This window comes from Rhipicephalus microplus, chromosome X (genome assembly GCF_043290135.1).
Source record: "Rhipicephalus microplus isolate Deutch F79 chromosome X, USDA_Rmic, whole genome shotgun sequence".
In the NCBI taxonomy this organism is placed as follows: Eukaryota; Metazoa; Arthropoda; class Arachnida; order Ixodida; family Ixodidae; genus Rhipicephalus; species Rhipicephalus microplus.
Genome location: NC_134710.1, coordinates 402752107 through 402813246, shown reverse-complemented (window position 1 = coordinate 402813246; position 61140 = coordinate 402752107). Strand labels below are relative to the sequence as shown.

Below are 61140 nucleotides of genomic sequence, written 5' to 3'. Positions count from 1 at the left end.
GGGACTTCTTACATGCGAAGCAAGCGCTCTACTTCTGAGCTGCACCCCTGTTATGTCAGGAGCACTTATTTATGCGTTTGATGGTGCTCAACAGATTATTTTAACAAAGAAATAAATTATTACTTGAAATAAACAAAATCATCTCGTCATTGCAACGTGATACAATTTTTTTCTTCAACAAAGAAAGAAAAATATTTCTATCACAAAAGAAAAGGGCAGCAATGTTTTAGTAGAATCACTCGTCGCATTTCATGGTGCCGTAGTAGTACAACACATTAAAAAGATCGCGCTAAAGCCGAGAGCACTTTGGAGGTGCCGAAGTTCGAACCCGGGACTCCTCCCATGCGAAGCAAGCGCTCTACCTCTGAGCTACACCGCCGTTATGTCAGGAGCACTTATGTATGCTATTGATGGTGTTCAAGAAATTATTTCAACAAAAAATTTAATTATTACTCGAAATAAACAAAATCATCTCGTCATTGCAACGCGAAAAATTTTTTGTCAACAAAGATAGAAACACATTTCTATCATAAAGGAAAGGGCACCGATGTTTTAGTAGATTATCTCGTCGCATTTCATGGTGCCGTAGTAGTACAACACAAAAAAGTTAGCGCAAAAGTTCAAATTGATTGATTTGTGGGGTTGCACGTCCCAAAACCACCATATGATTATGAGAGACGCCGTAGTGGAGGGCTGCGGAAATTTCGACCACCTGCGTTTCTTTAACGTGCACCCAAATCTGAGCACACGGGCCTACAACATTTCCGCCTCCATCGGAAATGCAGCCGCCTCAGCCGGGAAACGAACTCGCGACCTGCGGGTCAGCAGCCGAGTACCTTAGCCACTAGAGCACCACGGAGGGGCCGCAAAAGTTCAGAGAGCTCTGGAGGCGCCACGGTTTGAACCAGGGACTTCTCACATGCGAAGCAAGCGCTCTGCCTCTGAGCTGCACCCCTGTTATGTCAGGATCACTTATTTATGCGTTTCATGGTGCTCAACAGATTATTTTAACAACAAAATAAATTATTGTTTGAAATAAACAAAATCATCCCGTCATTGCAACGTGATACAATTTCTTGTTAACAAAGAAAGAAACATATTTCTATCATGAAAGAAAAGGGCAGCAATGCACTCATCGCATTTCATGGTGCCGTAGTATTACAACACATTAAAAAGGTAGCGATAAAGTCGAGAGCACTTTGGAGGTGCCGGGGTTCGAACCCGGGACTTCTCACATGCGAAGCAAGCGCTCTACCTCTGAGCTACACCCCCGTTATGTCAGGAGCACTTATGTATGCTATTGATGGTGCTCAAGAAATGATTTTCACAAAAAAATTAATTATTACTCGAAACAAACAAAATCATCTCGTCAATGCAACGCGATGAATTTTTTGCCAACAAAGATAGAAACACATTTCTATCATAAAGGAAAGGGCACCGATGTTTTAGTACATTATCTCGTCGCATTTCATGGTGCCGTAGTAGTACAACACAAAAAAGATAGCGTAAAAGTTCAAATTGATTGATTTGTGGGGTTTAACGTCCCAAAACCACCATATGATTATGAGAGACGCCGTAGTGGAGGGCTCCGGAAATTTCGTTCACCTGGGTTTCTTTAACGTGCACCCGAATCTGAGCACACGGGCATACATTTCCGCCTCCATCGAAAATGCAGCCGCCTCAGCCAGGAAACGAACTCGCGACCTGCGGGTCAGCAGCCGAGTACCTTAGCCACTAGAGCACCACGGACCGGCCGCAAAAGTTCAGAGAGCTCTGGAGGCGCCACGGTTCGAACCAGGGACTTCTCACATGTGAAGCAAGCGCTCTACCTCTGAGCTTCACCCCTGTTATGTCAGGAGCACTTATTTATGCGTTTGATGGTGCTCAACAGATTATTTTAACAACAAAATGAATTATTACTCGAAATAAACAAAATCATCTCGTCATTACAACGTGATACAATTTTTTTGTCAACAAAGAAAGAAACATATTTCTATTATAAAAGAAAAGGGCAGCGATGTTTTAGTAGAATCACTCGTCGCATTTCAAGCTGCCGTAGTATTACAACACATTAAAAAGATAGCGATAAGTCGAGAGCACTTTGGAGGTGCTGGGGTTCGAACCCGGGACTTCTCACATGCGAAGCAAGCGCTCTGCCTCTGAGCTACACCCCCGTTATGTCAGGAGCACTTATGTATGCTATTGATGGTGCTCAAGAAATTATTTTCACAAAAAATTAATTATTACTTGAAATAAACAAAATCATCTCGTCATTGCAACGCGATAAATTTTTTGTCAAGAAAGATAGAAACACATTTCTATCATAAAGGAAAGGGCACCGATTTATTAGTAGATTATCTCGTCGCATTTCATGGTTCCGTAGTAGTACAACACAAAAAAGATAGCGCAAAAGTTCAAATTGATTTATTTGTGGGGTTTCACGTCCCAAAACCACCATATGATTATGAGAGACGCCAAAGTGGAGGGCTCCGGAAATTTCAACCACCTGGGGTTCTTTAACAGACACCCAAATGTGAGCACATGGGCCTACAACATTTCCGCCTCCATCGGAAATGCAGCCGCCGAAGCCGGGAAAGGAACCCGCGACCTTCGGGTCAGCAGCCGAGTGCCTTAGCCACTAGACCACCACGGAGGGGCCGCAAAAGTTCAGAGAGCTCTGGAGGCGCCACGGTTTGAACCAGGGACTTCTCACATGCGAAGCAAGCGCTCTGCCTCTGAGCTGCACCCCTGTTATGTCAGGATCACTTATTTATGCGTTTGATGGTGCTCAACAGATTATTTTAACAACAAAATAAATTATTATTTGAAATAAACCAAATCATCCCGTCATTGCAACGTGATACAATTTCTTGTTAACAAAGAAAGAAACATATTTCTATGATGAAAGAAAAGGGCAGCAATGTTTTAGTACAATCAATCACCGCATTTCATGGTGCCGTAGTATTACAACACATTAAAAAGGTAGCGATAAAGTCGAGAGACTTTGGATGTGCCGGGGTTCGAACCCGGGACTTCTCACATGCGAAGCAAGCGCTCTACCTCTGAGCTACACCCCGTTATGTCAGGAGCACTTATGTATGCTATTGATGGTGCTCAAGAAATGATTTTCACAAAAAAATTAATTATTACTCGAAACAAACAAAATCATCTCGTCAATGCAACGCGATGAATTTTTTGCCAACAAAGATAGAAACACATTTATATCATAAAGGAAAGGGCACCGATGTTTTAGTACATTATCTCGTCGCATTTCATGGTGCCGTAGTAGTACAACACAAAAAAGATAGCGTAAAAGTTCAAATTGATTGATTTGTGGGGTTTCACGTCCCAAAACCACCATATGATTATGAGAGATTCTGTAGTGGAGGGCTCCGGAAATTTCGACCACCTGGGTTTCTTTAACGTGCACCCAAATCTGAGCACACGGGCATACAACATTTCCGCCTCCATCGGAAATGCAGCCGCCTCAGCCGGGAAACGAACTCGCGACCTGCGGGTCAGCAGCCGAGTACCTTAGCCACTAGAGCACCACGGAGGGGCCGCAAAAGTTCAGAGAGCTCTGGAGGCGCCACGGTTCGAACCAGGGACTTCTCACATGTGAAGCAAGCGCTCTACCTCTGAGCTTCAACCCTGTTATGTCAGGATCACTTATTTATGCGTTTGATGGTGCTCAACAGATTATTTTAACAGCAAAATAAATTATTACTCGAAATAAACAAAATCATCTCATCATTGCAACGTGATACACTTTTTTCGTCAACAAAAAAAGAAAAATATTTCTATCATAAAAGAAAAGGGCAGAGTAAAATCAGGTTCTCTTCTCGATGTAGAAGAAACCACTTCTCCCCACTCGGCGCCCGAAGCGCACCACCCGTGGTGGTGTAGCAAAGTGGGAGAAGAACCGTACGCCGCTATCCCAATAGCGGCTATTGGCCTGCTGGACGCTTGACGAGGAAGCAGAAGCAACGCTGAAGAAGTTTTAGATGGCTGAGAAAAACTTGTATTTACAGATTTTACAAAACAATGGACATCAATGTTAAAAAAAAGGAGGAAAAGAAAAACAACTTGGAAATGAACCGACTTCTGTAGGGCGACCCTACGGGGTTCGGCGGAGCCGATGGTGCCTAACACCGCAAGCTCGGTTCAGCACCCCTGGCGGAGCCACGGGGCCTCTTCTTATCTCTTCCTGGCGCTCCGCCCTTACCACCATCTCGGCACATAATCACTTGCTTGTCCTCTGATTGGACAGTACATTGGGTACATTAAAAAAAACGCCACGAGGATCCCGCCTTCGTGCACGTGGGACTTATGCACTCTCCCCAAACCACACAACAACCAAAACGTAAATAAAACAAAACTAGAAAAAGCATAGAGGCCAGGGCCAGCTTCGCGGCGCACAATTATTTAGACAGAGCTAGCTGTACTCGGTAGTGCGGCCATAGGGCGATTTCGCTCTACCACGTCAATTTCTTGACAACGGGGCTATAATCCTTTTGCCTCTGTGCGCCGTACGAGGAACCGCTCGCTGACCGCGCATATTTCTGCTTACGAGTTCCTTTGCCCAGATAAACGGGGATGTAGTCGAAGACATGCCCGATTCAACAATAGGAAACCCAGGCGTCGAACGGGCGACCGTCACCATTTCCCGTGTCGCGAGCCCGCTTCTGAGAGTCACTGGACCAAAGCCGACCCGGCAGAAAAAGGTCGTCGGTGACTTCAGAGTTTTCGCAACGCGCGCTGCCGATTTTGCAGGCGCGCAAACAGTACGTGGCCGGGCCATACGCCGAACCGATGCGAGGAGTCACCGCGGTGCGCGGGGTCTCGGAAGAGGCCCGTTGATGCGCCGACTGCCAGTTCCGAGAGGCAATTAGGGGGCCGTCGCAACGACGTTTACAATCTCAACCCTTTCGTTGCCCGGGTTGGTTCCCTTTTCTTTGAGTTAGTAGTAACTGGAAACGCTGGACCGTCGACAAAGCAGGGCAATATGCTGGCGCCGCGTGTCTGCGCTCGTGGCAAAACCGGTCGGTCGCGCTTCAACCGCTTGTCACTCAAGCAACGCTGGCAGACCGCGGCTGACATGCCTTCTTAAGCTTACGCCGCAAAGCAAATAAAAGCAAACAAAAATTGCCGCGCTACGAATTCTTACCGCGGTCCTACAGGCAGCAATGTTTTAGTAGAATCACTCGTCGCATTTCAAGCTGCCGTAGTATTACAACACATAAAAAAGATAGCGCTAAAGTCGAGAGCACTTTGGAGGTACCGGGGTTCGAACCCGGGACTTTTCACATGCGAAGAGAGCGCTCTACCTCTGAGCTACACCCCCGTTATGTCAGGAGCACTTATGTATGCTATTGATGGTGCTCAAGAAATTATTTTCACAAAAACTTAATTATTACTCGAAATAAACAAAATCATCTCGTCATTGCAACACGATAAATTTTTTGTCAACAAAGATAGAAACACATTTCTATCATAAAGGAAAGGGCTCCGATGTTTTAGTAGATTATCTCGTCGTATTTCATGGTGCCGTAGCAGTACAACACAAAAAAGTTAGCGCAAAAGTTCAAATTGATTGATTTGTGGGGTTGCACGTCCCAAAACCACCTCATGATTATGAGAGACGCCGTAGTTGAGGGCTCCGGAAATTTCGACCACCTGGGGTTCTTTAACGTGAACCCAAATCTGAGCACACGGGCCTACAACATTTCCGCCTCCATCGGAAATGCAGCCGCCGCAGCCGGGAAATGAACCCGCGACCTGCGGGTCAGCAGCCGAGTACCTTAGCCACTAGACCACCGCGGAGGGGCCGCAAAAGTTCAGAGAGCTCTGGAGGCGCCACGGTTCGAACCAGGGACTTCTCACATGCGAAGCAAGCGCTCTACCTCTGAGCTGCCCCCCTGTTATGTCAGGAGCACTTATTTATGCGTTTGATTGTGCTCAACAGATTATTTTAACAACAAAATAAACTATTACTCGAAATAAACAAAATCATCTCGTCATTGCAACGTGATACAATTTTTTTGTTAACAAAGAAAGAAACATATTTCTATCATAAAAGAAAAGGGCAGCCATGTTTTAGTAGAATCACTCGTCGCATTTCAAGCTGCCGTAGTATTACAACACATAAAAAAGATAGCGCTAAAGTCGAGAGCACTTTGGAGGTGCCGGGGTTCGAACCCGGGACCTCTCACATGCGTAGCAAGCGCTCTACCTCTGAGCTACACCCCCCTTATGTCAGGAGCACTTATGTATGCTATTGATGGTGCTCTAGAAATTATTTTCACAAAAACTTAATAATTACTCGAAATAAACAAAATCATCTCGTCATTGCAACGCGATAAATTTTTTGTCAACAAAGATAGAAACACATTTATATCATAAAGGAAAGGGCACCGATGTTTTAGTAGATTATCTCGTCGTATTTCATGGTGCCGTAGCAGTACAACACAAAAAAGTTAGCGCAAAAGTTCAAATTGATTGATTTGTGGAGTTGCACAGCCCAAAACCACCTCATGATTATGAGAGACGCCGTAGTGGAGGGCTCCGGAAATTTCGACCACCTGGGGTTCTTTAACGTGCACCCAAATCTGAGCACACGGGCCTACAACATTTCCGCCTCCATCGGAAATTGAACCACCGTGGCCGGGAAACGAACCCGCGACCTGCGGGTCAGCATCCGAGTACCTTAGCCCCTAGACCACCGCGGAGGGGCCGCAAAAGTTCAGAGAGCTCTGGAGGTGCCATGGTTTGAAGCGGGGACTTGTTACATGCGAAGCAAGCGCTCTACTTCTGAGCTGCACCCCTGTTATGTCAGGAGCACTTATTTATGCGTTTGATGGTGCTCAACAGATTATTTTAACAGCAAAATAAATTATTACTTGAAATAAACAAAATCATCTCGTCATTGCAACGTGATACAATTTTTTCTTCAACAAAGAAAGAAAAATATTTCTATCACAAAAGAAAAGGGCAGCAATGTTTTAGTAGAATCACTCGTCGCATTTCATGGTGCCGTAGTAGTACAACACATTAAAAAGATCGCGCTAAAGCCGAGAGCACTTTGGAGGTGCCGAAGTTCGAACCCGGGACTCCTCCCATGCGAAGCAAGCGCTCTACCTCTGAGCTACACCGCCGGTATGTCAGGAGCACTTATGTATGCTATTGATGGTGCTCAAAAAATTATTTTAACAAAAAATTTAATTATTACTCGAAATAAACAAAATCATCTCGTCATTGCAACGCGAAAAATTTTTTGTAACAAAGATAGAAACACATTTCTATCATAAGGGAAAGGGCACCGATGTTTTAGTAGATTATCTCGTCGCATTTCATGGTGCCGTAGTGGTACAACACAAAAAAGATAGCGCAAAAGTTCAAATTGATTGATTTGTGGGGTTGCACATCCCAAAACCACCTAATGATTATGAGAGACGCCGTAGTGGAGGGCTCCGGAAATTTCGACCACCTGGGGTTCTTTAACGTGCACCCAAATCTGAGCACACGGGCCTACAACATTTCCGCCTCCATCAGAAATACAGCCGCCGCAGCCGGGAAACGAACCCGCGACCTGCGGGTCAGCAGCTGAGTACCTTAGCCACTAGACCACCACAGAGGGGCCGCAAAAGTTCAGAGAGCTCCGGAGGCGCCACGGTTTGAACCAGGGACTTCTCACATGCGAAGCAAGCGCTCTACCTCTGAGCTGCACCCCTTTTTTTTTTTTTTTTTATTTATTGCCTGGCATGGACATTGTACAGGGCAATCATTGCACACACATATATTACAATACAAAGAAAAAGAAAAAGAAAAAAAAAACAAGCATTGCCATCAGTCCCATTTGTACTGATGTTGTCCTCTTAAAAATACTTAAGGTTTGCCAGGGGTTCAACCCTTGACAACCATTCTGGCTCGATATCCTCTATTTTGCTACACTCAATGAATGCAGACATGCTTTGCCTGAAATAAATTACTGCTGGTTTTGCCTCCGGGTCGAAATGGTATCCGGCCATTCGTGCACGCCATATACAGTGGAGACCGGTCAACATCACTACATCGAATGGGACCCCATCATCATTTGTTACTGCGAGGTACCTTATTCCGTGTGGGTCTAGTGGAAAATCCTTCTTTATTGTCCTCTGTAATATGTCCCAAAAATGTATCCCTTCCCAACAATGCAAAAAAACATGGTCTATTGTTTCTGGTTTCTTACATATCAAGCAGTGTGACCCCCATAGTGTAAAAAAACCCCGTTCCTCTGTGAAAGTCTTTACTGATAGTGTTCCTGTGTGTAACTTGAAGAAAAAAGTTTTCACCCCTGTAGGTACCTGCATGTTTCTCACCCGCTTCAGTACGTTTTGTCCCGGTCTTCCACTGTATATGGCCCTGTACAATGGTACTGGCAAAACCATAGCACATACATCTCTGTACAATTCTTTTCTTCTAACACTTGCTAGATAATCTATCGAAAAGCGAACAGATAAAAAACGTACACTGTCTACCACTTCCTTGAGATACCCACGCAACGTCACGGGCCGGCTATCCGTAGTAACAACAAAATCTGGTAAGGCACTGCCTAACCTGAGCTGGCATACCGTACGTAAAAACGGATCCCTGACGTCACGGAAAAACAAAAATCTATTTACTACTTGTCTCACAAATAGGTGCGCCAAACCAAGACCTCCGTCCTTCACGCGCCTGAACAAGTTGGTCCGTCTGCACCTTTCCCATTTCGAGCCCCATATAAAAACTGCGAACACTCTGTGCAGCCTTTGCACGTTGATCCTTGAACAATGTAACACCTGCATCACATACCACAGTTTAGCGATAAAAAACATGTTGCACACAGTAGCCCTAGCGAAAACAGACAGGTTCATGCCTTTCCACCTGTCTGCTTTTTCCTTCGTCTCTTTTGTTTGACGCGACCAATACTCCTCGCTGCCGTTATAACATTCCAGGGGAACACCGAGGTACCTTGTCGGTGTTTCCGTCCAGTGCACATTCGCAAAAAGGTCCGGCTTTGAAGGCCACCTTCCGTGCCAAAGCCCAAGAGATTTCGCCCAGTTTACGCGGCTTCCTGTGACGCTACAAAAATGTTTCACAACACTTATCGTTTCCTCTACACTTTCTTTGTTCGTACAACACACCGCAATGTCGTCTGCATATGCCAGCAGCTTAACTTCCACTGCCGCCAAGCTGAAGCCACGAATTTTTCCATTTTCATTTATCGCTAAGCACATCGCTTCGATGTAAATACAAAACAAAAGTGGACTGAGGGGGCAGCCCTGACGCACAGAACGCATTACGTGAATGGGGGCCCCCAAAGACTTGTTAACAATTAAACGTGTTGTGCAGTTCTGGTACGCCAAGGCCACTCCCTCCTTGATGATGGAACCGACATTAATATGATCTAAGATGACAAACAAAATATCATGCGCAACACAATCAAAAGCTTTCTCCAGGTCTATCTGGAGCACAGCAACGCCAAGTGAATCTTCGTCACAACACTCTAGCACACACCGCATCTTGTGAATGTTTGAGCTAATGGTTCTGCCTTTGATTCCACAAGTTTGGTGCTCTCCAACAATTTCTTTAATGACACCTTGAAGTCGCGCTGCCAGAACCTTCATAAAAATCTTGTAGTCGACATTGGTCAGCGATATGGGCCTATACGATGTCACCAGTTTAAGTTTTTCCCCTTCGTCCGTTTTAGGAATTAATATCGTATGCGCTTTGCTGAAGGAGGGCGGCAGAGTTTTCCGTTCGTACGCCTCATTGAACAGCTCAGCTAACCCCGGGGACAGTTCTATTCTAAACGTCTTATACCATGCTGCGGTTAGGCCATCGGGTCCCGGTGACTTTCCGGGGTTCAGATGACCAATCGCGCGTTCCACTTCACCTTCCGTTATTCTGCCTTCTAAAAGCTTTTTTGTGTCGTCACTAAGCCGCGGCAAGCGCTTGAGAAACTCTTCTTTAAAACCATGTACATTCGCTTTTCGAATTGCAAAAAGTGACTGATAATACGCAACAAAGGCCCGTTCGATGCTTTCATTGTCGCTCGCGAGAGTCCCGTTGCAATAGACCTTATCGATGTGGTTTCGGCGTCCTTGCGCTTTTTCGAGACCAAGCGCCCTTTTTGTGGGCGTCTCACCCGCGGCAAGATCATTTGCGCGCGCGCGAACCCAGGCGCCTCGATAACGCTCTCTGTCATGCAGTTCTAATTTTTCCTTGACACTGCGCACCTCGTCTTTGCAAGTCCCAGGCTCCCGACTTTCTAGGGCTATCAGCTGCTGCAGTGTTTTCTTAAGACTTCTTTCTTTTATTTGCGCTTCGAATTTTAGCGTGCTCGATCTGTCAAGCGCTTTCATTTTCACCTTCTGCTTTAAACACTCCCATTTCTCTGCTACTGTTTCCGTTTTTTCCATAAGCACTTCATTAATGGTCTCGTGCACTGCTTCTAAAAATGGTTCATCTTTTAGTAACAATGCGTTCAGTTTCCATAAATCCCAGTTGAAAACCTTACGCTGTTTCTTCATGCCTATGCGACACACAACCAAACAGTGATCTGAAAACGACACTGGCTCAACCGAAAAATCGTGACACATAGGCAATACACCTAGGGATAGGTATATGCGGTCTAAACGTGCATGGCTATTGCCATGAAATCGCGTGTAGATCACTTCGCGATTTGCTGCCACACATTCATACACGTCTTCCAAGTCATTTTCGGTTATTAATTTGCCTAGCACGTCACTGCTTTTGTCACGAACGCCAGTGCTATTGACTCTATCGCGAGCCCTTAAAACACAGTTAAAATCACCTAACAAAACCACCCTCTTATTACACTTTGTCCACTGAAACAGGTTAGAAAAAAACTGAGCACGCTCTTCTACACTATTCGGTGCGTATACGCATATAACTCTGAATTCAGTGGCACCATAAACAAAGTCACAATAAACAATTCTGCCCGACTGACATGAAAAAACACTTTGCACAAGAAGGCTTTGCAATTTTTTTACAAAAAGAACACAACCCGCGGACGTTCCTATCGAGTGGCTTACGACCGCGTAATATCGGTCAGTGAAACGGCGCACCATGCTCCCGGTCTCCTCCTCTCCGTCTACCTTAGTTTCCTGGACGGCTAGGACGTCTATGTTTTGGTCTGTGAGCAACCGATAGAGCTGACTTTGCCTACGCCTAGCCGCCAACCCTCTGACGTTAAGCGTAGCTATACTGAATGGCGGAGTTAATTCCATAGTGACTTGTTCGCTAAAGGAGTAGGCCCGGAGCATGGCGCTTACCCTTCACGACCAGCCCTCGGCTAGCCGCCTCCAGGACCATCCTGCTTCCCAGCGCTGTTTTCTTTTGCCTTATCCTCCAGTCTCCGGTCGGTAGGGACTTTCGGCTTAGGTTTGAGACTACGCCGCCTCCCTTGCGGCGCCTTCGCAGGCGGCTCCTGGCTGCTGGTGGACGACGCCCCGTCCTGCTCTACCGCGTCGTCGAGTGGACGCTTTAGCGTGGCGCTGGTCACGCACATCTCGTCGTCGCTGTCCGCCGCCGTCTCTCCCTGACCCTCCGTTGTATCAGCTGTCCCCACTGGAACCACGTCCGTCTCGACCCGCTCAGGCTCGGCCGCTGACGGGGCGCTGGCCGGTGTAGTCGAAAGCTGGCGAGTCTCCGGAAACTTGGGTGTGTCTGCCTGCGCCGCCCCTCCAGTAGTCACAGGGACCACTGGGCTTCCGACCCCTTTGGCGGCGTCCTCTGCCTCGGCCGCGTCCATGACGTGATCAGCCATCGCCTCGTTCTTCGCTGGCCCCATTGCACTGGCGTACGTTCGAACGCAATCCGCCTCGACCTGTCCGAAGCGTTTGCACCGCGAGCAACGGGGAACCTTGCACTCTCGGCGGACGTGCCCTTTGCCTTGGCAGCGCAAGCATTGCATCGGCCGACCAGGCACAACCAGCAAGGCCAGCTCTCCATCGATCCTGATCTGGTGCGGAAGGTCTTCGACCCTGACGCCGCTTTTCAGCTTCAGGAGAGCTGTTCTCGTGGTCGAACACTTGTCGGCCATGCCCGGGACACGCCACCGCTCACGGCTCACCTCCACGACCTTGCCGAAAGCCGACAGCGCCGTCCGTACTTCTTCGTCGCTCACCCCGTGAAGCAGCCAGTGAATTCGTAGCCGCACCTGCTGGTCCTGTGGGTCGACGACGACGCAGCGCCGCCCCTTCACCTGCAGCTCCTTCAAGGCGAGCAGGCGTTTTGTGGGAGCGGCATCATTGAATGTCACCGCCCACAAGTGGTTAACCTGGTATGCACCGAGGCTTACCACATACGGCAGCAGGCCCGTTGGCGTCAATGCGTCCCTGAAATCTTCGACCTTGTATGGCCTCGCTCGTACATCACCGTGTAAAAACACGGTGTTGATAACAAGTCGTCCTTTTGGCATTTGCGGCAAAATAAACTGGTATTCGCTATCTCCGTTCCTGTTTCCGCGGCTAAGATTGGCCGCTGTCGCCGCTCCGCTGGAGCTCATGATCCTGCGATCCGTTCAGCACGACTGCCGGAAGCAGAATGATGAGCTGCACCCCTGTTATGTCAGGAGCACTTATTTATGCGTTTGATGGTGCTCAACACATTATTTTAACAACTAAATAAATTATTACTCGAAATTAACAAAATCTTCTCGTCATTGCAACGTGATACAATTTTTTTGTCAACAAAGAAAGAAACATATTGCTATCATAAAAGAAAATGGCAGCAATGTTATAGTAGAATCACTCGTCGCAATTCATGGTGCCGTAGTATTACAACACATAAAAAAGCTAGCGCTAAAGTCAAGAGCACTTTGGAGGCGCTGGGGTTCGAACCCGGGACTTCTCACATGCGAAGCAAGCACTCTACCTCTGAGCTACACCCGCATTATGCCAGGAGCATTAATGTATTCTATTGATGGTGCTCGAGAAATTATTTTAACAAAAAAATTATTTATTACTCGAAATAAAGAAAATCATCTCGTCATTGCAACGCGATAAATTTTTTGTCAACAAAGATAGAAACACATTTATATCATAAAGGAAAGGGCACCGATGTTTTAGTAGATTATCTCGTCGTATTTCATGGTGCCGTAGCAGTACAACACAAAAAAGTTAGCGCAAAAGTTCAAATTGATTGATTTGTGGGGTTGCACAACCCAAAACCACCTCATGATTATGAGAGACGCCGTAGTGGAGGGCTCCGGAAATTTCGACCACCTGGGGTTCTTTAACGTGCACCCAAATCTGAGCACACGGGCCTACAACATTTCCGCCTCCATCAGAAATTGAACCACCGTAGCCGGGAAACGAACCCGCGACCTGCGGGTCAGCATCCGAGTACCTTAGCCCCTAGACCACCGCGGAGGGGCCGCAAAAGTTCAGAGAGCTCTGGAGGTGCCACGGTTTGAACCGGGGACTTCTTACATGCGAAGCAAGCGCTCTACTTCTGAGCTGCACCCCTGTTATGTCATGAGCACTTATTTATGCGTTTGATGGTGCTCAACAGATTATTTTAACAGCAAAATAAATTATTACTTGAAATAAACAAAATTATCTCGTCATTGCAACGTGATACAATTTTTTCTTCAACAAAGAAAGAAAAATATTTCTATCACAAAAGAAAAGGGCAGCAATGTTTTAGTAGAATCACTCGTCGCATTTCATGGTGCCGTAGTAGTACAACACATTAAAAAGATCGCGCTAAATCCGAGAGCACTTTGGAGGTGCCGAAGTTCGAACCCGGGACTCCTCCCATGCGAAGCAAGCGCTCTACCTCTGAGCTACACCGCCGTTATGTCAGGAGCACTTATGTATGCTATTCATGGTGCTCAAGAAATTATTTTAACAAAAAATTTAATTATTACTCGAAATAAACAAAATCATCTCGTCATTGCAACGCGAAAAATTTTTTGTCAACAAAGATAGAAACACATTTCTATCATAAAGGAAAGGGCACCGATGTTTTAGTAGATTATCTCGTTGAATTTCATGGTGCCGTAGTGGTACAACACAAAAAAGATAGCGCAAAAGTTCAAATTGATTGATTTGTGGGGTTTCACGTCCCAAAACCACCATATGATTATGAGAGACGCCGTAGTGGAGGGCTCCGGAAATTTTGACCACCTGGGGTTCTTTAACGTGCACCCAAATCTGAGCACACGGGCCTACAGCATTTCCGCCTCTATCGGAAATGCAGCCACCGCAGCCGGGAAACGAACCCGCATTCTGCGGGTAAGCAGCCGAGTACCTTACCCACTAGACCACCGCGTAGGGGCCGCAAAAGTTCAGAGAGCTCTGGAGGCGCCACGGTTCAAACCAGGGACTTCTCACATGCGAAGCAAGCGCTCTACCTCTGAGCTGCACCCCTGTTATGTCAGGAGCACTTATTTATGCTTTTGATGGTGCTCAACAGATTATTTTAACAACAAAATAAATTATTACTCGAAATAAACAAAATCATCTCGTCATTGCAACGTGAAACAATTTTTTGGTTAACAAAAAAAGAAACATATTTCTATCATAAAAGAAAAGGGCAGCAATGTTTTAGTAGAATCAGTCGTCGCATTTCAAGCTGCCGTAGTATTACAACACATAAAAAAGATAGCGCTAAAGTCGAGAGCACTTTGGAGGTGCCGGGGTTCGAACCCGGGACTTCTCACATGCGAAGCAAGCGCTCTACCTCTGAGCTACACCCCCGTTATGTCAGGAGCACTTATGTATGCTATTGATGGTGCTCAATAAATTATTTTCACAAAAACCTAATTATTACTCGAAATAAACAAAATCATCTCGTCATTGCAACACGATAAATTTTTTGTCAACAAAAATAGAAACACATTTCTATCATAAAGGAAAGGGCACCGATGTTTTAGTAGATTATCTCGTCGTATTTCATGGTGCCGTAGCAGTACAACACAAAAAAGTTAGCGCAAAAGTTCAAATTGATTGATTTGTGGGGTTGCACGTCCCAAAACCACCTCATGATTATGAGAGACGCCGTAGTGGAGGGCTCCGGAAATTTCGACAACCTGGGGTTCTTTAACGTGAACCCAAATCTGAGCACACGGGCCTACAACATTTCCGTCTCCAACGGAAATGCAGCCGCCGCAGCCGGGAAACGAACCCGCGACCTGCGGGTCAGCAGCCGAGTACCTTAGCCACTAGACCACCGCGGAGGGGCCGCAAAAGTTCAGAGAGCTCTGGAGGCGCCACGGTTCGAACCAGGGACTTCTCACATGCGAAGCAAGCGCTCTACCTCTGAGCTGCGCCCCTGTTATGTCAGGAGCACTTATTTATGTGTTTGATGGTGCTCAACAGATTATTTTAACAACCAAATAAATTATTACTCGAAATAACAAAATCATCTCGTCATTGCAACGTGATACAATTTTTTTGTCAACAAAGAAAGAAACATATTTCTATTATAAAAGAAAAGGGCAGCAATGTTTTAGTAGAATCACTCGTCGCATTTCAAGCTGCCGTAGTATTACAACACATTAAAAATATAGCGCTAAAGTCGAGAGCACTTTGGAGGTGCCGGGGTTCGAACCCGGGACTTCTCACATGCGAAGCAAGCGCTCCGCCTCTGAGCTACACCCCCGTTATGTCAGGAGCACTTATGTATGCTATTGATGGTGCTCAAGAAATCATTTTCACAAAAACTTAATTATTACTCGAAATAAACAAAATCATCTCGTCATTGCAACACGATAAATTTTTTGTCAACAAAGATAGAAACACATTTCTATCATAAAGGAAAGGGCACCGATGTTTCAGTAGATTATGTCGTCGTATGTTATGGTGCCGTAGCAGTACAACACAAAAAAGTTAGCGCAAAAGTTCAAATTGATTGATTTGTGGGGTTGCACGTCCCAAAACCACCTCATGATTATGAGAGACGCCGTTGTGGAGTGCTCCGGAAATTTCGACCACCTGGGGTTCTTTAACGTGAACCCAAATCTGAGCACACGGGCCTAAAACATTTCCGCCACCATCAGAAATGCAGCCGCCGCAGCCGGGAAACGAACCCGCAACCTGCGGGTCAGCAGCCGAGTACCTTAGCCACTAGACCACCGCGTAGGGGCCGCAAAAGTTCAAAGAGCTCTGGAGGTGCCACGGTTCGAAACAGGGACTTCTCACATGCGAAGCAAGCGCTCTACCTCTGAGCTGCACCCCTGTTATGTCAGGAGCACTTATTTATGCGTTTGATGGTGCTCAACAGATTATTTTAACAAAAAATAAACTATTACTCGAAATAAACAAAATCATCTCGTCATTGCAACGTGATACAATTTTTTTGTTAACAAAGAAAGAAACATATTTCTATCATAAAAGAAAAGGGCAGCCATGTTTTAGTAGAATCACTCGTCGCATTTCAAGCTGCCGTAGTATTACAACACATAAAAAAGATAGCGCTAAAGTCGAGAGCACTTTGGAGGTGCCGGGGTTCGAACCCGGGACCTCTCACATGCGAAGCAAGCGCTCTACCTCTGAGCTACACCCCCGTTATGTCAGGAGCACTTATGTATGCTATTGATGGTGCTCTAGAAATTATTTTCACAAAAACTTAATTATTACTCGAAATAAACAAAATCATCTCGTCATTTCAACGCGACAAACTTTTTGTCAACAAAGATAGAAACACATTTATATCATAAAGGAAAGGGCACCGATGTTTTAGTAGATTATCTCGTCGTATTTCATGGTGCCGTAGCAGTACAACACAAAAAAGTTAGCGCAAAAGTTCAAATTGATTGATTTGTGGGGTTGCACAGCCCAAAACCACCTCATGATTATGAGAGACGCCGTAGTGGAGGGCTCCGGAAATTTCGACCACCTGGGGTTCTTTAACGTGCACCCAAATCTGAGCACACGGGCCTACAACATTTCCGCCTCCATCGGAAATTGAACCACCATAGCCGGGAAACGAACCCGCGACCTGCGGGTCAGCATCCGAGTACCTTAGCCCCTAGACCACCGCGGAGGGGCCGCAAAAGTTCAGAGAGCTCTGGAGGTGCCACGGTTTGAACCGGAAACTTCTTACATGCGAAGCAAGCGCTCTACTTCTGAGCTGCACCCCTGTTATGTCAGGAGCACTTATTTATGCGTTTGATGGTGCTCAACAGATTATTTTAACAGCAAAATAAATTACTACTTGAAATAAACAAAATCATCTCGTCATTGCAACGTGATACAATTTTTTCTTCAACAAAGAAAGAAAAATATTTCTATCACAAAAGAAAAGGGCAGCAATGTTTTAGTAGAATCACTCGTCGCATTTCATGGTGCCGTAGTAGTACAACACATTAAAAAGATCGCGCTAAAGCCGAGAGCACTTTGGAGGTGCCGAAGTTCCAACCCGGGACTCCTCCCATGCGAAGCAAGCGCTCTACCTTTGAGCTACACCCCCTTTATGTCAGGAGCACTTATGTATGCTATTGATGGTGCTCAAGAAATTATTTTCACAAAAAATTATTTATTACTCGAAATAAACAAAATCATCTAGTCATTGCAACGCGATAAATTTTTTGTCAAGAAAGATAGAAACACATTTCTATCATAAAGGAAAGGGCACCGATTTATTAGTAGATTATCTCGTCGCATTTCATGGTGCCGTAGTAGTACAACACAAAAAAGTTAGCGCAAAAGTTCAAATTGATTGATTTGTGGGGTTGCACAGCCCAAAACCACCTCATGATTATGAGAGATGCCGTAGTGGAGGGCTCCGGAAATTTCGACCACCTGGGGTTCTTTAACGTGCACCCAAATCTGAGCACACGGGCCTACAACAATTCCGCCTCCATCGGAAATTGAACCACCGTAGCCGGGAAACGAACCCGCGACCTGCGGGTCAGCAGCCGAGTGCCTTAGCCACTAGACCACCACGGAGGGGCCACAAAAGTTCAGAGAGCTCTGGAGGCGCCACGGTTCAAACCAGGGACTTCTCACATGCGAAGCAAGCGCTCTACCTCTGAGCTGCACCCCTGTTATGTCAGGAGCACTTATTTATGCGTTTGATGGTGCTCAACAGATTATTTTAACAACAAAATAAATTATTACTCGAAATAAACAAAATCATCTCGTCATTGCAACGTGAAACAATTTTTTGGTTAACAAAAAAAGAAACATATTTCTATCATAAAAGAAAAGGGCAGCAATGTTTTAGTAGATTCACTCGTCGCATTTCAAGCTGCCGTAGTATTACAACACATAAAAAAGATAGCGCTAAAGTCGAGAGCACTTTGGAGGTGCCGGGGTTCGAACCCGGGACTTCTCACATGCGAAGCACGCGCTCTACCTCTGAGCTACACCCCCGTTATGTCAGGAGCACTTATGTATGCTATTGATGGTGCTCAAGAAATTATTTTCACAAAAACTTAATTATTACTCGAAATAAACAAAATCATCTCGTCATTGCAACACGATAAATTTTTTGTCAACAAAGATAGAAACACATTTCTATCATAAAGGAAAGGGCACCGATGTTTTAGTAGATTATCTCGTCGTATTTCATGGTGCTGTAGCAGTACAACACAAAAAAGTTAGCGCAAAAGTTCAAATTGATTGATTTTTGGGGTTGCACGTCCCAAAACCACCTCATGATTATGAGAGACGCCGTAGTGGAGGGCTTCGGAAATTTCGACCACCTGGGGTTCTTTAACGTGAACCCAAATCTGAGCACACGGGCCTACAACATTTCCGCCTCCAACGGAAATGCATCCGTCGCAGCCGGGAAACGAACCCGCGACCTGCGGGTTAGCAGCCGAGTACCTTAGCCACTAGACCACCGCGGAGGGGCCGCAAAAGTTCAGAGAGCTCTGGAGGCGCCACGGTTCGAACCAGGGACTTCTCACATGCGAAGCAAGCGCTCTACCTCTGAGCTGCACCGCTGTTATGTCAGGAGCACTTATTTATGCGTTTGATGGTGCTCAACAGATTATTTTAACAACCAAATAAATTATTACTCGAAATAAACAAAATCATCTCGTCATTGCAACGTGATACAATTTTTTTGTCAACAAAGAAAGAAACATATTTCTATTATAAAAGAAAAGGGCAGCAATGTTTTAGTAGAATCACTCGTCGCATTTCAAGCTGCCGTAGTATTACAACACATTAAAAATATAGCGCTAAAGTCGAGAGCACTTTGGAGGTGCCGGGGTTCGAACCCGGGACTTCTCACATGCGAAGCAAGCGTTCTGCCTCTGAGCTACACCCCCGTTATGTCAGGAGCACTTATGTATGCTATTGATGGTGCTCAAAAAATTATTTTCACAAAAAATAATTATTACTCGAAATAAACAAAATCATCTCGTCATTGCAACGCGATAAACTTTTTGTCAAGAAAGATAGAAACACATTTCTATCATAAAGGAAAGGGCACCGATTTATTAGTAGATTATCTCGTCGCATTTCATGATGCCGTAGTAGTACAACACAAAAAAGATAGCGCAAAAGTTCAAATTGATTTATTTGTGGGGTTTCACGTCCCAAAACCACCATATGACTATGAAAAACGCCATAGTGGAGGGCTCCGGAAATTTTGACCACCTGGGGTTCTTTAACGTGCACCCAAATCTGAGCACACGGGCCTACAACATTTCCGCCTCCATCGGAAATGCAGCCGCCGCAGCCGGGAAACGAACCCGCAACCTGCGGGTCAGCAGCCGAGTACCATAGCCACTAGACCACCACGTAGGGGCCGCAAAAGTTCAAAGAGCTCTGGAGGCGCCACATTTCGAACCAGGGACTTCTCACATGCGAAGCAAGCGCTCTACCTCTGAGCTGCACCGCTGTTATGTCAGGAGCACTTATTTATGCGTTTGATGGTGCTCAACAGATTATTTTAACAACCAAATAAATTATTACTCAAAATAAACAAATTCATCTCGTCATTGCGACATGATAAAATTTTTTTGTTAACAAAGAAAGAAACATATTTCTATCATAAAAGAAAAGGGCAGCAATGTTTTAGTAGAATCACTCGTCGCATTTCAAGCTGCCGTAGTATTACAACACATAAAAAAGATAGCGCTAAAGTCGAGAGCACTTTGGAGGTGCCAGGGTTCGAACCCGGGACTTCTTACATGCGACGCAAGCGCTCTGCCTCTGAGCTACACCCCCGTTATGTCAGGAGCACTTATGTATGCTATTGATGGTGCTCTAGAAATTATTTTCACGAAAACTTAATTATTACTCGAAATAAACAAAATCATCTCGTCATTGCAACGCGACAAACTTTTTGTCAACAAAGATAGAAACACATTTATATCATAAAGGAAAGGGCACCGATGTTTTAGTAGATTATCTCGTCGCATTTCATGGTGCCGTAGTAGTACAACACAAAAAAGATAGTGCAAAAGTTTAAATTGATTTATTTGTGGGGTTTCACGTCCCAAAACCACCATATGATTATGAGAGACGCCATAGTGGAGGGCTCCGGAAATTTCGACCACCTGGGGTTCTTTATCGTGCACCCAAATCTGAGCACATGGGCCTACAACATTTCCGCCTCCATCGGAAATGCAGCCGCCGCAGCCGGGAAACGAACCCGTGACCTGCGGGTCAGCAGCCGAGTGCCTTAGCCACTAGACCACCACGGAGGGGCCACAAAAGTTCAGAGAGCTCTGGAGGCGCCACGGTTCAAACCAGGGACTTCTCACATGCGAAGCAAGCGCTCTACCTCTGAGCTGCACCCCTGTTATGTCAGGAGCACTTATTTATGCGTTTGATGGTGCTCAACAGATTATTTTAACAACAAAATAAATTATTACTCGAAATAAACAAAATCATCTCGTCATTGAAACGTGAAACAATTTTTTGGTTAACAAAAAAGAAACATATTTCTATCATAAAAGAAAAGGGCAGCAATGTTTTAGTAGAATCACTCGTCGCATTTCAAGCTGCCGTAGTATTACAACACATAAAAAAGATAGCGCTGAAGTCCACAGCACTTTGGAGGTGCCAGGGTTCGAACCCGGGACTTCACACATGCGAAGCAAGCGCTCTACCTCTGAGCTACACCCCCATTATGTAAGGAGCACTTATGTATGCTATTGATGGTGCTCAAGAAATTATTTTCACAAAAAATTAATTATTACTCGAAATAAACAAAATCATCTCGTCATTGCAACGCGATAAACTTTTTGTCAAGAAAGATAGAAACACATTTCTATCATAAACGAAAGGGCACCGATTTATTAGTAGATTATCTCGTCGCATTTCATGGTGCAGTAGTAGTACAACACAAAAAAGATAGCGCAAAAGTTCAAATTGATTTATTTGTGGGGTTTCACGTCCCAAAACCACCACATGACTATGAGAAACGCCATAGTGGAGGGCTCCGGAAATTTCGACCACCTGGGGTTCTTTAACGTGCACCCAAATCTGAGCACACGGGCCTACAACATTTCCGCCTCCATCGGAAATGCAGCCGCCGCAGCCGGGAAACGAACCCGCGACCTGCGGGTCAGCAGCCGAGTGCCTTAGCCACTAGACCACCACGGAGGGGCCGCAAAAGTTCAGAGAGCTCTGGAGGCGCCACGGTTTGAACCAGGGACTTCTCAAATGCGAAGCAAGCGCTCTGCTTCTGAGCTGCACCCCTGGTAAGTCAGGAGCACTTATTTATGCGTTTGATGGTGCTCAACAGATTATTTTAACAACAAAATAAATAATTACTCGAAATAAACAAAATCATCTCGTCATTGCAACGTGATACAATTTTTTTGTCAACAAAGAAAGAAACATATTTCTATTATAAAAGAAAAGGGCAGCAATGTTTTAGTAGAATCACTCGTCGCATTTCAAGCTGCCGTAGTATTACAACACATTAAAAATATAGCGCTAAAGTCGAGAGCACTTTGGAGGTGCCGGGGTTCGAACCCGGGACTTCTCACATGCGAAGCAAGCGTTCTGCCTCTGAGCTACACCCCCGTTATGTCAGGAGCACTTATGTATGCTATTGATGGTGCTCAAGAAATTATTTTCACAAAAAATAATTATTACTCGAAATAAACAAAATCATCTCGTCATTGCAACGCGATAAACTTTTTGTCAAGAAAGATAGAAACACACTTCTATCATAAAGGAAAGGGCACCGATTTATTAGTAGATTATCTCGTCGCATTTCATGGTGCCGTAGTAGTACAACACAAAAAAGATAGCGCAAAAGTTCAAATTGATTTATTTGTGGGGTTTCACGTCCCAAAACCACCATATGACTATGAAAAACGCCATAGTGGAGGGCTCCGGAAATTTTGACCACCTGGGGTTCTTTAACGTGCACCCAAATCTGAGCACACGGGCCTACAACATTTCCGCCTCCATCGGAAATGCAGCCGCCGCAGCCGGGAAACGAACCCGCGACCTGCGGGTCAGCAGCCGAGTGCCTTAGCCACTAGACCACCACGGAGGGGCCGCAAAAGTTCAGAGAGCTCTGGAGGCGCCACGGTTTGAACCAGGGACTTCTCACATGCGAAGCAAGCGCTCTGCTTCTGAGCTGCACCACTGTTAAGTCAGGAGCACGTATTTATGCGTTTGATGGTGCTCAACAGATTATTTTAACAACAAAATAAATAATTACTTGAAATAAACAAAATCATCTCGTCATTGCAACGTGATACCATTTTTTGTTAATAAATAAAGAAACATATTTCGATCATAAAAGAAAAGGGCAGCAATGTTTTAGTAGAATCACTCGTCGCATTTCAATCTGCCGTAGTATTACAACACATAAAAAACATAGCGCTAAAGTCGAGAGCACTTTGGAGGTGCCGGGGTTCGAACGCGGGAATTCTCACATGCGAAGCAAGCGCTCTACCTCTGAGCTACACCCCCGTTATGTCAGGAGCACTTATGTATTCTATTGATGGTGCTCAAGAAATTATTTTCACAAAAACTTAATTATTACTCGAAATAAACAAAATCATCTCGTCATTGCAACACGATAAATTTTTTGTCAACAAAGATAGAAACACATTTCTATCATAAAGGAAAGGGCACCGATGTTTTAGTAGATTATCTCGTCGTATTTCGTGGTGCCGTAGCAGTACAACACAAAAAAATAGCGCAAAAGTTCAAATTGATTGATTTGTGTGGTTGCACGTCCCAAAACCACCTCATGATTATGAGAGACGCCGTTGTGGAGAGCTCCGGAAATTTCGACCACCTGGGGTTCTTTAACGTGAACCCAAATCTGAGCACACGGGCCTACAACATTTCCGCCTCCATCGGAAATGCAGCCGCCGCCGCCGGGAAATGAACCCGCAACCTGCGGGTCAGCAGCCGAGTACCTTAGCCACTAGACCACCGCGTAGGGGCCGCAAAAGTTCAGAGAGCTCTGGAGGCGCCACGGTTCGAACCAGGGACTTCTCACATGCGAAGCAAGCGCTCTACCTCTGAGCTGCACCCCCTTTTTTTTTTTTTTTTTTTATTTATTGCCTGGCATGGACATTGTACAGAGCAATCATTGCACACACATATATTACAATACAAAGAAAAAGAAAAAGAAAAAAAAAACAAGCATTGCCATCAGTCCCATTTGTACTGATGTTGTCCTCTTAAAAATACTTAAGGTTTGCCAGGGGTTCAACCCTTGACAACCATTCTGGCTCGATATCCTCTATTTTGCTACACTCAATGAATGCAGACATGCTTTGCCTGAAATAAATTACTGCTGGTTTTGCGTCCGGGTCGAAATGGTATCCGGCCATTCGTGCACGCCATATACAGTGGAGACCGGTCAACATCACTACATCGAATGGGACCCCATCATCATTTGTTACTGCGAGGTACCTTATTCCGTGTGGGTCTAGTGGAAAATCCTTCTTTATTGTCCTCTGTAATATGTCCCAAAAATGTACCCCTTCCCAACAATGCAAAAAAACATGGTCTATTGTTTCTGGTTTCTTACATATCAAGCAGTGTGACCCCCATAGTGTAAAAAAACCCCGTTCCTCTGTGAAAGTCTTTACTGATAGTGTTCCTGTGTGTAACTTGAAGAAAAAAGTTTTCACCCCTGTAGGTACCTGCATGTTTCTCACCCGCTTCAGTACGTTTTGTCCCGGTCTTCCACTGTATATGGCCCTGTACAATGGTACTGGCAAAACCATAGCACATACATCTCTGTACAATTCTTTTCTTCTAACACTTGCTAGATAATCTATCGAAAAGCGTACAGATAAAAAACGTACACTGTCTACCACTTCCTTGAGATACCCACGCAACGTCACGGGCCGGCTATCCGTAGTAACAACAAAATCTGGTAAGGCACTGCCTAACCTGAGCTGGCATACCGTACGTAAAAACGGATCCCTGACGTCACGGAAAAACAAAAATCTATTTACTACTTGTCTCACAAATAGGTGCGCCAAACCAAGACCTCCGTCCTTCACGCGCCTGAACAAGTTGGTCCGTCTGCACCTTTCCCATTTCGAGCCCCATATAAAAACTGCGAATACTCTGTGCAGCCTTTGCACGTTGATCCTTGAACAATGTAACACCTGCATCACATACCACAGTTTAGCGATAAAAAACATGTTGCACACAGTAGCCCTAGCGAAAACAGACAGGTTCATGCCTTTCCACCTGTCTGCTTTTTCCTTCGTCTCTTTTGTTTGACGCGACCAATACTCCTCGCTGCCGTTATAACATTCCAGGGGAACACCGAGGTACCTTGTCGGTGTTTCCGTCCAGTGCACATTCGCAAAAAGGTCCGGCTTTGAAGGCCACCTTCCGTGCCAAAGCCCAAGAGATTTCGCCCAGTTTACGCGGCTTCCTGTGACGCTACAAAAATGTTTCACAACCCTTATCGTTTCCTCTACACTTTCTTTGTTCGTACAACACACCGCAATGTCGTCTGCATATGCCAGCAGCTTAACTTCCACTGCCGCCAAGCTGAAGCCACGAATTTTTCCATTTTCATTTATCGCTAAGCACATCGCTTCGATGTAAATACAAAACAAAAGTGGACTGAGGGGGCAGCCCTGACGCACAGAACGCATTACGTGAATGGGGGCCCCCAAAGACTTGTTAACAATTAAACGTGTTGTGCAGTTCTGGTACGCCAAGGCCACTCCCTCCTTGATGATGGAACCGACATTAATATGATCTAAGATGACAAACAAAATATCATGCGCAACACAATCAAAAGCTTTCTCCAGGTCTATCTGGAGCACAGCAACGCCAAGTGAATCTTCGTCACAACACTCTAGCACACACCGCATCTTGTGAATGTTTGAGCTAATGGTTCTGCCTTTGATTCCACAAGTTTGGTGCTCTCCAACAATTTCTTTAATGACACCTTGAAGTCGCGCTGCCAGAACCTTCATAAAAATCTTGTAGTCGACATTGGTCAGCGATATGGGCCTATACGATGTCACCAGTTTAAGTTTTTCCCCTTCGTCCGTTTTAGGAATTAATATCGTATGCGCTTTGCTGAAGGAGGGCGGCAGAGTTTTCCGTTCGTACGCCTCATTGAACAGCTCAGCTAACCCCGGGGACAGTTCTATTCTAAACGTCTTATACCATGCTGCGGTTAGGCCATCGGGTCCCGGTGACTTTCCGGGGTTCAGATGACCAATCGCGCGTTCCACTTCACCTTCCGTTATTCTGCCTTCTAAAAGCTTTTTTGTGTCGTCACTAAGCCGCGGCAAGCGCTTGAGAAACTCTTCTTTAAAACCATGTACATTCGCTTTTCGAATTGCAAAAAGTGACTGATAATACGCAACAAAGGCCCGTTCGATGCTTTCATTGTCGCTCGCGAGAGTCCCGTTGCAATAGACCTTATCGATGTGGTTTCGGCGTCCTTGCGCTTTTTCGAGACCAAGCGCCCTTTTTGTGGGCGTCTCACCCGCGGCAAGATCATTTGCGCGCGCGCGAACCCAGGCGCCTCGATAACGCTCTCTGTCATGCAGTTCTAATTTTTCCTTGACACTGCGCACCTCGTCTTTGCAAGTCCCAGGCTCCCGACTTTCTAGGGCTATCAGCTGCTGCAGTGTTTTCTTAAGACTTCTTTCTTTTATTTGCGCTTCGAATTTTAGCGTGCTCGATCTGTCAAGCGCTTTCATTTTCACCTTCTGCTTTAAACACTCCCATTTCTCTGCTACTGTTTCCGTTTTTTCCATAAGCACTTCATTAATGGTCTCGTGCACTGCTTCTAAAAATGGTTCATCTTTTAGTAACAATGCGTTCAGTTTCCATAAATCCCAGTTGAAAACCTTACGCTGTTTCTTCATGCCTATGCGACACACAACCAAACAGTGATCTGAAAACGACACTGGCTCAACCGAAAAATCGTGACACATAGGCAATACATCTAGGGATAGGTATATGCGGTCTAAACGTGCATGGCTATTGCCATGAAATCGCGTGTAGATCACTTCGCGATTTGCTGCCACACATTCATACACGTCTTCCAAGTCATTTTCGGTTATTAATTTGCCTAGCACGTCACTGCTTTTGTCACGAACGCCAGTGCTATTGACTCTATCGCGAGCCCTTAAAACACAGTTAAAATCACCTAACAAAACCACCCTCTTATTACACTTTGTCCACTGAAACAGGTTAGAAAAAAACTGAGCACGCTCTTCTACACTATTCGGTGCGTATACGCATATAACTCTGAATTCAGTGGCACCATAAACAAAGTCACAATAAACAATTCTGCCCGACTGACATGAAAAAACACTTTGCACAAGAAGGCTTTGCAATTTTTTTACAAAAAAGAACACAACCCGCGGACGTTCCTATCGAGTGGCTTACGACCGCGTAATATCGGTCAGTGAAACGGCGCACCATGCTCCCGGTCTCCTCCTCTCCGTCTACCTTAGTTTCCTGGACGGCTAGGACGTCTATGTCTTGGTCTGTGAGCAACCGATAGAGCTGACTTTGCCTACGCCTAGCCGCCAACCCTCTGACGTTAAGCGTAGCTATACTGAATGGCGGAGTTAATTCCATAGTGACTTGTTCGCTAAAGGAGTAGGCCCGGAGCATGGCGCTTACCCTTCACGACCAGCCCTCGGCTAGCCGCCTCCAGGACCATCCTGCTTCCCAGCGCTGTTTTCTTTTGCCTTATCCTCCAGTCTCCGGTCGGTAGGGACTTTCGGCTTAGGTTTGAGACTACGCCGCCTCCCTTGCGGCGCCTTCGCAGGCGGCTCCTGGCTGCTGGTGGACGACGCCCCGTCCTGCTCTACTGAGTCGTCGAGTGGACGCTTTAGCGTGGCGCTGGTCACGCACATCTCGTCGTCGCTGTCCGCCGCCGTCTCTCCCTGACCCTCCGTTGTATCAGCTGTCCCCACTGGAACCACGTCCGTCTCGACCCGCTCAGGCTCGGCCGCTGACGGGGCGCTGGCCGGTGTAGTCGAAAGCTGGCGAGTCTCCGGAAACTTGGGTGTGTCTGCCTGCGCCGCCCCTCCAGTAGTCACAGGGACCACTGGGCTTCCGACCCCTTTGGCGGCGTCCTCTGCCTCGGCCGCGTCCATGACGTGATCAGCCATCGCCTCGTTCTTCGCTGGCCCCATTGCACTGGCGTACGTTCGAACGCAATCCGCCTCGACGTGTCCGAAGCGTTTGCACCGCGAGCAACGGGGAACCTTGCACTCTCGGCGGACGTGCCCTTTGCCTTGGCAGCGCAAGCATTGCATCGGCCGACCAGGCACAACCAGCAAGGCCAGCTCTCCATCGATCCTGATCTGGTGCGGAAGGTCTTCGACCCTGACGCCGCTTTTCAGCTTCAGGAGAGCTGTTCTCGTGGTCGAACACTTGTCGGCCATGCCCGGGACACGCCACCGCTCACGGCTCACCTCCACGACCTTGCCGAAAGCCGACAGCGCCGTCCGTACTTCTTCGTCGCTCACCCCGTGAAGCAGCCAGTGAATTCGTAGCCGCACCTGCTGGTCCTGTGGGTCGACGACGACGCAGCGCCGCCCCTTCACCTGCAGCTCCTTCAAGGCGAGCAGGCGTTTTGTGGGAGCGGCATCATTGAATGTCACCGCCCACAAGTGGTTAACCTGGTATGCACCGAGGCTTACCACATCCGGCAGCAGGCCCGTTGGCGTCAATGCGTCCCTGAAATCTTCGACCTTGTATGGCCTCGCTCGTACATCACCGTGTAAAAACACGGTGTTGATAACAAGTCGTCCTTTTGGCATTTGCGGCAAAATAAACTGGTATTCGCTATCTCCGTTCCTGTTTCCGCGGCTAAGATTGGCCGCTGTCGCCGCTCCGCTGGAGCTCATGATCCTGCGATCCGTTCAGCACGACTGCCGGAAGCAGAATGTCTGAGCTGCACCCCTGTTATGTCAGTAGCACTTATTTATGCGTTTGATGGTGCTCAACAGATTATTTTAACAGCAAAATAAATTATTACTCGAAATAAACAAAATCATCTCGTCATTGCAACGTGATACAATTTTTTCGTCAAAAAAAAGAAAAATATTTCTATCATAAAAGAAAAGGGCAGCAATGTTTTAGTAGAATCACTCGTCGCATTTCAAGCTGCCGTAGTATTACAACACATAAAAAAGATAGCGCTAAAGTCGTGAGCACTTTGGAGGTGCCGGGGTTCGAACCCGGGACTTCTCACATGCGAAGAGAGCGCTCTACCTCTGAGCTACACCCCCGTTATGTCAGGAGCACTTATGTATGCTATTGATGGTGCTCAAGAAATTATTTTCACAAAAACCTGATTATTACTCGAAATAAACAAAATCATCTCGTCATTGCAACACGATAAATTTTTTGTCAACAAAGATAGAAACCCATTTCTATCATAAAGGAAAGGGCACCGATGTTTTAGTAGATTATCTCGTCGTATTTCATGGTGCCGTAGCAGTACAACACAAAAAAGTTAGCGCAAAAGTTCAAATTGATTGATTTGTGGGGTTGCACATCCCAAAACCACCTAATGATTATGAGAGACGCCGTAGTGGAGGGCTCCGGAAATTTCGACCACCTGGGGTTCTTTAACGTGAACCCAAATCTGAGCACACGGGCCTACAACATTTCCGCCTCCACCGGAAATGCAGCCGCCGCAGCCGGGAAACGAACCCGCGAGCTGCGGGTCAGCAGCCGAGTACCTTAGCCACTAGACCACCGAGGAGGGGCCGCAAAAGTTCAGAGAGCTCTGGAGGCGCCACGCTTCGAACCAGGGACTTCCCACATGCGAAGCAAGCGCTCTACCTCTGAGCTGCCCCCGTGTTATGTCAGGAGCACTTATTTATGCGTTTGATGGTGCTCAACAGATTATTTTAACAACAAAATAAACTATTACTCGAAATAAACAAAATCATCTCGTCATTGCAACGTGATACAATTTTTTTGTTAACAAAGAAAGAAACATATTTCTATCATAAAAGAAAAGGGCAGCCATGTTTTAGTAGAATCACTCGTCGCATTTCAAGCTGCCGTAGTATTACAACACATAAAAAAGATAGCGCTAAAGTCGAGAGCACTTTGGAGGTGCCAGGGTTCGAACCCGGGACTTCTCACATGCGACGCAAGCGCTCTGCCTCTGAGCTACACCCCCGTTATGTCAGGAGCACTTATGTATGCTATTGATGGTGCTCAAGAAATTATTTTCACAAAATTATAACTATTACTCGAAATAAACAAAATCATCTCCTCATTGCAACGCGATAAATTTTTTGTCAACAAAGATAGAAACACATTTCTATCATAAAGGAAAGGGCACCGATGTTTTAGTAGATCATCTCGTCGCAATTCATGGTGCCGTAGTAGTACAACACAAAAAAGATAGTGCAAAAGTTCAAATTGATTTATTTGTGGGGTTTCACGTCCCAAAACCACCATATGATTATGAGAGCCGCCATAGTGGAGGGCTCCGGAAATTTCGACCACCTGGGGTTCTTTATCGTGCACCCAAATCTGAGCACATGGGCCTACAACATTTCCGCCTCCATCGGAAATGCAGCCGCAGCAGCCGGGAAACGAACCCGCGACCTGCGGGTCAGCAGCCGAGTGCCTTAGCCACTAGACCACCACGGAGGGGCCACAAAAGTTCAGAGAGCTCTGGAGGCGCCACGGTTCAAACCAGGGACTTCTCACATGCGAAGCAAGCGCTCTACCTCTGAGCTGCACCCCTGTTATGTCAGGAGCACTTATTTATGCGTTTGATGGTGCTCAACAGATTATTTTAACAACAAAATAAATTATTACTCGAAATAAACAAAATCATCTCGTCATTGCAACGTGAAACAATTTTTTGGTTAACAAAAAAAGAAACATATTTCTATCATAAAAGAAAAGGGCAGCAATGTTTTAGTAGAATCACTCGTCGCATTTCAAGCTGCCGTAGTATTACAACACATAAAAAAGATAGCGCTAAAGTCGAGAGCACTTTGGAGGTGCCGGGGTTCGAACCCGGAAATTCTCACATGCGAAGCAAGCGCTCTACCTCTGAGCTACACCCCCGTTATGTCAGGAGAACTTATGTATGCTATTGATGGTGCTCAAGAAATTATTTTCACAAAAACTTAATTATTACTCGAAATAAACAAAATCATCTCGTCATTGCAACACGATAAATTTTTTGTCAACAAAGATAGAAACACATTTCTATCATAAAGGAAAGGGCACCGATGTTTTAGTAGATTATCTCGTCGTATTTCATGGTGCCGTAGCAGTACAACACAAAAAAATAGCGCAAAAGTTCAAATTGATTGATTTGTGTGGTTGCACGTCCCAAAACCACCTCATGATTATGAGAGACGCCGTTGTGGAGGGCTCCGGAAATTTCGACCACCTGGGGTTCTTTAACGTGAACCCAAATCTGAGCACACGGGCCTACAACATTTCCGCCTACATCGGAAATGCAGCCGCCGCCGCCGGGAAATGAACCCGCAACCTGCGGGTCAGCAGCCGAGTACCTTAGCCACTAGACCACCGCGTAGGGGCCGCAAAAGTTCAAAGAGCTCTGGAGGCGCCACGGTTTGAACCAGGGACTTCTCACATGCGAAGCAAGCGCTCTACCTCTGAGCTGCACCCCTGTTAAGTCAGGAGCACGTATTTATGCGTTTGATGGTGCTCAACAGATTATTTTAACAACAAAATAAATAATTACTCGAAATAAACAAAATCATCTCGTCATTGCGACATGATACAATTTTTTTGTTAACAAAGAAAGAAACATATTTCTATCATAAAAGAAAAGGGCAGCAATGTTTTAGTAGAATCACTCGTCGCATTTCAAGCTGCCGTAGTATTACAACACATAAAAAAGATAGCGCTAAAGTCGAGAGCACTTTGGAGGTGCCAGGGTTCGATCCCGGGACTTCTCACATGCGACGCAAGCGCTCTGCCTCTGAGCTACACCCCCCTTATGTCAGGAGCACTTATGTATTCTATTGATGGTGCTCAAGAAATTATTTTCACAAAAACTTAAATATTACTCGAAATAAACAAAATCATCTCGTCATTGCAACGCGATAAATTTTTTGTTAACAAAGATAGAAACACATTTCTTTCATAAAGAAAAGGGCACCGATGTTTTAGTAGATTATCTCGTCGCATTTCGTGGTGCCGTAGCAGTACAACACAAAAAAGATAGCGCAAAAGTTCAAATTGATTGATTTGTGGGGTTGCACGTCCCAAAACCACCTCGTGATTATGAGAGACGCCGTAGTGGAGGGCTCCGGAAATTTTGACCACCTGGGGTTCATTAACGTGCACCCAAATCTGAGCACACGGGCCTACAGCATTTCCGCCTCTATCGGAAATGCAGCCGCCGCAGCCGGGAAACGAACCCGCAACCTGCGGGTAAGCAGCCGAGTACCTTACCCACTAGACCACCGCGTAGGGGCCGCAAAAGTTCAGAGAGCTCTGGAGGCGCCACGGTTCGAACCAGGGACTTCTCAATAGCGAAGCAAGCGCTCTACCTATGAGCTGCACCCCTGTTATGTCAGGAGCATTTATTTATGCGTTTGATGGTGCTCAACAGATTATTTAACCAACAAAATAAATTATTACTCGAAATAAACAAAATCATCTCGTCATTACAACGTGATACAATTTTTTTGTCAACAAAGAAAGAAACATATTTCTATTATAAAAGAAAAGGGCAGCAATGTTTTAGTAGAATCACTCGTCGCATTTCAAGCTGCTGTAGTATTACAACACAATAAAAAGATAGCGATAAGTTGAAAGCACTTTGGAGGTGCCGGGGTTCGAACCCGGGACTTCTCACAAGGGAAGCAAGCGCTCTGCCTCTGAGCTACACCCCGTTATGTCAGGAGCACTTATGTATGCTATTAATGCTGCTCAAGAAATTATTTTCACAAAAAATTAATTATTACTCGAAATAAACAAAATCATCTAGTCATTGCAACGCGATAAATTTTTTGTCAAGAAAGATAGAAACACATTTCTATCATAAAGGAAAGGGCACCGATTTATTAGTAGATTATCTCGTCGCATTTCATGGTGCCGTAGTAGTACAACACAAAAAAGATAGTGCAAAAGTTCAAATTGATTTATTTGTGGGGTTTCACGTCCCAAAACCACCTCATGATTAAGAGAGACGCCGTAGTGGAGGGCTCCGGAAATTTCGACCACCTGGGGTTCTTTAACGTGAACCCAAATCTGAGCACACGGGCCTACAACATTTCCGCCTCCAACAGAAATGCAGCCGCCGCAGCCGGGAAACGAACCCGCGACCTGCGGGTCAGCAGCCGAGTACCTTAGCCACTAGACCACCGCGGAGGGGCCGCAAAAGTTCAGAGAGCTCTGGAGGCGCCACGGTTCGAACCAGGGACTTCTCACATGCGAAGCAAGCGCTCTACCTCTGAACTGCACCCCTGTTATGTCAGGAGCACTCATTTATGCGTTTGATGGTGCTCAACAGATTATTTTAACAACCAAATAAATTATTACTCAAAATAAACAAAATCATCTCGTCATTGCAACGTGATACAATTTTTTTGTCAACAAAGAAAGAAACATATTTCTATTATAAAAGAAAAGGGCAGCAATGTTTTAGTAGAATCACTCGTCGCATTTCAAGCTGCCGTAGTATTACAACACATTAAAAATATAGCGCTAAAGTGGAGAGCACTTTGGAGTTGACGGGGTTCGAACCCGGGACTTCTCACATGCGAAGCAAGCGCTCTGCCTCTGAGCTACACCCCCGTTATGTCAGGAGCACTTATGTATGCTATTGATGGTGCTCAAGAAATTATTTTCAGAAAAAATTAATTATTACTCGAAATAAACAAAATCATCTCGTCATTGCAACACGATAAATTTTTTGTCAACAAAGATTAAAACACATTTCTATCATAAAGGAAAGGGCACCGATGTTTTAGTAGATTATCTCGTCGTATTTCATGGTGCCCTAGTAGTACAACACAAAAAAGTTAGCGCAAAAGTTCAAATTGATTGATTTGTGGGGTTGCACGTCCCAAAACCACCTCATGATTATGAGAGACGCCGTTGTGGAGGGCTCCGGAAATTTCGACCACCTGGGGTTCTTTAACGTGAACCCAAATTTGAGCACACGGGCCTACAACATTTCCGCCTCCATCGGAAATGCAGCCGCCGCAGCCGGGAAACGAACCCGCAACCTGCGGGTCAGCAGCCGAGTACCTTAGCCACTAGACCACCGCGTAGGGGCCGCAAAAGTTCAGAGAGCTCTGGAGGCGCCACGGTTCGAACCAGGGACTTCTCACATGCGAAGCAAGCGCTCTACCTCTGAGCTGCACCCCTGTTATGTCAGGAGCACTTATTTATGCGTTTGATGGTGCTCAACAGATTATTTTAACAACAAAATAAATTATTACTCGAAATAAACAAAATCATCTCGTCATTGCGACATGATACAATTTTTTCGTTAACAAAGAAAGAAACATATTTATATCATAAAAGAAAAGGGCAGCAATGTTTTAGTAGAATCACTCGTCGCATTTCAAGCTGCCGTAGTATTACAACACATAAAAAAGATAGCGCTAAAGTCGAGGGCACTTTGGAGGTGCCAGGGTTCGAACCCGGGACTTCTCACATGCGACGCAAGCGCTCTGCCTCTGAGTTACACCCCCGTTATGTCAGGAGCACTTATGTATGCTATTGATGGTGCTCAAGAAATTATTTTCACAAAAATATAACTAATACTCGAAATAAACAAAATCATCTCCTCATTGCAACGCAATAAATTTTTTGTCAACAAAGATAGAAACACATTTCTATCATAAAGAAAAGAGCACCGATGTTTTAGTAGATTATCTCGTCGCATTTCATGGTGCCGTAGTAGTACAACACAAAAAAGTTAGCGCAAAAGTTCAAATTGATTGATTTGTGGGGTTGCACGTCCCAAAACCACCTCATGTATATGAGAGACGCCGTAGTGGAGGGCTCCGGAAACTTTGACCACCTGGGGTTATTTAACGTGCACCCAAATCTGAGCACACGGGCCTACAACATTTCCGCCTCTATCGGAAATGCAGCCGCCGCAGCCGGGAAACGAACCCGCAACCTGCGGGTCAGCAGCCGAGTACCTTAGCCACTAGACCAACGCGTAGGCGCCGCAAAAATTCAGAGAGCTCTGGAGGCGCCACGGTTCAAACCAGAGACTTCTCACATGCGAAGCAAGCGCTCTACCTCTGAGCTGCACCCCTGTTATGTCAGGAGCACTTATTTATGCGTTTGATGGTGCTCAACAGATTATTTTAACAACAAAATAAATTATTACTCGAAATAAACAAAATCATCTCGTCATTGCAAGGTGAAAGAATTTTTTGGTTAACAAAAAAAGAAACATATTTCTATCATAAAAGAAAAGGGCAGCAATGTTTTAGTAGAATCACTCGTCGCATTTCAAGCTGCCGTAGTATTACAACACATAAAAAAGATAGCGCTAAAGTCGAGAGCACTTTGGAGGTGCCTGGGTATTGAACCCGGGACTTCTCACATGCGAAGCAAGCGCTCTACCTCTGAGCTACACCCCCGTTATGGCAGGAGTACTTATGTATGCTATTGATGGTGCTCAAGAAATTATTTTCACAAAAACTTCATTATTACTCGAAATAAACAAAATCATCTCGTCATTGCAACACGATAAATTTTTGTCAACAAAGATAGAAACACATTTCTATCATAAAGGAAAGGGCACCGATGTTTTAGTAGCTTATCTCGTCGTATTTCATGGTGCCGTAGCAGTACAACACAAAAAAGTTAGCGCAAAAGTTCGAATTGATTGATTTGTGGGGTTGCACGTCCCAAAACCACCTCATGATTATGAGAGACGCCGTAGTGGAGGGCTCCGGAAATTTCGACCACCTGGGGTTCTTTAACGTGAACCCAAATCTGAGCACACGGGCCTACAACATTTCCGCCTCCATCGGAAATGCAGCCGCCGCAGCCGGGAAACGAACCCGCGACCTGCGGGTCAGCAGCCGAGTACCTTACCCACTAGACCACCGCGGAGGGGCCGCAAAAGTTCAGAGAGCTCTGGAGGCGCCACGGTTCGAACCAGGGACTTCTCACATACGAAGCAAGCGCTCTACCTCTGAGCTGCGCCCCTGTTATGTCAGGAGCACTTATTTATGCGTTTGATGGTGCTCAACAGATTATTTTAACAACCAAATAAATTATTACTCGAAATAAACAAAATCATCTCGTCATTGCAACGTGATGCAATTTTTTTGTCAACAAAGAAAGAAACATATTTCTATTATAAAAGAAAAGGGCAGCAATGTTTTAGTAGAATCACTCGTCGCATTTCAAGCTGCCGTAGTATTACAACACATTAAAAAGATAGCGCTAAAGTCGAGAGCACTTTGGAGGTGCCGGGGTTCGAACCCGGGACTTCTCACATGCGAAGCAAGCGCTCTGCCACTGAGCTACACCCCCGTTATGTCAGGAGCACTTATGTATGCTATTGATGGTGCTCAAGAAATTATTTTCACAAAAAATAATTATTACTCGAAATAAACAAAATCATCTCGTCATTGCAACGCGATAAACTTTTTGTCAAGAAAGATAGAAACACATTTCTATCATAAAGGAAAGGGCACCGATTTATTAGTAGATTATCTCGTCGCATTTCATGGTGCCGTAGTAGTACAACACAAAAAAGATAGCGCAAAAGTTCTGATTGATTTATTTGTGGGGTTTCACGTCCCAAAACCACCATATGATTATGAGAAACGCCAAAGTGGAGGGCTCCGGAAATTTCGACCACCTGGGGTTCTTTAACGTGCACCCAAATCTGAGCACACGGGCCTACAACATTTCCGCCTCCATCGGAAATGCAGCCGCCGCAGCCGGGAAACGAACCCGCGACCAGCGGGTCAGCAGCCGAGTGCCTTAGCCACTATACCACCACGGAGGAGCCGCAAAAGTTCAGAGAGCTCTGGAGGCGCCACGGTTTGAACCAGGGACTTCTCACATGCGAAGCAAGCGCTCTGCTTCTGAGCTGCACCCCTGTTATGTCAGGAGCACTTATTTATGCGTTTGATGGTGCTCAACAGATTATTTTAACAACAAAATAAATAATTACTCGAAATAAACAAAATCATCTCGTCATTGCAACGTGATACAATTTTTTGTTAACAAAGAAAGAAACATATTTCTATCATAAAAGAAAAGGGCAGCAATGTTTTAGTAGAATCACTCGTCGCATTTCAAGCTGCCGTAGTAGTACAACACAAAAAAGATAGCGCGAAAGTTCAAATTGATTGATTTGTGGGGTTGCACGTCCCAAAACCACCTCATGATTATGAGAGACGCCGTAGTGGAGGGCTCCGGAAATTTCGACCACCTGGGGTTCTTTAACGTGAACCCAAATCTGAGCACACGGGCCTACATTATTTCCGCCTCTATCGGAAATGCAGCCGCCGCAGCCGGGAAACGAACCCGGAACCTGCGGGTCAGCAGCCGAGTACCTTAGCCACAAGACCACCGCGTAGGGGCCGCAAAAGTTCAGAGAGCTCTGGAGGCGCCACGGTTCGAACCAGGGACTTCTCACATGCGAAGCAAGCGCTCTACCTCTGAGCTGCACCCCTGTTATGTTAGGAGCACTTATTTATGCGTTTGATGGTGCTCAACTGATTATTTTAACAACAAAATAAATTATTACTCGAAATAAACAAAATCATCTCGTCATTGCGACATGATACAATTTTTTCGTTAACAAAGAAAGAAACATATTTCTATCATAAAAGAAAAGGGCAGCAATGTTTTAGTAGAATCACTCGTCGCATTTCAAGCTGCCGTAGTATTACAACACATAAAAAAGATAGCGCTAAAGTCGAGAGCACTTTGGAGGTGCCGGGGTATCGAACCCGGGACTTCTCACATGCGAAGCAAGCGCTCTACCTCTGAGCTACACCGCCGTTATGTCAGGAGCACTTATGTATGCTATTGATGGTGCTCAAGAAATTATTTTCACAAAAACTTCATTATTACTCGAAATAAACAAAATCATCTCGTCATTGCAACGCGATAAATTTTTGTCAACAAAGATTGAAACACATTTCTATCATAAAGGAAAGGGCACCGATGTTTTAGTAGATTATCTCGTCGTATTTCATGGTGCCGTAGCAGTACAACACAAAAAAGTTAGCGCAAAAGTTCGAATTGATTGATTTGTGGGGTTGCACGTCCCAAAACCACCTCATGATTATGAGAGACGCCGTAGTGGAGGGCTCCGGAAATTTCGACCACCTGGGGTTCTTTAACGGGAACCCAAATCTGAGCACACGGGCCTACAACATTTCCGCCTCCATCGGAAATGCAGCCGCCGCAGCCGGGAAACGAACCCGCGACCTGCGGGTCAGCAGCCGAGTACCTTAGCCACTAGACCACCGCGGAGGGGCCGCAAAAGTTCAGAGAGCTCTGGAGGCGCCACGGTTCGAACCAGGGACTTCTCACATACGAAGCAAGCGCTCTACCTCTGACCTGCGCCCCTGTTATGTCAGGAGCACTTATTTATGCGTTTGATGGTGCTCAACAGATTATTTTAACAATCAAATAAATTATTACTCGAAATAAACAAAATCATCTCGTAATTGCAACGTGATACAATTTTTTTGTCAACAAAGAAAGAAACACATTTCTATTATAAAAGAAAAGGGCAGCAATGTTTTAGTAGAATCACTCGTCGCATTTCAAGCTGCCGTAGTATTACAACACATTAAAAAGATAGCGCTAAAGTCGAGAGCACTTTGGAGGTGCCGGGGTTTGAACCCGGGACTTCTCACATGCGAAGCAAGCTCTCTGGCACTGAGCTACACCCCCGTTATGTCAGGAGCACTTATGTATGCTATTGATGGTGCTCAAGAAATTGTTTTCACAAAAAATTAATTATTTCTCGAAAAAAACAAAATCATCTCGTCATTGCATTGCGATAAATTTTTTGTCAACAAAGATAGAAACACATTTCTATCTCAAAGGAAAGGGCACCGATGTTTTAGTAGATTATCTCGTCGCATTTCATGGTGCCGTAGTAGTACAACACAAAAAAGATAGCGCGAAAGTTCAAATTGATTGATTTGTGGGGTTGCACGTCCCAAAACCACCTCATGATTATGAGAGACGCCGTAGTGGAGGGCTCCGGAAATTTCGACCACCTGGGGTTCTTTAACGTGCACCCAAATCTGAGCACACGGGCCTACAACATTTCCGCCTCCATCGGAAATGCAGCCGCCGCAGCCGGGAAACGAACCCGCGACCAGCGGGTCAGCAGCCGAGTGCCTTAGCCACTAGACCACCGCGGAGGGGCCGCAAAAGTTCAGAGAACTCTGGAGGCGCCACGGTTTGAACCAGGGACTTCTCACATGCGAAGCAAGCGCTCTGCTTCTGAGCTGCACCCCTGTTATGTCAGGAGCACTTATTTATGCGTTTGATGGTGCTCAACAGATTATTTTAACAACAAAATAAATAATTACTCGAAATAAACAAAATCATCTCGTCATTGCAACGTGATACAATTTTTTGTTAACAAAGAAAGAAACATATTTCTATCATAAAAGAAAAGGGCAGCAATGTTTTAGTAGAATCACTCGTCGCATTTCAAGCTGCCGTAGTATTACAACACATAAAAAAGATAGCGCTAAAGTTGAGAGCACTTTGGAGGTGCCAGGGTTCGAACCCGGGACTTTGCACATGCGAAGCAAGCGCTCTGCCTCTGAGCTACACCCCCGCTATGTCAGGAGCACTTATGTATGCTATTGATGGTGCTCAAGAAATTAGTTTAACAAAAAATTAATTATTTCTCGAAAAAAACAAAATCATCTCGTCAATGCAACGCGATAAATTTTTGTCAACAAAGATAGAAACACATTTCTATCATAAAGGAAAGGGCACCGATGTTTTAGTAGATTATCTCGTCGCATTTCATGGTGCCCTAGTAGTACAACACAAAAAAGATAGCGCAAAAGTTCAAATTGATTGATTTGTGGGGTTGCACGTCCCAAACCACCTCATGATTATGAGAGACGCCGTAGTGGAGGGCTCCGGAAATTTCGACCACCTGGGGTTCTTTAACGTGCACCCAAATCTGAGCACACGGGCCTACAACATTTCCGCCTCCATCGGAAATGCAGCCGCCGCAGCCGGGAAACGAACCCGCGACCAGCGGGTCAGCAGCCGAGTGCCTTAGCCACTAGACCACCGCGGAGGGGCCGCAAAAGTTCAGAGAACTCTGGAGGCGCCACGGTTTGAACCAGGGACTTCTCACATGCGAAGCAAGCGCTCTGCTTCTGAGCTGCACCCCTGTTATGTCAGGAGCACTTATTTATGCGTTTGATGGTGCTCAACAGATTATTTTAACAACAAAATAAATAATTACTCGAAATAAACAAAATCATCTCGTCATTGCAACGTGATACAATTTTTTGTTAACAAAGAAAGAAACATATTTCTATCATAAAAGAAAAGGGCAGCAATGTTTTAGTAGAATCACTCGTCGCATTTCAAGCTGCCGTAGTAGTACAACACAAAAAAGATAGCGCGAAAGTTCAAATTGATTGATTTGTGGGGTTGCACGTCCCAAAACCACCTCATGATTATGAGAGACGCCGTAGTGGAGGGCTCCGGAAATTTCGACCACCTGGGGTTCTTTAACGTGAACCCAAATCTGAGCACACGGGCCTACATTATTTCCGCCTCTATCGGAAATGCAGCCGCCGCAGCCGGGAAACGAACCCGGAACCTGCGGGTCAGCAGCCGAGTACCTTAGCCACAAGACCACCGCGTAGGGGCCGCAAAAGTTCAGAGAGCTCTGGAGGCGCCACGGTTCGAACCAGGGACTTCTCACATGCGAAGCAAGCGCTCTACCTCTGAGCTGCACCCCTGTTATGTTAGGAGCACTTATTTACGCGTTTGATGGTGCTCAACTGATTATTTTAACAACAAAATAAATTATTACTCGAAATAAACAAAATCATCTCGTCATTGCGACATGATACAATTTTTTCGTTAACAAAGAAAGAAACATATTTCTATCATAAAAGAAAAGGGCAGCAATGTTTTAGTAGAATCACTCGTCGCATTTCAAGCTGCCGTAGTATTACAACACATAAAAAAGATAGCGCTAAAGTCGAGAGCACTTTGGAGGTGCCGGGGTATCGAACCCGGGACTTCTCACATGCGAAGCAAGCGCTCTACCTCTGAGCTACACCGCCGTTATGTCAGGAGCACTTATGTATGCTATTGATGGTGCTCAAGAAATTATTTTCACAAAAACTTCATTATTACTCGAAATAAACAAAATCATCTCGTCATTGCAACGCGATAAATTTTTGTCAACAAAGATTGAAACACATTTCTATCATAAAGGAAAGGGCACCGATGTTTTAGTAGATTATCTCGTCGTATTTCATGGTGCCGTAGCAGTACAACACAAAAAAGTTAGCGCAAAAGTTCAAATTGATTGATTTGTGGGGTTGCACGTCCCAAAACCACCTCATGATTATGAGAGACGCCGTAGTGGAGGGCTCCGGAAATTTCGACCACCTGGGGTTCTTTAACGGGAACCCAAATCTGAGCACACGGGCCTACAACATTTCCGCCTCCATCGGAAATGCAGCCGCCGCAGCCGGGAAACGAACCCGCGACCTGCGGGTCAGCAGCCGAGTACCTTAGCCACTAGACCACCGCGGAGGGGCCGCAAAAGTTCAGAGAGCTCTGGAGGCGCCACGGTTCGAACCAGGGACTTCTCACATACGAAGCAAGCGCTCTACCTCTGACCTGCGCCCCTGTTATGTCAGGAGCACTTATTTATGCGTTTGATGGTGCTCAACAGATTATTTTAACAATCAAATAAATTATTACTCGAAATAAACAAAATCATCTCGTAATTGCAACGTGATACAATTTTTTTGTCAACAAAGAAAGAAACACATTTCTATTATAAAAGAAAAGGGCAGCAATGTTTTAGTAGAATCACTCGTCGCATTTCAAGCTGCCGTAGTATTACAACACATTAAAAAGATAGCGCTAAAGTCGAGAGCACTTTGGAGGTGCCGGGGTTCGAACCCGGGACTTCTCACATGCGAAGCAAGCTCTCTGGCACTGAGCTACACCCCCGTTATGTCAGGAGCACTTATGTATGCTATTGATGGTGCTCAAGAAATTGTTTTCACAAAAAATTAATTATTTCTCGAAAAAAACAAAATCATCTCGTCATTGCATTGCGATAAATGTTTTGTCAACAAAGATAGAAACACATTTCTATCTCAAAGGAAAGGGCACCGATGTTTTAGTAGATTATCTCGTCGCATTTCATGGTGCCGTAGTAGTACAACACAAAAAAGATAGCGCGAAAGTTCAAATTGATTGATTTGTGGGGTTGCACGTCCCAAAACCACCTCATGATTATGAGAGACGCCGTAGTGGAGGGCTCCGGAAATTTCGACCACCTGGGGTTCTTTAACGTGCACCCAAATCTGAGCACACGGGCCTACAACATTTCCGCCTCCATCGGAAATGCAGCCGCCGCAGCCGGGAAACGAACCCGCGACCAGCGGGTCAGCAGCCGAGTGCCTTAGCCACTAGACCACCGCGGAGGGGCCGCAAAAGTTCAGAGAACTCTGGAGGCGCCACGGTTTGAACCAGGGACTTCTCACATGCGAAGCAAGCGCTCTGCTTCTGAGCTGCACCCCTGTTATGTCAGGAGCACTTATTTATGCGTTTGATGGTGCTCAACAGATTATTTTAACAACAAAATAAATAATTACTCGAAATAAACAAAATCATCTCGTCATTGCAACGTGATACAATTTTTTGTTAACAAAGAAAGAAACATATTTCTATCATAAAAGAAAAGGGCAGCAATGTTTTAGTAGAATCACTCGTCGCATTTCAAGCTGCCGTAGTATTACAACACATAAAAAAGATAGCGCTAAAGTTGAGAGCACTTTGGAGGTGCCAGGGTTCGAACCCGGGACTTTGCACATGCGAAGCAAGCGCTCTGCCTCTGAGCTACACCCCCGCTATGTCAGGAGCACTTATGTATGCTATTGATGGTGCTCAAGAAATTAGTTTCACAAAAAATTAATTATTTCTCGAAAAAAACAAAATCATCTCGTCAATGCAACGCGATAAATTTTTGTCAACAAAGATAGAAACACATTTCTATCATAAAGGAAAGGGCACCGATGTTTTAGTAGATTATCTCGTCGCATTTCATGGTGCCCTAGTAGTACAACACAAAAAAGATAGCGCAAAAGTTCAAATTGATTTATTTGTGGGGATTCACGTCCCAAAACCACCATATGACAATGAGAAACGCCATAGTGGAGGGCTCCGGAAATTTCGACCACCTGGGGTTCTTTAACGTGCACCCAAATCTGAGCACACGGGCCTACAACATTTCCGCCTCCATCGGAATTGCAGCCGCCGCAGCCGGGAAACGAACCCGCGTCCTGCGGGTAAGCAGCCGAGTGCCTTAGCCACTAGACCCCCACGGAGGGGCCGCAAAAGTTCAGAGAGCTCTGGAGGCGCCACGGTTTGAACCAGGGACTTCTCACATGCGAAGCAAGCGCTCTGCTTCTGAGCTGCACCCCTGTTAAGTCAGGAGCACTTATTTATGCGTTTGATGGTGCTCAACAGATTATTTTAACAACAAAATAAATAATTACTCGAAATAAACAAAATCATCTCGTCATTGCAACGTGATACAATTTTCTGTTAACAAAGAAAGAAACATATTTCTATCATAAAAGAAAAGGGCAGCAATGTTTTAGTAGAATCACTCGTCGCATTTCAATCTGCCGTAGTATTACAACACATAAAAAAGATAGCACTAAAGTCGAGAGCACTTTGGAGGTGCCGGGGTTCGTACCCGGGACTTCTCACATGCGAAGCAAGCGCTCTACCTCTGAGCTACACCCCCGTTATGTCAGGAGCACTTATGTATGCTATTGATGGTGCTCAAGAAATTATTTTAACAAAAAATTAATTATTTCTCGAAAAAAACAAAATCATCTCGTCATTGCAACGCGATAAATTTTTTGTCAACAAAGATAGAAACACATTTCTATCTCAAAGGAAAGGGCACCGATGTTTTAGTAGATTATCTCGTCGCATTTCATGGTGCCGTAGTAGTACAACACAAAAAAGATAGCGCGAAAGTTCAAATTGATTGATTTGTGGGGTTGCACGTCCCAAACCACCTCATGATTATGAGAGACGCCGTAGTGGAGGGCTCCGGAAATTTCGACCACCTGGGGTTCTTTAACGTGCACCCAAATCTGAGCACACGGGCCTACAACATTTCCGCCTCCATCGGAAATGCAGCCGCCGCAGCCGGGAAACGAACCCGCGACCAGCGGGTCAGCAGCCGAGTGCCTTAGCCACTAGACCACCGCGGAGGGGCCGCAAAAGTTCAGAGAACTCTGGAGGCGCCACGGTTTGAACCAGGGACTTCTCACATGCGAAGCAAGCGCTCTGCTTCTGAGCTGCACCCCTGTTATGTCAGGAGCACTTATTTATGCGTTTGATGGTGCTCAACAGATTATTTTAACAACAAAATAAATAATTACTCGAAATAAACAAAATCATCTCGTCATTGCAACGTGATACAATTTTTTGTTAACAAAGAAAGAAACATATATCTATCATAAAAGAAAAGGGCAGCAATGTTTTAGTAGAATCACTCGTCGCATTTCAAGCTGCCGTAGTATTACAACACATAAAAAAGATAGCGCTAAAGTTGAGAGCACTTTGGAGGTGCCAGGGTTCGAACCCGGGACTTCGCACATGCGAAGCAAGCGCTCTGCCTCTGAGCTACACCCCCGCTATGTCAGGAGCACTTATGTATGCTATTGTTGGTGCTCAAGAAATTATTTTCACAAAAATATAACTATTACTCGAAATAAACAAAATCATCTCCTCATTGCAACGCGATAAATTTTTTGTCAACAAAGATAGAAACACATTTCTATCATAAAGGAAAGAGCACCGATGTTTTAGTAGATTATCTCGTCGCATTTCATGGTGCCGTAGTAGTACAACACAAAAAAGTTAGCGCAAAAGTTCAAATTGATTGATTTGTGGGGTTGCACGTCCCAAAACCACCTCATCTATATGAGAGACGCCGTAGTGGAGGGCTGCGGAAACTTTGACCACCTGGGGTTATTTAACGTGCACCCAAATCTGAGCACACGGGCCTACAACATTTCCGCCTCTATCGGAAATGGAGCCGCCGCAGCCGGGAAACGAACCCGCAACCTGCGGGTCAGCAGCCGAGTACCTTAGCCACTAGACCACCGCGTAGGCGCCGCAAAAATTCAGAGAGCTCTGGAGGCGCCACGGTTCAAACCAGGGACTTCTCACATGCGAAGCAAGCGCTCTACCTCTGAGCTGCACCCCTGTTATGTCAGGAGCATTTATTTATGCGTTTGATGGTGCTCAACAGATTATTTTAACAACAAAATAAATTATTATTCGAAATAAACAAAATCATCTCGTCATTGCAACGTGAAACAATTTTTTGGTTAACAAAAAAAGAAACATATTTCTATCATAAAAGAAAAGGGCAGCAATGTTTTAGTAGAATCACTCGTCGCATTTCAAGCTGCCGTAGTATTACAACACATAAAAAAGATAGCACTAAAGTCGAGAGCACTTTGGAGGTGCCGGGGTTCGAACCCGGGACTTCTCACATGCGAAGCAAGCGCTCTACCTCTGAGCTACACCCCCGTTATGTCAGGAGCACTTATGTATGCTATTGATGGTGCTCAAGAAATTATTTTCACAAAAAATTAATTATTTCTCGAAAAAAACAAAATCATCTCGTCATTGCAACGCGATAAACTTTTTGTCAACAAAGATAGAAACACATTTCTATCATAAAGGAAAGGGCACTGATGTTTTAGTAGATTATCTCGTCGCATTTCATGGTGCCGTAGTAGTACAACACAAAAAAGATAGCGCGAAAGTTCAAATTGATTGATTTGTGGGGTTGCACGTCCCAAAACCACCTCATGATTATGAGAGACGCCGTAGTGAGGGCTCCGGAAATTTCGACCACCTGGGGTTCTTTAACGTGAACCCAAATCTGAGCACACGGGCCTACATTATTTCCGCCTCTATCGGAAATGCAGCCGCCGCAGCCGGGAAACGAACCCGGAACCTGCGGGTCAGCAGCCGAGTACCTTAGCCACAAGACCACCGCGTAGGGGCCGCAAAAGTTCAGAGAGCTCTGGAGGCGCCACGGTTCGAACCAGGGACTTCTCACATGCGAAGCCAGCGCTCTACCTCTTAGCTGCACCCCTGTTATGTCAGGAGCACTTATTTATGCGTTTCATGGTGCTCAACAGATTATTTTAACAACAAAATAAACTATTACTCGAAATAAACAAAATCATCTCGTCATTGCAACGTGATACAATTTTTTTGTTAACAAAGAAAGAAACATATTTCTATCATAAAAGAAAAGGGCAGCAATGTTTTAGTAGAATCACTCCTCGCATTTCAAGCTGCCGTAGTATTACAACACATAAAAAAGATAGCGCTAAAGTCGAGAGCACTTTGGAGGTGCCGGGGTTCGAACCCGGGACTTCTCACATGCGAAGCAAGCGCTCTACCTCTGAGCTACACCTTTTTTTTTGCTTTATTGCCTGTTCACAGGCGCATACATCAAACCATAAGCAGAACAAAAACAAGCAGTAACAGTCCGGCAGAAACTTAAAATTCCCTAAGTGCTGCCAAGGGCTCCACCCTCGACAACCACTCAGGTAAAATCTCCTGCGTTTTCTGCAGTTCAACATACTTGGCCATACATTCACGGAATTACATTCGTGCAGGCCGTGCATCCTGATCGCGATAGAAACCCGCCATACGGGCCCGCCATAAACAGTGAAGTCCACATAGCCTAATCAAATCAAAAGGCATTCCCTCTTCGTCCACTATTGGCAGAAATCTTATACCATATGAATTTAAAGGTAATTCTTTCTGTAACGTCCTTTGAAGTACATCCCAAAAATATACTCCTTCCCAACAATGTAAGAAAACATGGTCAATATTTTCCGGTTTTTTACAGATAAGGCAATTTGTCCCCCAAGGTAAGTAAAAACCACGGTCTGCTTGAAATGTCCTTACTGATAGTGTACCTGTGTGCAGCTTGAAAAAGAAAGACTTCGCGCCAGGAGCCACTTGCATTCTCTTCACTCGTTTAAGAACATCTTTCCCTTCACCTCCAGCGTACATGGCACGGTACAGCGGTTCAGGTAAAACAACATCGCATACATCTTAGTACAACTTCTTTCGAGTCACTGAAAACAAATATTCATTGGAAAATCTAACAGATAAAAACCGTACACTTAGAATAACCTCTTTAAGATACCCGCGCACAGCACCGGTCATGTCATGCGTGCTAACCACATATCCAGGTAAAGCCCGCGTCAGTCTCATTTGGCACACTGTACGTAAGAAAGGGTCCCTTGTGTAGCGAAAAAAAAGAACCTATTTACGACTTGGCGTATGAAAAGATGTGTTAAACCAAGCCCTCCGTGTTTCACTTTTCGAAACAGATTAGTTCGACTGCATCTCTCCCAGTTCGAAGCCCACACGAACACTGCGAAGATACGATGGAACTTCTGTATGTTTGCCCTAGAACAATGCAATACTTGCATCACATACCAAAGTTTTGAGGCAAAGAAAAGATTACAGACAGTCGCCCTAGCAAACACTGACAGATTATTACCGTTGCATCTATTAGCTTTCGTCCGGATTTCTTTCGCTTGTTCTTGCCAGTAGTTCTCATTATCTTTATAAAATTCCAGAGGCACCCCTAAGTACTTGACAGGTGTGGTCACCCATTTAACATTGGCAAAATAGTCTGGTTTTGATGACCACTCTCCATGCCAGAAACCCAGACACTTTCCCCAGTTTACTAGACTGCCAGTTGCCTTGCCGAACGTTTTAACCACACTGATGGTAATGATAACACTATCTTGATCGATGCAACAAACAGCCACATCGCCGGCATATGCCAAAATTTTAACTTCGGATTCTTGTAATCTATAGCCACGAATGCAACTGTTTTGAGCTATTGCTAAGCACAACGATTCTATATATAAACTGAAAAGTAGGGGGCTCAGCGGGAAGCCCTGACGAACAGAACGCTTTATGTTAATTGTATCTCCTAGCGTCTTATTGATTACCAGTCGGGTTGTGCAGTTCCGGAATGCCATAGATACTCCATCTCTGATTACAAAACCAACGTTGACATGGTCAAGAATGGCAAGCAAAAGGTTGTGGGAAACACAATCAAATGCTTTCTCGAGATAAATCTGTAGAATGGCTACCCCTACTTGATTGGCATCGCTACACTCGAGCACACAGCGCATCTTGTGTATATTAGTCACAATGGAGCGTCCCATAATCCCACATGTTTTGTGAGGCCCTACTAATTCTTTGATTACCCCTTGAAGTCGCCGTGCTAGTACTTTCATTAAAATTTTGTAATCACAATTAGTTAGTGATATCGGTCTATACGAAGAAACTAATTTTAACTTCTCCGAGTGTTCTGTCTTAGGTATCAAAACTGTATGTGCTTCACTAAAGGACCTAGGGAGGACATTAAGTTTATAAGCTTGATTAAAGACATCTGCAAGTACTTGGGATAATTCATTTTTGAACTCCTTATAAAACGAAGCACTAAGCCCGTCCGGCCCTGGAGATTTACCAGGATTCATTTTATCTATAGCCCTTTCTACTTCCGTCGGCGTTATAGATAGCTCTAAAGCTGATTTGGTGTTATCTGACAACTTCGGCATTCTGCTAAGGAACTCTTGCTTAAATTCCTCTGAATCAATGGGCGTGGCAGCGAAGAGTCCTTCGTAGTGTTTGCCAAACGCTCGTCCTATGCTCTCATTGTCCGAAACTTCGATACCGTTGACTTCAATGGCATCTATGTGATTTCGTCTGGCATGACTCTTCTCTAACCCAAGCGCTCGTTTCGTCGGGCGATCATCCACAGTCATTGATGCTGCTCTGGCTCGCACTAGCGCTCCGCGATAGCGTTCCTCCTCATATACCTCTAACCTCTGTTTAATACTCCGCAAATCATCACCATATACTCCAGGTTTTTCACATTCAAGAGCTGTTAGTCTCTCAAGTGTTCGTCTAAGCTCTTTCTCATTCTTCTTAGATTCAAAAGATAAAACGCTAGATCTCTCTATTGCTTTTATTTTAATTCGCTGCTTGAATAGCTCCCATTCTTCTCCTATTTTGTCCATACACTCTTTGTTAATATTACTTATTTCTTTAATAACTGATGCGCTAAACGACTCGTCCTTTAAGAGGTTAGAGTTCATTTTCCACTGTTCCCAAGAAAAGGCGTTCCTTTCTTTTTTTGACCCGATATTGCAATTTACCAGACAGTGATCTGAAAAGGAAACAGGGACAACATTATAACTGCTACACTGGGTTATCGCATCTGCAGTAAGGTAAAGTCGATCCAAACGTGCATTACTTGTGCCTTGAAAGTGGGTATACTTCACATCTCGGGAGCTATGCAAACACTCCGCAACATCTACTAATTCGCGTTCAATAATCACCTGTGCCAGGACATCACTGCTTCTATCTTTAACGTTGCGCCTGCTTGATCTATCACTTTCATTCAAGACACAGTTGAAATCACCCACCAATAAGAGTTTCCTACCAGTACACATATGTTGACGTAAATTGGAAAAAAAAACCGATCTTTCCTGGCCAATAGTTGGAGCATAAACACATATAATGCGCCATTCAGTGTCACAATAAACAATATCACACCATACTACTCGGCCTGAAGAGCAAGAAAAGACATTTTCTATGACTAATCCTGGCAGTTTTCTAACAAAAAGAACACATCCCCCTGATGTGCCTATGACCTGGCTCACAGTGGCAAAATACCGTGATGTAAACTTAAGCACCATGCTCCCAGTCTCCTCCTCGCCTTCAACTTTCGTCTCCTGCACTGCAAGCACGTCCAGATTTTCTTCCAATAACAACCGGTAGACTTGGCTTTGCTTCTTCTTTGAAGCCAAGCCTCTAACATTCAGCGTGGCGAAGCTAAATGATACTTGAGGCGCCATTACAACCATGTGGAGGAGTTAGGCCCGGAGCATGGCGCTTACCTTGCACGTCTAGCGCTACGCTAGACGCCTCCAGGACCGTCCGACCGCCCGGTTTCACTGCACAGTAGAAGAGAATTGTTTACAGCTTTTTTGTCCGTGGTGCCACCAGCTCTTGCTCTCATGCTGGTGCGTCTGCCAGTCGGCGTTTTTGCCGGTGGTTCTTCCACGCTACTTGCACTCTTCTTGTCTGCCGTCTTCACAGGGTCTTCCAATGGTCTTTTAAAGGCTGAAACGGCACCGCTGGGCCAAGAGACGCGGCTGGCGTTGCACGTGTTTCCTTCTATCTTCGTGTCGAAACCAACGCTACAGGAGGCACCATCGACAACTTGGCCTTGCTCCGACGCCTGGGCAGATGCTCCGTCTACTTCACAGCCTGCGTCTGTCACCGCATTGTCAGCTGTATCGGTCGATACAGCTGCAGAACCTGGTTGAGTATCAACAGGTGCCGGTGTAGATTCGTCTACTGATGTTGCAGATGTGCAGTTCAAACTTTCTGCGACTTGATCTCCGCAACCTTCAGCCGCGTCCTCTGCTTCTGTCACGTCCATAATGTATTCTGACGCATCTTCGGCCTCCGCTGACGCGGTCACTGCGGCGTACGAACGGACGCATTCCGCGTCCCCATGCTCGAAATGCCGGCAGCGCGAGCACCGAGGCACCTTACACTCGCGACGCACATGTCCTGTTCCGCTGCAACGCAGGCATTGCATAGGCCGACCTGGGGCTACCACTGAGGCTAATTCACCGGCGCCTCGTATCTGATGAGGCAGGTCCTCGACTTTCATACCGCTTTTCAGCTTAATGAAAACAGTGCGGGTCGTCGAATTCTTCTCATTGACTCCTTCCACACGCCAGCGTTCCCGGGTCACTTCTGTAACTTTCCCGAACGCTGCCAACGCCGTGCGGACATCTTCGTCCGAAACGCCGTGTAACAGCCAGTGAAGCCGCAGCCTCACCTTCTGCTCCTGAGGGTCGATAACGAGGCAGCGACGTCCCTTGACCTGGAGTTCTTTCAGTTCAGTCAACCTCTTCGTCGCCTCCTGGCTGTTAAAGGTGACGGCCCACACATGGTTTGTCTGGTAGGCGCCCAATGCAATTACGTCGGGAAGCAGTCGTTCCTTGTCCAGAGCGTCTCGGAAATCTTCGACCTTGAAAGCCTCACTCGAATATCACCGTGCAAAAACACTGTGTTCACAACAATACGTCCTGTTGGCAGATTCGGCAAGATGATCTCATAATCCTTGTCACTTTCGTCTGTAATCGTGTTTCCACGGCCACCAAGGACCGCCTTTGCCACTCCGCGGGAGCCCATGATTCCTGCGTCCGACGCGTGCGAGTGCCGGAGAAAGAATGCTCTGAGCTACACCCCCGTTATGTCAGGAGCACTTATGTATGCTATTGATGGTGCTCAAGAAATTATTTTCACAAAAACTTAATTATTACTCGAAATAAACAAAATCATCTCGTCATTGCAACACGATAAATTTTTTGTCAACAAAGATAGAAACACATTTCTATCATAAAGGAAAGGGCACCGATGTTTTAGTAGATTATCTCGTCGTATTTCATGGTGCCGTAGCAGTACAACACAAAAAAGTTAGCGCAAAAGTTCAAATTGATTGATTTGTGGGGTTGCAGTCCCAAAACCACCTCATGATTATGAGAGACGCCGTAGTGGAGGGCTCCGGAAATTTCGACCACCTGGGGTTCTTTAACGTGAACCCAAATCTGAGCACACGGGCCTACAACATTTCCGCCCCCATCGGAAATGCAGCCGCCGCAGCCGGGAAACGAACCCGTGACCTGCGGGTCAGCAGCCGAGTACCTTATCCACTAGACCACCGCGGAAGGGCCGCAAAAGTTCAGAGAGCTCTGGAGGTGGCGGGGTTCGAACCCGGGACTTCTCAGATGCGAAGCAAGCACTCTACCTCTGAGCTACACCCCCGTTATGTCAGCAGCACTTATTTATGCGTTTGATGGTGCTCAACAGATTATTTTAACAAAAAATAAATTATTACTCGAAATAAACAAAATCATCTCGTCATTGCAACGTGAAACAATTTTTTGGTTAACAAAAAAAGAAACATATTTCTATCATAAAAGAAAAGGGCAGCAATGTTTTAGTAGAATCACTCGTCGCATTTCAAGCTGCCGTTGTTTTACAACACATAAAAAAGATAGCACTAAAGTCAAGAGCACTTTGGAGGTGCCGGGGTTCGAACCCGGGACTTCTCACATGCGAAGCAAGCGCTCTACCTCTGAGCTACACCCCCGTTATGTCAGGAGCACTTATGTATGCTATTGATGGTGCTCAAGAAATTATTTTCACAAAAAATTAATTATTTCTCGAAAAAAACACAATCATCTCGTCATTGCAACGCGATAAATTTTTTGTCAACAAAGATAGAAACACATTTCTATCATAAAGGAAAGGGCACTGATGTTTTAGTAGATTATCTCGTCGCATTTCATGGTGCCGTAGTAGTACAACACAAAAAAGATAGCGCGAAAGTTCAAATTGATTGATTTGTGGGGTTGCACGTCCCAAAACCACCTCATGATTATGAGAGACGCCGTAGTGGAGGGCTCCGGAAATTTCGACCACCTGGGGTTCTTTAACGTGAACCCAAATCTGAGCACACGGGCCTACATTATTTCCGCCTCTATCGGAAATGCAGCCGCCGCAGCTGGGAAACGAACCCGGAACCTGCGGGTCAGCAGCCGAGTACCTTAGCCACAAGACCACCGCGTAGGGGCCGCAAAAGTTCAGAGTGCTCTGGAGCCGCCACGGTTCGAACCAGGGACTTCTCACATGCGAAGCAAGCGCTCTACCTCTTAGCTGCACCCCTGTTATGTCAGGAGCACTTATTTATGCGTTTGATGGTGCTCAACAGATTATTTTAACAACAAAATAAACTATTACTCGAAATAAACAAAATCATCTCGTCATTGCAACGTGATACAATTTTTTGTTAACAAAGAAAGAAACATATTTCTATCATAAAAGAAAAGGGCAGCAATGTTTTAGTAGAATCACTCGTCGCATTTCAAGCTGCCGTAGTATTACAACACATTAAAAAGATAGCGCTAAAGTCGAGAGCACTTTGGAGGTGCCGGGGTTCGAACCCGGGACTTCTCACATGCGAAGCAAGCGCTCTGCCACTGAGCTACACCCCCGTTATGTCAGGAGCACTTATGTATGCTATTGATGGTGCTCAAGAAATTGTTTTCACAAAAAATTAATTATTTCTCGAAAAAAACAAAATCATCTCGTCATTGCAACGCGATAAATTTTTTGTCAACAAAGATAGAAACACATTTCTATCTCAAAGGAAAGGGCACCGATGTTTTAGTAGATTATCTCGTCGCATTTCATGGTGCCGTAGTAGTACAACACAAAAAAGATAGCGCGAAAGTTCAAATTGATTGATTTGTGGGGTTGCACGTCCCAAAACCACCTCATGATTATGAGAGACGCCGTAGTGGAGGGCTCCGGAAATTTCGACCACCTGGGGTTCTTTAACGTGCACCCAAATCTGAGCACACGGGCCTACAACATTTCCGCCTCCATCGGAAATGCAGCCGCCGCAGCCGGGAAAGGAACCCGCGACCAGCGGGTCAGCAGCCGAGTGCCTTAGCCACTAGACCACCGCGGAGGGGCCGCAAAAGTTCAGAGAACTCTGGAGGCGCCACGGTTTGAACCAGGGACTTCTCACATGCGAAGCAAGCGCTCTGCTTCTGAGCTGCACCCCTGTTATGTCAGGAGCACTTATTTATGCGTTTGATGGTGCTCAACAGAATATTTTAACAACAAAATAAATAATTACTCGAAATGAACAAAATCATCTCGTCATTGCAACGTGATACAATTTTTTGTTAACAAAGAAAGAAACATATTTCTATCATAAAAGAAAAGGGCAGCAATGTTTTAGTAGAATCACTCGTCGCATTTCAAGCTGCCGTAGTATTACAACACATAAAAAAAGATAGCGCTAAAGTTGAGAGCACTTTGGAGGTGCCAGGGTTCGAACCCGGGACTTCGCACATGCGAAGCAAGCGCTCTGCCTCTGAGCTACACCCCCGCTACGTCAGGAGCACTTATGTATGCTATTGTTGGTGCTCAAGAAATTATTTTCACAAAAATATAACTATTACTCGAAATAAACAAAATCATCTCGTCATTGCAACGCGATAAATTTTTTGTCAACAAAGATAGAAACACATTTCCATCATAAAGGAAAGAGCACCGATGTTTTAGTAGATTATCTCGTCGCATTTCATGGTGCCGTAGTAGTACAACACAAAAAAGATAGCGCAAAAGTTCAAATTGATTTATTTGTGGGGTTTCACGTCCCAAAACCACCATATGACAATGAGAAACGCCATAGTGGAGGGCTCCGGAAATTTCGATCACCTGGGGTTCTTTAACGTGCACCCAAATCTGAGCACATGGGCCTACAACATTTCCGCCTCCATCGGAATTGCAGCCGCCGCAGCCGGGAAACGAACCCGCGTCCTGCGGGTCAGCAGCCGAGTGCCTTAGCCACTAGACCCCCACGGAGGGGCCGCAAAAGTTCAGAGAGCTCTGGAGGCGCCACGGTTTGAACCAGGGACTTCTCACATGCGAAGCAAGCGCTCTACCTCTGAGCTGCGCCCCTGTTATGTCAGAAGCACTTATTTATGCGTTTGATGGTGCTCAACAGATTATTTTAACAACCAAATAAATTATTACTCGAAATAAACAAAATCATCTCGTCATTGCAACGTGATACAATTTTTTCGTCAACAAAGAAAGAAACATATTTCTATTATAAAAGAAAAGGGCAGCAATGTTTTAGTAGAATCACTCGTCGCATTTCAAGCTGCCGTAGTATTACAACACATTAAAAAGATAGCGCTAAAGTCGAGAGCACTTTGGAGGTGCCGGGGTTCGAACCCGGGACTTCTCACATGCGAAGCAAGCGCTCTGCCACTGAGCTACACCCCCGTTATGTCAGGAGCACTTATGTATGCTATGGATGGTGCTCAAGAAATTGTTTTCACAAAAAATTAATTATTTCTCGAAAAAAACAAAATCATCTCGTCATTGCAACGCGATAAATTTTTTGTCAACAAAGATAGAAACACATTTCTATCTCAAAGGAATGGGCACCGATGTTTTAGTAGATTATCTCGTCGCATTTCATGGTGCCGTAGTAGTACAACACAAAAAAGATAGCGCGAAAGTTCAAATTGATTGATTTGTGGGGTTGCACGTCCCAAAACCACCTCATGATTATGAGAGACGCCGTAGTGGAGGGCTCCGGAAATTTCGACCACCTGGGGTTCTTTAACGTGCACCCAAATCTGAGCACACGGGCCTACAACATTTCCGCCTCCATCGGAAATGCAGCCGCCGCAGCCGGGAAACGAACCCGCGACCAGCGGGTCAGCAGCCGAGTGCCTTAGCCACTAGACCACCGCGGAGGGGCCGCAAAAGTTCAGAGAACTCTGGAGGCGCCACGGTTTGAACCAGGGACTTTTCACATGCGAAGCAAGCGCTCTGCTTCTGAGCTGCACCCCTGTTATGTCAGGAGCACTTATTTATGCGTTTGATGGTGCTCAACAGATTATTTTAACAACAAAATAAATAATTACTCGAAATAAACAAAATCATCTCGTCATTGCAACGTGATACAATTTTTTGTTAACAAAGAAAGAAACATATTTCTATCTTAAAAGAAAAGGGCAGCAATGTTTTAGTAGAATCACTCGTCGCATTTTAAGCTGCCGTACTATTACAACACATAAAAAAAGATAGCGCTAAAGTTGAGAGCACTTTGGAGGTGCCAGGGTTCGAACCCGGGACTTCGCACATGCGAAGCAAGCGCTCTGCTTCTGAGCTACACCCCCGCTATGTCAGGAGCACTTATGTATGCTATTGTTGGTGCTCAAGAAATTATTTTCACAAAAATATAACTATTACTCGAAATAAACAAAATCATCTCCTCATTGCAACGCGATAAATTTTTTGTCAACAAAGATAGAAACACATTTCTATCATAAAGGAAAGAGCACCGATGTTTTTGTAGATTATCTCGTCGCATTTCATGGTGCCGTAGTAGTACAACACAAAAAAGTTAGCGCAAAAGTTCAAATTGATTGATTTGTGGGGTTGCACGTCCCAAAACCACATCATCTATATGAGAGACGCCGTAGTGGAGGGCTCCGGAAACTTTGACCACCTGGGGTTATTTAACGTGCACCCAAATCTGAGCACACGGGCCTACAACATTTCCGCCTCTATCGGAAATGCAGCCGCCGCAGCCGGGAAACGAACCCGCAACCTGCGGGTCAGCAGCCGAGTACCTTAGCCACTAGACCACCGCGTAGGCGCCGCAAAAATTCAGAGAGCTCTGGAGGCGCCACGGTTCAAACCAGGGACTTCTCACATGCGAAGCAAGCGCTCTACCTCTGAGCTGCACCCCTGTTATGTCAGGAGCACTTATTTATGCGTTTGATGGTGCTCAACAGATTATTTTAACAACAAAATAAATTATTACTCGAAATAAACAAAATCATCTCGTCATTGCAACGTGAAACAATTTTTTGGTTAACAAAAAAAGAAACATATTTCTATCATAAAAGAAAAGGGCAGCAATGTTTTAGTAGAATCACTCGTCGCATTTCAAGCTGCCGTAGTATTACAACACATAAAAAAGATAGCACTAAAGTCGAGAGCACTTTGGAGGTGCCGGGGTTCGAACCCGGGACTTCTCACATGCGAAGCAAGCGCTCTACCTCGGAGCTACACCCCCGTTATGTCAGGAGCACTTATGTATGCTATTGATGGTGCTCAAGAAATTATTTTCACAAAAATTTAATTATTTCTCGAAAAAAACAAAATCATCTCGTCATTGCAACGCGATAAATTTTTTGTCAACAAAGATAGAAACACATTTCTATCATAAAGGAAAGGGCACCGATGTTTTAGTAGATTATCTCGTCGCATTTCATGGTGCCGTAGTAGTACAACACAAAAAAGATAGCGCGAAAGTTCAAATTGATTGATTTGTGGGGTTGCACGTCCCAAAACCACCTCATGATTATGAGAGACGCCGTAGTGGAGGGCTCCGGAAATTTCGACCACCTGGGGTTCTTTAACGTGAACCCAAATCTGAGCACACGGGCCTACATTATTTCCGCCTCTATCGGAAATGCAGCCCGCGCAGCCGGGAAACGAACCCGGAACCTGCGGGTCAGCAGCCGAGTACCTTAGCCACAAGACCACCGCGTAGGGCCGCAAAAGTTCAGAGAGCTCTGGAGGCGCCACGGTTCGAACCAGGGACTTCTCACATGCGAAGCAAGCGCTCTACCTCTTAGCTGCACCCCTGTTATGTCAGGAGCACTTATTTATGCGTTTGATGGTGCTCAACAGATTATTTTAACAACAAAATAAACTATTACTCGAAATAAACAAAATCATCTCGTCATTGCAACGTGATACAATTTTTTGGTTAACAAAAAAAGAAACATATTTCTATCATAAAAGAAAAGGGCAGCAATGTTTTAGTAGAATCACTCCTCGCATTTCAAGCTGCCGTAGTATTACAACACATAAAAAAGATAGCGCTAAAGTCGAGAGCACTTTGGAGGTGCCGGGGTTCGAACCCGGGACTTCTCACATGCGAAGCAAGCGCTCTACCTCTGAGCTACACCTTTTTTTTGCTTTATTGCCTGTTCACAGGCGCATACATCAAACCATAAGCAGAACAAAAACAAGCAGTAACAGTCCGGCAGAAACTTAAAATTCCCTAAGTGCTGCCAAGGGCTCCACCCTCGACAACCACTCAGGTAAAATCTCCTGCGTTTTCTGCAGTTCAACATACTTGGCCATACATTCACGGAAATACATTCGTGCAGGCCGTGCATCCTGATCGCGATAGAAACCCGCCATACGGGCCCGCCATAAACAGTGAAGTCCACATAGCCTAATCAAATCAAAAGGCATTCCCTCTTCGTCCACTATTGGCAGAAATCTTATACCATATGAATTTAAAGGTAATTCTTTCTGTAACGTCCTTTGAAGTACATCCCAAAAATATACTCCTTCCCAACAATGTAAGAAAACATGGTCAATATTTTCCGGTTTTTTACAGATAAGGCAATTTGTCCCCCAAGGTAAGTAAAAACCACGGTCTGCTTGAAATGTCCTTACTGATAGTGTACCTGTGTGCAGCTTGAAAAAGAAAGACTTCGCGCCAGGAGCCACTTGCATTCTCTTCACTCGTTTAAGAACATCTTTCCCTTCACCTCCAGCGTACATGGCACGGTACAGCGGTTCAGGTAAAACAACATCGCATACATCTTTGTACAACTTCTTTCGAGTCACTGAAAACAAATATTCATTGGAAAATCTAACAGATAAAAACCGTACACTTAGAATAACCTCTTTAAGATACCCGCGCACAGCACCGGTCATGTCATGCGTGCTAACCACATATCCAGGTAAAGCCCGCGTCAGTCTCATTTGGCACACTGTACGTAAGAAAGGGTCCCTTGTGTAGCCAAAAAAAAGAACCTATTTACGACTTGGCGTATGAAAAGATGTGTTAAACCAAGCCCTCGGTGTTTCACTTTTCGAAACAGATTAGTTCGACTGCATCTCTCCCAGTTCGAAGCCCACACGAACACTGCGGAGATACGATGGAACTTCTGTATGTTTGCCCTAGAACAATGCAATACTTGCATCACATACCAAAGTTTTGAGGCAAAGAAAAGATTACAGACAGTCGCCCTAGCAAACACTGACAGATGATTACCGTTGCATCTATTAGCTTTCGTCCGGATTTCTTTCGCTTGTTCTTGCCAGTAGTTCTCATTATCTTTATAAAATTCCAGAGGCACCCCTAAGTACTTGACAGGTGTGGTCACCCATTTAACATTGGCAAAATAGTCTGGTTTTGATGACCACTCTCCATGCCAGAAACCCAGACACTTTCCCCAGTTTACTAGACTGCCAGTTGCCTTGCCGAACGTTTTAACCACACTGATGGTAATGATAACACTATCTTGATCGATGCAACAAACAGCCACATCGCCGGCATATGCCAAAATTTTAACTTCGGATTCTTGTAATCTATAGCCACGAATGCAACTGTTTTGAGCTATTGCTAAGCACAACGATTCTATATATAAACTGAAAAGTAGGGGGCTCAGCGGGAAGCCCTGACGAACAGAACGCTTTATGTTAATTGTATCTCCTAGCGTCTTATTGATTACCAGTCGGGTTGTGCAGTTCCGGAATGCCATAGATACTCCACCTCTGATTACAAAACCAACGTTGACATGGTCAAGAATGGCAAGCAAAAGGTTGTGGGAAACACAATAAAATGCTTTCTCGAGATCAATCTGTAGAATGGCTACCCCTACTTGATTGGCATCGCTACACTCGAGCACACAGCGCATCTTGTGTATATTAGTCACAATGGAGCGTCCCATAATCCCACATGTTTTGTGAGGCCCTACTAATTCTTTGATTACCCCTTGAAGTCGCCGTGCTAGTACTTTCATTAAAATTTTGTAATCACAATTAGTTAGTGATATCGGTCTATACGAAGAAACTAATTTTAACTTCTCCGAGTGTTCTGTCTTAGGTATCAAAACTGTATGTGCTTCACTAAAGGACCTAGGGAGGACATTAAGTTTATAAGCTTGATTAAAGACATCTGCAAGTACTTGGGATAATTCATTTTTGAACTCCTTATAAAACGAAGCACTAAGCCCGTCCGGCCCTGGAGATTTACCAGGATTCATTTTATCTATAGCCCTTTCTACTTCCGTCGGCGTTATAGATAGCTCTAAAGCTGATTTGGTGTTATCTGACAACTTCGGCATTCTGCTAAGGAACTCTTGCTTAAATTCCTCTGAATCAATGGGCGTGGCAGCGAAGAGTCCTTCGTAGTGTTTGCCAAACGCTCGTCCTATGCTCTCATTGTCCGAAACTTCGATACCGTTGACTTCAATGGCATCTATGTGATTTCGTCTGGCATGACTCTTCTCTAACCCAAGCGCTCGTTTCGTCGGGCGATCATCCACAGTCATTGATGCTGCTCTGGCTCGCACTAGCGCTCCGCGATAGCGTTCCTCCTCATATACCTCTAACCTCTGTTTAATACTCCGCAAATCATCACCATATACTCCAGGTTTTTCACATTCAAGAGCTGTTAGTCTCTCAAGTGTTCGTCTAAGCTCTTTCTCATTCTTCTTAGATTCAAAAGATAAAACGCTAGATCTCTCTATTGCTTTTATTTTAATTCGCTGCTTGAATAGCTCCCATTCTTCTCCTATTTTGTCCATACACTCTTTGTTAATATTACTTATTTCTTTAATAACTGATGCGCTAAACGACTCGTCCTTTAAGAGGTTAGAGTTCATTTTCCACTGTTCCCAAGAAAAGGCGTTCCTTTCTTTTTTTGACCCGATATTGCAATTTACCAGACAGTGATCTGAAAAGGAAACAGGGACAACATTATAACTGCTACACTGGGTTATCGCATCTGCAGTAAGGTAAAGTCGATCCAAACGTGCATTACTTGTGCCTTGAAAGTGGGTATACTTCACATCTCGGGAGCTATGCAAACACTCCGCAACATCTACTAATTCGTGTTCAATAATCACCTGTGCCAGGACATCACTGCTTCTATCTTTAACGTTGCGCCTGCTTGATCTATCACTTTCATTCAAGACACAGTTGAAATCACCCACCAATAAGAGTTTCCTACCAGTACACATATGTTGACGTAAATTGGAAAAAAAACCGATCTTTCCTGGCCAATAGTTGGAGCATAAACACATATAATGCGCCATTCAGTGTCACAATAAACAATATCACACCATACTACTCGGCCTGAAGAGCAAGAAAAGACATTTTCTATGACTAATCCTGGCAGTTTTCTAACAAAAAGAACACATCCCCCTGATGTGCCTATGACCTGGCTCACAGTGGCAAAATACCGTGATGTAAACTTAAGCACCATGCTCCCAGTCTCCTCCTCGCCTTCAACTTTCGTCTCCTGCACTGCAAGCACGTCCAGATTTTCTTCCAATAACAACCGGTAGACTTGGCTTTGCTTCTTCTTTGAAGCCAAGCCTCTAACATTCAGCGTGGCGAAGCTAAATGATACTTGAGGCGCCATTACAACCATGTGGAGGAGTTAGGCCCGGAGCATGGCGCTTACCTTGCACGTCTAGCGCTACGCTAGACGCCTCCAGGACCGTCCGACCGCCCGGTTTCACTGCACAGTAGAAGAGAATTGTTTACAGCTTTTTTGTCCGTGGTGCCACCAGCTCTTGCTCTCATGCTGGTGCGTCTGCCAGTCGGCGTTTTTGCCGGTGGTTCTTCCACGCTACTTGCACTGTTCTTGTCTGCCGTCTTCACAGGGTCTTCCAATGGTCTTTTAAAGGCTGAAACGGCACCGCTGGGCCAAGAGACGCGGCTGGCGTTGCACGTGTTTCCTTTTATCTTCGTGTCGAAA

General features: G+C 45.2%; 15 non-coding genes across 15 annotated transcripts; all 15 read right to left on the bottom strand.

The window, feature by feature from the left end:
- Positions 1 to 1200: 1200 nt before the first annotated feature.
- On the bottom strand, positions 1201 to 1272 carry TRNAA-CGC (transfer RNA alanine (anticodon CGC)). The gene has a single exon. It is a non-coding gene; the product is annotated as a tRNA-Ala (tRNA).
- Positions 1273 to 5272: 4000 nt separating this feature from the next.
- TRNAA-CGC (transfer RNA alanine (anticodon CGC)) lies at positions 5273 to 5344 on the bottom strand. Its single transcript has one exon. It is a non-coding gene; the product is annotated as a tRNA-Ala (tRNA).
- Positions 5345 to 6177: 833 nt separating this feature from the next.
- TRNAA-CGC (transfer RNA alanine (anticodon CGC)) lies at positions 6178 to 6249 on the bottom strand. Its single transcript has one exon. It is a non-coding gene; the product is annotated as a tRNA-Ala (tRNA).
- An 8426-nt stretch (positions 6250 to 14675) lies between these two features.
- On the bottom strand, positions 14676 to 14747 carry TRNAA-CGC (transfer RNA alanine (anticodon CGC)). Its single transcript has one exon. It is a non-coding gene; the product is annotated as a tRNA-Ala (tRNA).
- Positions 14748 to 16483: 1736 nt separating this feature from the next.
- Positions 16484 to 16555, bottom strand: TRNAA-CGC (transfer RNA alanine (anticodon CGC)). The gene has a single exon. It is a non-coding gene; the product is annotated as a tRNA-Ala (tRNA).
- Positions 16556 to 18293: 1738 nt separating this feature from the next.
- Positions 18294 to 18365, bottom strand: TRNAA-CGC (transfer RNA alanine (anticodon CGC)). The gene has a single exon. It is a non-coding gene; the product is annotated as a tRNA-Ala (tRNA).
- Positions 18366 to 28597: 10232 nt separating this feature from the next.
- TRNAA-CGC (transfer RNA alanine (anticodon CGC)) lies at positions 28598 to 28669 on the bottom strand. The gene has a single exon. It is a non-coding gene; the product is annotated as a tRNA-Ala (tRNA).
- A 1738-nt stretch (positions 28670 to 30407) lies between these two features.
- On the bottom strand, positions 30408 to 30479 carry TRNAA-CGC (transfer RNA alanine (anticodon CGC)). Its single transcript has one exon. It is a non-coding gene; the product is annotated as a tRNA-Ala (tRNA).
- Positions 30480 to 35834: 5355 nt separating this feature from the next.
- Positions 35835 to 35906, bottom strand: TRNAA-CGC (transfer RNA alanine (anticodon CGC)). Its single transcript has one exon. It is a non-coding gene; the product is annotated as a tRNA-Ala (tRNA).
- A 7414-nt stretch (positions 35907 to 43320) lies between these two features.
- On the bottom strand, positions 43321 to 43392 carry TRNAA-CGC (transfer RNA alanine (anticodon CGC)). Its single transcript has one exon. It is a non-coding gene; the product is annotated as a tRNA-Ala (tRNA).
- Positions 43393 to 45128: 1736 nt separating this feature from the next.
- On the bottom strand, positions 45129 to 45200 carry TRNAA-CGC (transfer RNA alanine (anticodon CGC)). Its single transcript has one exon. It is a non-coding gene; the product is annotated as a tRNA-Ala (tRNA).
- A 6625-nt stretch (positions 45201 to 51825) lies between these two features.
- Positions 51826 to 51897, bottom strand: TRNAA-CGC (transfer RNA alanine (anticodon CGC)). The gene has a single exon. It is a non-coding gene; the product is annotated as a tRNA-Ala (tRNA).
- Positions 51898 to 52729: 832 nt separating this feature from the next.
- On the bottom strand, positions 52730 to 52801 carry TRNAA-CGC (transfer RNA alanine (anticodon CGC)). The gene has a single exon. It is a non-coding gene; the product is annotated as a tRNA-Ala (tRNA).
- A 1738-nt stretch (positions 52802 to 54539) lies between these two features.
- Positions 54540 to 54611, bottom strand: TRNAA-CGC (transfer RNA alanine (anticodon CGC)). Its single transcript has one exon. It is a non-coding gene; the product is annotated as a tRNA-Ala (tRNA).
- Positions 54612 to 56349: 1738 nt separating this feature from the next.
- Positions 56350 to 56421, bottom strand: TRNAA-CGC (transfer RNA alanine (anticodon CGC)). Its single transcript has one exon. It is a non-coding gene; the product is annotated as a tRNA-Ala (tRNA).
- Positions 56422 to 61140: the final 4719 nt, after the last annotated feature.